General features: G+C 44.5%; 1 protein-coding gene across 1 annotated transcript; it reads right to left on the bottom strand.

Annotated features, from left to right (window-relative positions):
* Positions 1–27,792: 27,792 nt before the first annotated feature.
* LOC128692346 (neprilysin-4) lies at positions 27,793–66,937 on the bottom strand. The gene is made up of 9 exons (XM_070080570.1): positions 66,820–66,937; positions 49,303–49,428; positions 45,697–45,793; positions 42,432–42,608; positions 41,252–41,414; positions 40,446–40,655; positions 39,071–39,177; positions 35,815–35,987; positions 27,793–28,037 (listed from the first exon to the last, which is right to left on the bottom strand). The coding sequence occupies exons 3-9, from the start codon at positions 45,736–45,738 to the stop codon at positions 27,938–27,940; spliced, it is 972 nt and encodes a 323-aa protein (XP_069936671.1). The 5' UTR covers positions 45,739–45,793; positions 49,303–49,428; positions 66,820–66,937; the 3' UTR covers positions 27,793–27,937.
* Positions 66,938–72,089: the final 5,152 nt, after the last annotated feature.

The following is a 72,089-nucleotide window of genomic DNA, read 5'->3' as shown; positions in this document are numbered from 1 at the left end:
GAGTATTTTTGTGTACATTATCATAAGCAGAGTACTGATAGTACAGTTAATTTGAATGTACAGATGTATAGGAATCTATCTTCATTATTTCTAAAGTTTACGTTTAACTGTAAATATTAACCCACTTAGACAGCTTTTTGTTAATAAAATTCTCAAACTTTTACTTGGTTTGTATTCATCCAGTTGTGATGCCAGAACGCTGTAACAAACCCAGTACGATACACGATAATTGGTTGTGGACGCGGAGGAACGAAATGTTACAAAACCAGCGACAGACTTGCGGCTACACGGAAAGTAATGTTGACCTTCTAGTGATCTCTGGTAGATATCTATGATAATAGATGTCGTATTTTGTAACAAAGGTCAGAAATTGTGTTAAGACCAGCACACTATAATGGTGTTAAGACCAACACACTGTAATGGTGTTAAGACCAACACACTGTAATGGTGTTAAGACCAGCACACTATAATGGTGTTAAGACCAACACACTGTAATGGTGTTAAGACCAACACACTATAATGGTGTTAAGACCAGTACACTACAATGGTGTTAAGACCAGTACACTGCAATGGTGTTAAGACCAGTACACTGTAAACACACTAATGGTGTTAAGACAATGCAATGGTGTTAAGACCAGTACACTGCAATGGTGTTAAGACCAGTACACTGCAATGGTGTTAAGACCAGTACACTGCAATGGTGTTAAGACCAGTACACTGCAATGGTGTTAAGACCAGTACACTGCAATGGTGTTAAGACCAGTACACTGCAATGGTGTTAAGACCAGCACACTGCAATGGTGTTAAGACCAGTACACTGCAATGGTGTTAAGACCAGTACACTGCAATGGTGTTAAGACCAGCACACTGCAATGGTGTTAAGACCAGTACACTGCAATGGTGTTAAGACCAGTACACTGCAATGGTGTTAAGACCAGTACACAGCAATGGTGTTAAGACCAGTACACAGCAATGGTGTTAAGACCAGTACACAGCAATGGTATTAAGACCAGTACACAGCAATGGTATTAAGACCAGTACACAGCAATGGTATTAAGACCAGTACACTGCAATGGTGTTAAGACCAGTACACAGCAATGGTGTTAAGACCAGTACACAGCAATGATATTAAGACCAGTACACAGCAATGGTATTAAGACCAGTACACTGCAATGGTATTAAGACCAGTACACAGCAATGGTGTTAAGACCAGTACACAGCAATGGTATTAAGACCAGTACACAGCAATGGTATTAAGACCAGTACACAGCAATGGTATTAAGACCAGTACACAGCAATGGTATTAAGACCAGTACACAGCAATGGTATTAAGACCAGTACACAGCAATGGTATTAAGACCAGTACACTGCAATGGTGTTAAGACCAGTACACAGCAATGGTGTTAAGACCAGTACACAGCAATGGTGTTAAGACCAGTACACTGCAATGGTGTTAAGACCAGTACACAGCAATGGTGTTAAGACCAGTACACTGCAATGGTGTTAAGACCAGTACACAGCAATGGTGTTAAGACCAGTACACAGCAATGGTGTTAAGACCAGTACACAGCAATGGTGTTAAGACCAGTACACAGCAATGGTGTTAAGACCAGTACACAGCAATGGTGTTAAGACCAGTACACAGCAATGGTATTAAGACCAGTACACAGCAATGGTATTAAGACCAGTACACAGCAATGGTATTAAGACCAGTACACAGCAATGGTATTAAGACCAGTACACAGCAATGGTGTTAAGACCAGTACACAGCAATGGTATTAAGACCAGTACACAGCAATGGTGTTAAGACCAGTACACAGCAATGGTGTTAAGACCAGTACACAGCAATGGTATTAAGACCAGTACACAGCAATGGTATTAAGACCAGTACACAGCAATGGTATTAAGACCAGTACACAGCAATGGTATTAAGACCAGTACACAGCAATGGTATTAAGACCAGTACACAGCAATGGTGTTAAGACCAGTACACAGCAATGGTGTTAAGACCAACACACTGCAATGGTGTTAAGACCAGCACACTGCAATGGTGTTAAGACCAACACACTGCAATGGTGTTAAGACCAGTACACTGCAATGGTGTTAAGACCAACACACTGCAATGGTGTTAAGACCAACACACTGCAATGGTGTTAAGACCAGTACACTGCAATGGTGTTAAGACCAGTACACAGCAATGGTGTTAAGACCAGTACACTGCAATGGTGTTAAGACCAGTACACTGCAATGGTGTTAAGACCAGTACACAGCAATGGTGTTAAGACCAGTACACAGCAATGGTGTTAAGACCAGTACACAGCAATGGTATTAAGACCAGTACACAGCAATGGTATTAAGACCAGTACACAGCAATGGTATTAAGACCAGTACACAGCAATGGTATTAAGACCAGTACAAAACAATGGTATTAAGACCAGTACACAGCAATGGTATTAAGACCAGTACACAGCAATGGTATTAAGACCAGTACACAGCAATGGTATTAAGACCAGTACACAGCAATGGTGTTAAGACCAGTACACAGCAATGGTATTAGGACCAGTACACAGCAATGGTATTAAGACCAGTACACAGCAATGGTATTAAGACCAGTACACAGCAATGGTGTTAAGACCAGTACACAGCAATGGTATTAGGACCAGTACACAGCAATGGTATTAAGACCAGTACACAGCAATGGTGTTAAGACCAGTACACAGCAATGGTATTAAGACCAGTACACAGCAATGGTGTTAAGACCAGTACACAGCAATGGTGTTAAGACCAGTACACAGCAATGGTATTAGGACCAGTACACAGCAATGGTATTAAGACCAGTACACAGCAATGGTATTAAGACCAGTACACAGCAATGGTATTAAGACCAGTACACAGCAATGGTGTTAAGACCAGTACACAGCAATGGTATTAGGACCAGTACACAGCAATGGTATTAAGACCAGTACACAGCAGTGGTGTTAAGACCAGTACACAGCAATGGTATTAAGACCAGTACACAGCAATGGTGTTAAGACCAGTACACAGCAATGGTGTTAAGACCAGTACACAGCAATGGTATTAGGACCAGTACACAGCAATGGTATTAAGACCAGTACACATCAATGGTATTAAGACCAGTACACAGCAATGGTATTAAGACCAGTACACAGCAATGGTATTAAGACCAGTACACAGCAATGGTATTAAGACCAGTACACAGCAATGGTATTAAGACCAGTACACAGCAATGGTATTAAGACCAGTACACAACAATGGTATTAAGACCAGTACACAGCAATGGTATTAAGACCAGTACACAGCAATGGTATTAAGACCAGTACACAGCAATGGTATTAAGACCAGTACACAGCAATGGTGTTAAGACCAGTACACAGCAATGGTATTAGGACCAGTACACAGCAATGGTATTAAGACCAGTACACAGCAATGGTGTTAAGACCAGTACACAGCAATGGTATTAAGACCAGTACACAGCAATGGTATTAAGACCAGTACACAGCAATGGTGTTAAGACCAACACACAGCAATGGTATTAAGACCAGTACACAGCAATGGTATTAAGACCAGTACACAGCAATGGTATTAAGACCAGTACACAGCAATGGTATTAAGACCAGTACACAGCAATGGTGTTAAGACCAGTACACAGCAATGGTATTAAGACCAGTACACAGCAATGGTATTAAGACCAGTACACAGCAATGGTGTTAAGACCAACACACAGCAATGGTATTAAGACCAGTACACAGCAATGGTATTAAGACCAGTACACAACAATGGTATTAAGACCAGTACACAGCAATGGTATTAAGACCAGTACACAGCAATGGTGTTAAGACCAGTACACAGCAATGGTATTAAGACCAGTACACAGCAATGGTATTAAGACCAGTACACAGCAATGGTGTTAAGACCAACACACAGCAATGGTATTAAGACCAGTACACAGCAATGGTATTAAGACCAGTACACAGCAATGGTATTAAGACCAGTACACAACAATGGTATTAAGACCAGTACACAGCAATGGTATTAAGACCAGTACACAGCAATGGTATTAAGACCAGTACACAGCAATGGTATTAAGACCAGTACACAGCAATGGTGTTAAGACCAGTACACAGCAATGGTATTAGGACCAGTACACAGCAATGGTATTAAGACCAGTACACAGCAATGGTGTTAAGACCAGTACACAGCAATGGTATTAAGACCAGTACACAGCAATGGTATTAAGACCAGTACACAGCAATGGTGTTAAGACCAACACACAGCAATGGTATTAAGACCAGTACACAGCAATGGTATTAAGACCAGTACACAGCAATGGTATTAAGACCAGTACACAGCAATGGTATTAAGACCAGTACACAGCAATGGTGTTAAGACCAGTACACAGCAATGGTATTAAGACCAGTACACAGCAATGGTATTAAGACCAGTACACAGCAATGGTGTTAAGACCAACACACAGCAATGGTATTAAGACCAGTACACAGCAATGGTATTAAGACCAGTACACAGCAATGGTATTAAGACCAGTACACAGCAATGGTGTTAAGACCAACACACAGCAATGGTGTTAAGACCAGTACACAGCAATGGTGTTAAGACCAACACACAGCAATGGTGTTAAGACCAACACACTGCAATGGTGTTAAGACCAACACACAGCAATGGTGTTAAGACCAACACACAGCAATGGTGTTAAGACCAACACACAGCAATGGTGTTAAGACCAACACACAGCAATGGTGTTAAGACCAACACACTGCAATGGTGTTAAGACCAACACACAGCAATGGTGTTAAGACCAACACACTGCAATGGTGTTAAGACCAACACACTGCAATGGTGTTAAGACCAACACACTGCAATGGTGTTAAGACCAACACACTGCAATGGTGTTAAGACCAACACACTGCAATGGTGTTAAGACCAACACACAGCAATGGTGTTAAGACCAACACACAGCAATGGTGTTAAGACCAACACACTGCAATGGTGTTAAGACCAACACACTGCAATGGTGTTAAGACCAACACACTGCAATGGTGTTAAGACCAACACACTGCAATGGTGTTAAGACCAACACACTGCAATGGTGTTAAGACCAACACACAGCAATGGTGTTAAGACCAACACACTGCAATGGTGTTAAGACCAACACACTGCAATGGTGTTAAGACCAACACACTGCAATGGTGTTAAGACCAACACACAGCAATGGTGTTAAGACCAACACACTGCAATGGTGTTAAGACCAACACACTGCAATGGTGTTAAGACCAACACACTGCAATGGTGTTAAGACCAACACACTGCAATGGTGTTAAGACCAACACACAGCAATGGTGTTAAGACCAACACACTGCAATGGTGTTAAGACCATCACACTGCAATGGTGTTAAGACCAACACACAGCAATGGTGTTAAGACCAACACACAGCAATGGTGTTAAGACCAACACACAGCAATGGTGTTAAGACCAGTACACAGCAATGGTGTTAAGAACAACACACTGCAATGGTGTTAAGACCAACACACTGCAATGGTGTTAAGACCAGTACACAGCAATGGTGTTAAGACCAACACACTGCAATGGTGTTAAGACCAACACACTGCAATGGTGTTAAGACCAGTACACAGCAATGGTATTAAGACCAGTACACAACAATGGTGTTAAGACCAGTACACAGCAATGGTGTTAAGACCAACACACTGCAATGGTGTTAAGACCAGTACACAGCAATGGTATTAAGACCAGTACACAACAATGGTGTTAAGACCAGTACACAGCAATGGTGTTAAGACCAACACACTGCAATGGTGTTAAGACCAGTACACAGCAATGGTATTAAGACCAGTACACAGCAATGTTGTTAAGACCAGTACACAGCAATGGTGTTAAGACCAGTACACAGCAATGGTATTAAGACCAGTACACAGCAATGGTGTTAAGACCAGTACACAACAATGGTGTTAAGACCAGTACACAGCAATGGTGTTAAGACCAACACACTGCAATGGTGTTAAGACCAGTACACAGCAATGGTATTAAGACCAGTACACAGCAATGGTGTTAAGACCAGTACACAGCAATGGTGTTAAGACCAGTACACAGCAATGGTATTAAGACCAGTACACAGCAATGGTGTTAAGACCAGTACACAGCAATGGTATTAAGACCAGTACACAGCAATGGTGTTAAGACCAGTACACAGCAATGGTATTAAGACCAGTACACAGCAATGGTGTTAAGACCAGTACACAGCAATGGTGTTAAGACCAGTACACAGCAATGGTATTAAGACCAGTACACAGCAATGGTATTAAGACCAGTGCACAGCAATGGTATTAAGACCAGTACACAGCAATGGTGTTAAGACCAGTACACAGCAATGGTGTTAAGACCAGTACACAGCAATGGTGTTAAGACCAGTACACAGCAATGGTGTTAAGACCAGTACACAGCAATGGTGTTAAGACCAGTACACAGCAATGGTATTAAGACCAGTACACAGCAATGGTATTAAGACCAGTACACAGCAATGGTATGAAGACCAGTACACAGCAATGGTATTAAGACCAGTACACAGCAATGGTATTAAGACCAGTACACAGCAATGGTATTAAGACCAGTACACAGCAATGGTATGAAGACCAGTACACAGCAATGGTATTAAGACCAGTACACAGCAATGGTATGAAGACCAGTACACAGCAATGGTATTAAGACCAGTACACAGCAATGGTGTTAAGACCAGTACACAACAATGGTGTTAAGACCAGTACACAGCAATGGTGTTAAGACCAACACACTGCAATGGTGTTAAGACCAGTACACAGCAATGGTATTAAGACCAGTACACAGCAATGGTGTTAAGACCAGTACACAGCAATGGTGTTAAGACCAGTACACAGCAATGGTATTAAGACCAGTACACAGCAATGGTGTTAAGACCAGTACACAGCAATGGTATTAAGACCAGTACACAGCAATGGTGTTAAGACCAGTACACAGCAATGGTATTAAGACCAGTACACAGCAATGGTGTTAAGACCAGTACACAGCAATGGTGTTAAGACCAGTACACAGCAATGGTATTAAGACCAGTACACAGCAATGGTATTAAGACCAGTACACAGCAATGGTATGAAGACCAGTACACAGCAATGGTATTAAGACCAGTACACAGCAATGGTATTAAGACCAGTACACAGCAATGGTATTAAGACCAGTACACAGCAATGGTATGAAGACCAGTACACAGCAATGGTATTAAGACCAGTACACAGCAATGGTATGAAGACCAGTACACAGCAATGGTATTAAGACCAGTACACAGCAATGGTGTTAAGACCAGTACACAACAATGGTGTTAAGACCAGTACACAGCAATGGTGTTAAGACCAACACACTGCAATGGTGTTAAGACCAGTACACAGCAATGGTATTAAGACCAGTACACAGCAATGGTGTTAAGACCAGTACACAACAATGGTGTTAAGACCAGTACACAGCAATGGTGTTAAGACCAACACACTGCAATGGTGTTAAGACCAGTACACAGCAATGGTATTAAGACCAGTACACAGCAATGGTGTTAAGACCAGTACACAACAATGGTGTTAAGACCAGTACACAGCAATGGTGTTAAGACCAACACACTGCAATGGTGTTAAGACCAGTACACAGCAATGGTATTAAGACCAGTACACAGCAATGGTGTTAAGACCAGTACACAACAATGGTGTTAAGACCAGTACACAGCAATGGTGTTAAGACCAACACACTGCAATGGTGTTAAGACCAGTACACAGCAATGGTATTAAGACCAGTACACAGCAATGGTGTTAAGACCAGTACACAGCAATGGTGTTAAGACCAGTACACAGCAATGGTATTAAGACCAGTACACAGCAATGGTGTTAAGACCAGTACACAGCAATGGTATTAAGACCAGTACACAGCAATGGTGTTAAGACCAGTACACAGCAATGGTATTAAGACCAGTACACAGCAATGGTGTTAAGACCAGTACACAGCAATGGTGTTAAGACCAGTACACAGCAATGGTATTAAGACCAGTACACAGCAATGGTATTAAGACCAGTACACAGCAATGGTATGAAGACCAGTACACAGCAATGGTATTAAGACCAGTACACAGCAATGGTATTAAGACCAGTACACAGCAATGGTATTAAGACCAGTACACAGCAATGGTATGAAGACCAGTACACAGCAATGGTATTAAGACCAGTACACAGCAATGGTATGAAGACCAGTACACAGCAATGGTATTAAGACCAGTACACAGCAATGGTGTTAAGACCAGTACACAACAATGGTGTTAAGACCAGTACACAGCAATGGTGTTAAGACCAACACACTGCAATGGTGTTAAGACCAGTACACAGCAATGGTATTAAGACCAGTACACAGCAATGGTGTTAAGACCAGTACACAGCAATGGTGTTAAGACCAGTACACAGCAATGGTATTAAGACCAGTACACAGCAATGGTGTTAAGACCAGTACACAGCAATGGTATTAAGACCAGTACACAGCAATGGTGTTAAGACCAGTACACAGCAATGGTATTAAGACCAGTACACAGCAATGGTGTTAAGACCAGTACACAGCAATGGTGTTAAGACCAGTACACAGCAATGGTATTAAGACCAGTACACAGCAATGGTATTAAGACCAGTACACAGCAATGGTATTAAGACCAGTACACAGCAATGGTGTTAAGACCAGTACACAGCAATGGTGTTAAGACCAGTACACAGCAATGGTATTAAGACCAGTACACAGCAATGGTGTTAAGACCAGTACACAGCAATGGTATTAAGACCAGTACACAGCAATGGTATTAAGACCAGTACACAGCAATGGTATGAAGACCAGTACACAGCAATGGTATTAAGACCAGTACACAGCAATGGTATGAAGACCAGTACACAGCAATGGTATTAAGACCAGTACACAGCAATGGTGTTAAGACCAGTACACAGCAATGGTTTTAAGACCAACACACTGCAATGGTCTATACATTGCAAAAGTATGACATGCAAAAACTACATAGATAGTATAGGAAATAAATAATTATATAGACGTGTATACATAGAAGGTTGCATATAATACTCCTGCAGCCTTAATGACCCTCCTGTAGTCGATAGGCTTTAATTAAACCCACTAAACAAAAAGTCAAAACTACAGTTCACATGAGCCAGGGGACCACGGCCCCCGTCAGGGGTCCGCGGACCCCTGGATGAGAAATGTTGACTCAGATAAGAGTTTACGTCAGGACAAAATAAAATTCAATTCACTATAATATTTTATTTCATGTGTGTACACATAATGTTTAAGTGTTTGAGACACATAAATAATGTTATGTACACACGAGTGTGCACCACCACACGTGCACGAGTGTGCACCACCACACGTACACGAGTGTGCACCACCACACACACACACACACACACACACACGAGTGTGCACCACCACACGTGCACGAGTGTGCACCACCATACGTACACGAGTGTGCACCACCACACACACACACACACACGAGTGTGCACTATCACACACACACACACGAGTGTGCACCCACCACACACACACACACACGAGTGTGGACCCACCACAAACACACACACACGAGTGTGGACCCACCACACACACACACACACGCGAGTGTGGGCCCACCACACACACACACACACACACACACGAGTGTGGACCCACCACACACAAACAAACGGGTGTGAGCCCACCACACACAAACACACACACGAGTGTGGACCCACCACACAGAAACACACGAGTGTGGACCCACCACACACACAAGTGTGGACCCACCACACAGAAACACACGAGTGTGGACCCACCACAAACACACACACACACGAGTGTGGACCCACTACACAGAAACACACGAGTGTGGACCCACTACAAACACACACACACGAGTGTGGACCCAAAACACACACACACACACACACACACACACGAGTCTGGACCCACCACACACACACACACACACACACACACACACACACACACACACACACACACGATTGTGGACCCACCACACACACACACGAGTGTGGACCCACCACACACAAACAAACGAGTGTGGACCCACCACACACAAACAAACGAGTGTGGACCCACCACACACAAACAAACGAGTGTGGACCCACCACACACAAACAAACGAGTGTGGACCCACCACACACAAACAAACGAGTGTGGACCCACCACACACAAACAAACGAGTGTGGATCCACCACACACAAACAAACGAGTGTGGACCCACCACACACAAACAAACGAGTGTGGACCCACCACACAGAAACACACGAGTGTGGACCCACCACACAGAAACACACGAGTGTGGACCCACCACACACACAAGTGTGGACCCACCACACACACAAGTGTGGACCCACCACACAGAAACACACGAGTGTGGACCCACCACACAAAAACACACACACACGAGTGTGGACCCACCACAAACACACACACACGAGTGTGGACCCACCACAAACACACACACACGAGTGTGGACCCACCACAAACACACACACACGAGTGTGGACCCACCACACACACACACACACACACGAGTGTGGGTGCACCACTCACACACACACACACGCACACGAGTGTGGACCCACCACACACAAACAAACGGGTGTGAGCCCACCACACACAAACACACACACAAGTGTGGACCCACCACACACACAAGTGTGGACCCACCACACAGAAACACACGAGTGTGGACCCACCACACACACAAGTGTGGACCCACCACACAGAAACACACGAGTGTGGACCCACCACAAACACACACACACGAGTGTGGACCCACCACACAGAAACACACGAGTGTGGACCCACCACAAACACACACACACGAGTGTGGACCCAAAACACACACACACACACACACACACACACGAGTCTGGACCCACCACACACACACACACACACACACACACACACACACACACACACACACACGATTGTGGACCCACCACACACACACACGATTGTGGGCCCACCACACACACACACGAGTGTGGACCCACCACACACAAACAAACGAGTGTGGACCCACCACACACAAACAAACGAGTGTGGACCCACCACACACAAACAAACGAGTGTGGACACACCACACACAAACAAACGAGTGTGGACCCACCACACACAAACAAACGAGTGTGGATCCACCACACACAAACAAACGAGTGTGGACCCACCACACACAAACAAACGAGTGTGGACCCACCACACAGAAACACACGAGTGTGGACCCACCACACAGAAACACACGAGTGTGGACCCACCACACACACAAGTGTGGACCCACCACACAGAAACACACGAGTGTGGACCCACCACACAGAAACACACGAGTGTAGACCCACCACACAAAAACACACACACACGAGTGTGGACCCACCACACACACGAGTGTGGACCCACTACAAACACACACACACGAGTGTGGACCCACCACAAACACACACACACGAGTGTGGACCCACCACACACACACACACACACACGAGTGTGGGGCCACCACTCACACACACACACACGCACACGAGTGTGGACCCACCACACACAAACAAACGGGTGTGAGCCCACCACACACAAACACACACACGAGTGTGGACCCACCACACACACAAGTGTGGACCCACCACACAGAAACACACGAGTGTGGACCCACCACAAACACACACACACGAGTGTGGACCCACCACACAGAAACACACGAGTGTGGACCCACTACAAACACACACACACGAGTGTGGACCCAAAACTCACACACACACACACACGAGTCTGGACCCACCACACACACACACACACACACACACACACACACACACACACACACACACACACGATTGTGGACCCACCACACACACACACGAGTGTGGGCCCACCACACACACACACGAGTGTGGACCCACCACACACAAACAAACGAGTGTGGACCCACCACACACAAACAAACGAGTGTGGACCCACCACACACAAACAAACGAGTGTGGATCCACCACACACAAACAAACGAGTGTGTACCCACCACACACACACACACACACGAGTGTGGACCCACCAAACACACACACACGCACACACACACACACCAGAGTGGACCCATAACACACAAACAAGCGAGTGTGGACCCACCACACACACACAAACACACGAGTGTGGACCCACCACACACACACATACACACGAGTGTGGACCCACCACACACACCCACACGAGTGTGGACCCACCACACACAAACAAACGGGTGTGAATCCACCACACACAAACACACACACACGAGTGTGGACCCACCACACACACACACACGAGTGTGGACCCACCACACACACACACGGGTGTGGACCCACCACACACACAAACGTGTGGACCCACCACACACACACACACACACACACGTATGGACCCACCACACACAAACACGCGTGGACTCACCACACACACACGAGTGTGGACCCACCACACACACACACGAATGTGGACCCACCACACACACACGCACGAGTGTGGACCCACCACACACACACACGAGTGTGGACCCACCACACACACACACGAGTGTGGACCCACCACACACACACACGGGTGTGGAGCCACAACACACACACACACACGTGTGGACCCACCACACACACACATGAGTGTGGACCCACCACCACACACACACACACGAGTGTGGACCCACCACACACACACACGAGTGTGAACCCATCACACACACACACACACACACACACACACACTGGTGTGGACCCACCAAACACACACACTGGTGTGTACCCACAACACACACATACACACTGGTGTGAACCTACCACACACACACACGAGTGTGGACCCACCACACACACATACGAGTGTGAACCCACCACCACACACACACGAGTGTGTACCCACCACCACACACACACACTCGAGTGTGGACCCACCACACACACATACGAGTGTGAACCCACCACCACACACACACGAGTGTGTACCCACCACCACACACACACACTCGAGTGTGGACCCACCACACACACACACACAAACACACGAGTGTGGACCCACCACACACACACACACGAGTGTGGACACACCACACACACACACGAGTGTGGACCCACCACATACACACACACGAGTGTGGACCCACCACATACACACACACGAGTGTGGACACACCACATACACACACACGAGTGTGGACCCACCACATACACACACACGAGTGTGGACCCACCACATACACACACACGAGTGTGGACACCCCACACACACACACGAGTGTGGACCCACCACATACACACACACGAGTGTGGACACACCACACACACACACGAGTGTGGACACACCACACACACACACGAGTGTGTACCCACCACACACACACGAGTGTGGACCCACCGCACACACACACACGAGTGTGGACCCACCACACACACACACACGAGTGTGGACCCACCACACACACACACGAGTGTGGACCCATCACACACACACACACGAGTGTGTACCCACCACACACACACGAGTGTGGACCCAAGGCACACACACACACGAGTGTGGACCCACCACTCACACACACACGAGTGTGGACCCACCACACACAAACAAACGGGTGTGAAGCCACTACGCACAAACACACACACACGAGTGTGGACCCACCACACACACAAGTGTGGACCCACCACACAAAAACACACGAGTGTGGACCCACCACAAACACACACACACGAATGTGGACCCACCACACACACACACACACACACACGAGTGTGGACCCACTACACACACACACACACACACACACACGAGTGTGGACCCACCACACAGAAACACACGAGTGTGGACCCACCACACAGAAACACACGAGTGTGGACCCACCACACAGAAACACACAAGTGTGGACCCACCACAAACACATACACACGAGTGTGGGCCCACCACACACACACACGAATGTGGACCCACCACACACAAACAAACGAGTGTGGACCCACCACACACAAACAAACGAGTGTGGACCCACCACACACTAACAAACGAGTGTGGACCCACCACACACAAACAAACGAGTGTGGACCCACCACACACAAACAAACGAGTGTGGACCCACCACACACAAACAAACGAGTGTGGACCCACCACACACAAACAAACGAGTGTATACCCACCACACACACACACACACACACGCGAGTGTGGACCCACCACACACACACACACACACACGAGTGTGGACCCATAACACACAAACACGTATACGAATGTGTACTCACCACACACACGAGTGTGGACCCACCACTCACAAAGAAACGAGTGTGGACCCACCACAAACACACACTAATACGAGTGTGGACCCACCACACACACACACACACACACATACGAGTGTGGACCCACCACACACACACACACACACACGAGTGTAGACCCACCACACACACACACACACGAGTGTGAACCCACCACACACACACACAAGTATGGACCCCAAACACACACACACACGAGTGTGGACCCACGAAACACAAACACACGAGTTTGGACCCACCGCACTGTTACGCACGAGTGTGGACCCACCACACACACACACACACGAGTATGGACCCACCATGCACACACACACACACACACACACGAGTGTGGACCCACCAAACACACACACGAGTCTGGACCCACCACACACACACACACACACAAGTATGGACCCACCACACACACACACACACACACGTGTGGACCCACCACACACACAGACACACACACGCAACTGTGGACCCACCACACACACACACACACACACACACACACACACACACACACACACACACACACACACACACACACACACACACACACACACACACACACACACACACACACACACACACACGCACGCACACGAGTGTGGACCCACTACACACACACACACACACACACACACGAGTGTGGACCCACCACACACACGCACGAGTGTGGACCCACCACACACACGATTGTGGACCCACCACACACACACACACACACACACACACACACACACACACACACACACACACACTGTGTGGACCCACCACACACCCACTCAATATTCTGGACCCACCACACACACACACACGAGTGTGGACCCACCACACACACACACACGCACACACAAGTGTGGACCCACTACACACACACATACGAGTGTAGACCCAAAGCACACAGACACAAGTGTTGACCCACCACACAGACACACGCGAGTGTAGACCCACCACACACACACACAAATGTGGACCCACCACACACACACACACACGAGTGTAGATCCACCACACACACACAGGTGTGGACCCGCCACACACACACACGAGTGTAAATCCACCATACACACACACACGAGTGTAGATCCACCACACACACACACACACACACAAGTGTGGACCCACCATACCCACACCACAGAACTGCAGGAGGCCAAGAGAGGAGTCCGAAGATAACAACAGAGCGATGGTGGACACACTGGTTGAGGTGGCAAGAAGAGCTCACTCGAGCAGAGCAAAGTTACTGATAATGGGCGATTTCAACCACAGGGAAATCGACTGGGAAACCTGCAGCCACATGGGGGTTCCGAAACATGGAGATCCAAGATGATGGATGTGGTACTTGAAATCCTCATGCATCAACATGTCAGGGACACTACCAGAGAGAGAGGGGAGGATGAACCAGCAAGACTGGATCCTGTGTTCACCCTGAGCAGTTCAGACATTGAGGACATCACTTACGAGATGCCCCTTGGAGCTAGCGATCACGTGGTTCTGAGTTTTGATTATATAGTAGAGTTACAAGTGGAGAAGGTAACAGGAATTGAATGGGAAAAGCCAAACTATGAAAGGGGGGACTACACGGGTATGAGGAACTTCCTGCAGGAGGTTCAGTGGGACAGAGAACTGGTAGGAAAATCAGTAAACTAGATGATGGAATACGTAACAACAAAGTGCAAAAAGGCAGAGGAAAGGTTTGTTCCCAAGGGAAATAGAAATAATAGGAAGACCAAAGCGAGTTTGTTGGTTTACCCAAAGGTGTAGGCAGGCAAAAACTAAGTGCAGCAGAGAATGGAAAAGGTACAGGAGGCAAAAGACCCAGGAAAATAAGAAGATTAGTAGAAGAGCTAGAAACGAGTATGCACAGATAAGGATTGAGGCCCAGCGACAGTACGAGAACGACATAGCATCGAAAGTCTAGTCTGACCCGAAACTGCTGTATAGCCACATTAGGAAGGAATATACCAACAAGTGTTGGAGGACATAAATACAAATGAGGAGGAGGTGAAGAAGCTGCTAAGGGACATCGATACCTCAAAGGCAATGGGACCGGACATCTCTCTGTGGATCCTTAGAGAGGGAGTGGATATGCTGTGTGTGCCACTTACCACAATCTTCAACACATAACTTGAAACTGGGCAACTACCTGAGATATGGAAGACGGCAAATGTAGTTCCCATTTTTAAAAAGGAGACAGAAAAAAGGCACTAAACTATAGACCTGTGTCACTGACGTGTATAGTATGTAAAGTTGTGGAGAAGATTAGCAGGAGAGTGGTGGAGCACCTGGAACGGAACAAGAGTATAAACGCCAACCAGCACTGATTCATGGAAATCAAATCCTGTGTCACAAACCTTCTGGAGTTTTATGATAAAGCAACAGAAGTAAGGCACGAGAGAGAGGGATGGGTTGATTGCATCTTCTTGGACTGCAAGAAGGCCTTTGACACAGTTCCTCACAAGAGATTAGTGCAGAAGCTAGAGGATCAGGCGCATATAACAGGAAGGGCACTGTTATGGATCAGAGAATACCTGACAGAGAGGCAACAACGAGTCATGGTACGTGATGAGGTATCACAATGGGCACCTGTGACGAGCGGGGTCCCACAGGGGTCGGTCCTAGGACCAGTGCTATTTTTGGTATATGTGAACAACATGATGGAAGGGTTAGACTCAGAAGTGTCCCTGTTCGCAGATGATGTGAAGTTAATGAGGAGAATTAAATCAGATGAGGACCAGGCAGGACTTCAAAGTGACCTGGACAGACTGGACACCTGGTCCAGCAACTGGCTTCTCGAATTTAACTCCGCCAAATGCAAAGTAATGAAGATAGGGGAAGGGCACAGAAGATCGAAGACGGAGTATTGGCTAGGTGGCCAAAGACTGCAAACCTCGCTCAAGGAGAAAGATCTTGGGGTGAGTATAACACCGAGCATGTCTCCGGAAGCACACATCAACCAGATAACTGCTGCAGCATATGGGCGCCTGGCAAACCTGAGAACAGCGTTCCGATACCTTAGCAAGGAATCATCCAAGACACTGTACACCGTGTACGTCAGGCCCATACTGGAGTATGCAGCACTTGTTTGGAACCCACAAGGGGTCAAGGACGTTAAGAAATTAGAGAAAGTGCAAAGGTTTGCGACAAGGTTAGTTCCAGAGCTAAGGGAATGTACTATGAAGAAAGGTTGAGGGAAATCGGCCTGACGACACTGGAGGACAGGAGGGTCAGGGGAGACATGATAACGATATACAAAATTCTGCGTGAAATAGACAAGGTGGACAAAGAAAGGATGTTCCAGGGAGGGGACGCAGAAACAAGAGGTCACAATTGGAAGTTGAAGACTCAGATGTGTCAAAGGGATGTTAGGAAGTATTTCTTCAGTCACAGAGTTGGCGGGCAGTGGAATAGCCTAGAAAGTGACGTAGTGGAGGCAGGAACCATACATAGTTTTAAGACGAGGTTTGATAAAGCTCATGGAGCGGGGAGAGAGAGGACCCAGTAGCAACCGGTGAAGAGGAGGGGCCAGGAGCTAGGACTCGACCCCTAAAACCACAAATAGGTGAGTACAAATAGGTGAGTGCTGGTATGGACCCAACACACACACACACACACACACCAGCGAATAGTGAAGAGGCGGGGCCAAGAGCTTGGACCCGACCCCTGTAACCTCAACTAGGTGAGTACACACACATTAGTGTGGACCCCCCCCACACACACTAGTGTGGACCCAACACACACACACACACACACTAGTGTGGACCCAACACGCACACACACACACACACAAACACACTGGTGTGGACCCAACACACACGCACTTGTGTAGACCAACAGACACACACACACACACACACACACACACAAACACTGGTGTGGACCCAACACACACGCACTGGTGTGGACCAACACACACACACACACTGGTGTGAACCCAACACACACACACACACACACACACACACGATCAGTGAAGAGGCGGGGCCAGGAGCTGAGTCTCGACCCCTGCAACCACAATTAGGTGAGTACAATTAGGTGAGTACACACACACACACACACACACACACACACACATACACATACACACACACACACACACACACACACACACACACACACACACACACACACACACACACACACACACACACACACACACACACACACACACACACACACACACACACACACACACACACACACACACGATCAGTGAAGAGGCGGGGCCAGGAGCTGAGTCTCGACCCCTGCAACCACAATTAGGTGAGTACAATTAGGTGAGTACACACACACACACACACACACACACACACATACACAAACTCATACACACGCACACACACTCATACACACACACACACACACACATACACATACACATACACACACACACACACACACACACACACACACACACACACACACACACACATACACATACACATACACACACACACACACACACACACACACACATACACACACACACACATACACACACACACACACACACACACACACACACACACACACACATACACATACACACACACACACACACACACACACACACATACACATACACATACACATACACACACACACACACACACACACACACATACACATACACACACACACACACACACACACACACACACACACACACACACACACACACACACACATACACATACACATACACACACACACACACACACATACACACACACACACACACACACACATACACATACACATACACACACACACACACACATACACACACACACACACACACACACACACACACACACACACACACACACACATACACATACACACACACACACACACACACACACACACACACACATACACACACACACACACACACACACACACACACACACACACACACACACACATACACATACACACACACACACACACACACACACACACATACACATACACACACACACACACACACACACACACACACACACACACACACACACACACACACACACACACACACACACACACACACACACACACACACACACACACACACACACACACACACACACACACACACACACACACACACACACACACACACACACACACACACACACACACACACACACACACACACACACACACACACACACACACACACACACACACACACATTGGTTGAAATATCGTGAACAATATTGATCACAAGCAGATACACCGTTACTAAAAGAGTAATCCAGTCACTATAATCCAGTCACTATAATCCAGTCACTATAATCCAGTCACTATAATCCAGTCACTATAATCCAGTCACTATAATCCACCGCCACTATAATCCACCGTCACTATAATCCACCGTCACTATAATCCTCCGTCACTATAATATACCGTCACTATAATATACCGTCACTATAACCAAGTAACTATAATCCACTTTCACTATAATCCACCGTCACTATAATCCTCCGCCATTATAATATATCGTCACTATAATATACCGTCACTCTAACCAAGTAACTATAATCCACTTTCACTATAATCCACCGTCACTATAATCCTCCGTCATTATAATATATCGTCACTATAATATACCGTCACTATAACCAAGTAACTATAATCCACTTTCACTATAATACACCGTCACTATAATTCACCGTCACTATAGTTCAGTCACTATAATTCAGCATCACCATAATAAATGAGATGGCAGTCATCAATTGCTAGGTGGCAATAATCAATTACCAGGTGGCAATCATCAATTACCAGGTGGCAATCATCAATTACCAGGTGGCAGTCATCAGTTGCCAAATGGCAGTCATCAATTGCCAGGTGGCAGTTATCAATTACCAGGTGGCAGTCATCAATTACCAGGTGGCAGTCATCAATTACCAAGTGGCACCCATTAATTATCAGGTGGCAATCATCAGTTACCAGGTGGTAGTCATCAATTGCCAGGTGGCAGTCATCAGTTACCAGGTGGCAGTCATCAATTACCAGGTGGCAGTCATCAATTACCAGGTGGCAGTCATCAATTGCCAGGTGACAGTCATCAGTTACCAGGTGGCAGTCATCAATTACCAGGTGGCAGTCATCAATTACCAGGTGGCAGTTATCAATTACCAGGTGGCAGTCATCAATTATCAGGTGGCAGTCATCAATTACCAGATGGCAGTCATCAATTATCAGATGACAGTCATCAATTACCAGGTGGCAGTTATCAATTACCAGGTGACAGTCATCAATTGCCAGCTTTATCAGTTTTCACAGAGAACAAACAGCAAACAGAGATGTGAGTCGAATCGTAGAGCTGAGTGACTGTGAGTCTAGTAGAGCTGAGTGACTGTGAGTCTAGTAGAGCTGAGTGACTGTGAGTCTAGTAGAGCTGAGTGACTGTGAGTCTAGTAGAGCTGAGTGACTGTGAATCTAGTAGAGCTGAGTGACTGTGAGTCTAGTAGAGCTGAGTGACTGTGAGTCTAGTAGAGCTGAGCGACTGTGAGTCTAGTAGAGCTGAGTGACTGTGAGTCTAGTAGAGCTGAGTGACTGTGAATCTAGTAGAGCTGAGTGACTGTGAATCTAGTAGAGCTGAGTGACTGTGAGTCTAGTAGAGCTGAGTGACTGTGAGTCTAGCAGAGCTGAGTGACTGGGAGTGTGGTTAGGTAGAATCATGGTAATTTTATAAATTAGGCCAGGCTTGTTGACCGGCTGCGGTGCTGCGTCAGTGTTGTGCTGCAGCAGCTGTGTTATGTCTGCTGAGGATAAGCTTGGCCAGAGTTTCTGAACGTGGGACTGAACCTGATTTCCGTATGCTGGTGTTTGGTTGTGGCTGTCACTGCAGATTCCAAGCACAACCTACTTTCTCTCTCAGTCTAGTAACAGGTGATCATTACCTGCTACTAGACTGAGGGACTTATTACTTCACCTTCCAGTATTTGCTGTACATATTCCTATTGTGTCCATGTATTGAACTGATACGTCTTGTCTCTGTGACAACTGATAAAGTCTCTGGTGGGCGATACGTCTTCTCGAGAAAATGAGATGAACATCACATTCCGTCTTCTAACATACTTGTCCCTATATTCTACCGTTGATACACAAGAAATCTGTGATGCCCACAGTGTTTGTAGCATTTGTAAACATTGATCCTGACAGTATTTGTAACATTTGTAAACGCTGGTCTTCAGTGTTTGTAACATCTGAATAAAACATGGTAACCATTACAGCAGTAAGTAGCGTACCCGCGGGATGAACACAGTAAGGGAGTCAGGCAGCACCCCGTGGCTGTACCTTACTCTGGAAGTCACCCTACGAGGTGTTCCCTTAAACACAGATGAAAGGTGTGACACACACACACACACACACACACACACACATGACAGACTGGTGTAAAAATAAACACAAATGCTTTATAATGCGATCCTTTATTGACAACGTTTCGCTCACACAGTGGGTTTTATCAGGTCACAAACAGATCTACCTGGGTGAATAGTACTTGAGTATTAATAGGGTGGAGAGTCAGGTGGAGAATGTTGGATAGGTTTATTGTGCCCCCTGAATGGGGCCCAATGTTTATAATGTATATTTGATGTACATTATCTTTCATATAATTTTATATTGCTGATATTTTCATTATTAGCTAAACTGAAAATAGTTTGCTTTATATTATTTGACTTAGCTATGTCATTAGGTAGGATGTAACAGCTTCACTATCTGAGAGTTGTGATTGGCTGCCTACGTTGGTAAACTGCTTACCTAACTATCACTTCGCTTGTTTACCTGCCGGCGCCTTGCTGGAGTGCACAGGAGAGTTACATGTTCATACCTGATGTGCGTCCTGTTGTCGAGAAACCGTTCTCTCTCTGCTGGTCCTTGTTCAACCAACACCTCTCTCTCCATCTCTCTTGTCTCTGGCTGTATGATTTCGCTGGTGAGTCGAAACATAATTCTTGTAACTCTGTGTAACTCTGTTCACAGAACATAGCTCAGACTTAGTGATTTTTGACGTTTTACTGAGGATGTGTGTCGTACTGACACTCTAAATCAACCCAGGTCCCAAGTTACAGCTTCTGACCTAATTTGTGTGGCATCTTTGCACCGTCGTAGTCGGGGATTTGGTTATGCTGAACTTAGATTCAGTATTAAGGGAGTTTTATGCCTTTTATGGAGGATCTGCTGATGGTCCCCAGTTAGGGTCGTTATTTTGTCTCCTTGTTCCTGACTCTATGCCTGCTCCTTGTTATGTTATTATTGTTCAGCGAATTGTTCGTCTTATTGTTCAAGCAAGCAGTTTTGATTGCCTTGTTGGTCAAGAAGATAGATTATTTGAGGACGTTTAGTCTGTCACTGTTTAAGTCGAGTCGAGTCTTATTGAGACATAACGAACTATGAGCACATACATTCTCACACACAAGCGTGAATATACTGGTATTATTATAATTAATGACAACATACCAGACGGTACTTAAGAGTCAGGCTGATGTGAAGTGTTCCTTCAGCACTATACAACTGTGTAATTTCTTTTTGCACTACGAGAGAAGTGTAGGAGTTATACACAAATAACCCGCACATAGAAGAGAGAATCTTACGACGACGTTTCGGTCCGACTCGGACCATTTACAAAGTCACACTAACCAGAAGTGGAGCAGGACGGCTATTGTGCCTTTTTTTTTTTTGTTATTTATTTGTAGGAGTTATATCCTATATTATATAAAGCATTCACTTTGATTTTTGTCCACCTAGACAACTTTGTTAAGCTTCACAGTTTTTATTTCGTTAGTATCGTATCAGTTGCATTCCTAAAGCACTATTAAAACTTATTGTAATTTTAAAGGATAACTGGACCAGAATACTGACTACTTGTTACTAAAAACCAGAAACATGTTGAATGCTAGAGGGGCAGACCTTCCAGTATTCTCTGGAGATGACTATACTTAATAGATATCGCCCTTTTTGTAACAAGGTTGTATGTTTGTAAACCCAACATTCTCCACCTGACTCTCCACCCTATAAATACTCGTGTACTGTTCACTCAGGTAGATCAGTTTGTGACTTGATAAAGCCCACTGTGTGGGCGAAACGTTGTCAATAAATGATCGCTGTATAATACATTTGTGTTCATTTTCCCATCGTGTCGGTATTTTATACCATTTAACTCCATAGACTGGTGTGAGGCAGACAGTAGACATGCACGTGTGAGACATACTACAGATGAGAAGCAGGTGCGACACAGACACCTGAGAGACAGACAGGTGTGTGTGTGTTGGTGAAAAGATAGTTGATTCTAATTTCTTGGTCATCAACGCTAACAGTTGCCCCGTATAGCCTATTATTATTATTTTATTATTGTATTGCCTAACAGTTTCTCTCAGCTGATGAACAACTCCGTTCCATTGTTTTCTGTGTTATATATTACTGCCTGCGTTTCCTGACGTATTTTCAGACGTTTCCTGTCCATTCCTATCCATTCGAAAAATATTAGTAATTACATCATTTTTCCTGAATTACCTTAGTTATTGTTGTCGTTTCTTCAGTTACTTTAGTTACTACTGTCATCTCTTCAGTTACTCTGTTTTTGTCGTTTCTTCAGTTTAGTTATTGATGTTTCCTTAGTTACTTTAATTATTACCACCTTTTTATTCAATTTATTACTGTAGTTTCTTCAATATAGTTATTACTGTAGTTTCTTCAGTTACTTTAGTTATTGCTGTCGTTTCTTCAATTACTTTAGTTATTGCTGTCGTTTCTTCAATTACTTTAGTTATTGCTGTCGTTTCTTCAATTATTTTAGTTATTGCTGTCGTGTTTTCAATTACTTTAGTTATTGCTGTCGTTTCTTCAATTACTTTAGTTACTGCTGTCGTTTCTTCAATTATTTTAGTTATTGCTGTCGTGTTTTCAATTACTTTAGTTACTGCTGTCGTTTCTTCAATTATTTTAGTTATTGCTGTCGTTTCTTCAATTACTTTAGTTACTGCTGTCGTTTCTTCAATTATTTTAGTTATTGCTGTCGTTTCTTCAATTATTTTAGTTATTGCTGTCGTTTCTTCAATTACTTTAGTTACTGCTGTCGTGTTTTCAATTACTTTAGTTACTATTGTCGTCTTTTCACTTACTTTCCCGTTTCAATGGACTTTTTTCTACTTTCTCTTCTGTTTATTCCCTTGAAGGTTTGGGCAGTAGTGCATGACCACCCACCGTCTCTACAGTAGCTGACACACTGTACCTGACACGCTTGTGAACGACATGACAGAAGGAATAGACTCTGAAGTGTCCCTGTTTGCAGATGATGTGAAGTTGATGAGAAGACCAGGCAGAACTACAGAGGGATCTGGACAGGCTGCAGGCCTTGCCCAGAAACTGACTCCTGGAGTTCAACCCCACCAAATGAAAAGTCATGAAGATTGGGGAAGGGCAAAGAAGACCACAGACGGAGTACAGTCTAGGGGGCCAGAGCCTACAAACCTCACTCAATGAAAAGGATCTTGGGGTGAGTATAACAGCGAGCACATCTCCTGAGGCGCACGTCAACCAAATAACTGCTGCAGCATACGGGGGCCTAGCAAACCTAAGAACAGCATTCCGCCATCTTAATAAGGAATCATTCAGGACCCTGTACACCGTGTACGTTAGGCCCATATTGGAGTATGCGGCACCAGTTTGGAACCCACACCTAGCCAAGCACGTAAAGAAACTAGAGAAAGTGCAAAGGTTTGCAACAAGACTAGTCCCAGACCTAGGAGGTATGTCCTACGAGGAGAGGTTAAGGGAAATCGACCTGATGACACTGGAGGACAGGAGAGATAGGGAAGATCATGATAACAACATGTAAAATACTGAGAGGAATTGACAAGGTGGACAAAGACAGGATATTCCAGAGATGGGACACAGCAACAAGGGGACACAGTTGGAAGCTGAAGACACAGATGAATCACTGGGATATTAGGGAGTATTGTTTCAGCCACAGAGTAGTCAGGAAGTGTAATAGTTTGGGAAGCGATGTACTGGAGGCAGGATCCATACGTAGCTTTAAGCAGAGGTATGATAAAACTCATGGTTCAGGGAGAGTGACCCAGTAGCTACCAGTGAAGAGGCGGGGCCAGGAGCTATGACTCTACCCCTGCAACCACAACTAGGTGAGTACTGTACATTGACTACAACATACTGCAGGTTTTAAGAACTCTGCCACACCGTGTGTTGCCTACCACACCTGCTGTGACACACACATGTCCTCACCGTGTTAGTGTTCTCACACCTTCATCCCCACACACACTGTCTGCCTCCACCAGACCCCTCCATACACTGTCTCCCTCCGAACACACACACACACACACACACACACACACACACACACACACACACACACACACACACACACACACACACACACACACACACACACAGGCACGCTATGTACTACATATGTCAGGTCCATCTTGGAGTATGAGAATGGTTTAGGGTTAAGATGAATGAACTACAAGGACAGTCTAATTGAACTGAACCTGACGACATGAAAGTATATAAAAACCAGAGAAGACGTGATAATAACATACAAAATACTCAGAAGACCCGAGGGAGGGGAGTTGGACGAGGATAAATAGGTGGAGAGGCTGGGAAGGGATACATGAGAGCACAACTGTAAGTTTGGACACAGATGAATCAAAGGTACATCAAGAATTATTTCTTAAGCCTCTCATTAAATAGACTAACCTGCACAAACATGTGGCCAAGAGAGGTTTATACACAATTTTAAAACTAGGTATGATAGGGCTATCAGGGCTAGAGGTGAGTAAACCTGGGCAGGAGTGAGATTTATCTTACTCCCGGCAAACCGCACAGAAATCCTTCTCACTCTACTGTATCAGCTGTCTTAGACGCAGAGCCAAGCTATGGCGCTCCTCTGAGAGAGAATATTAACACATATTTTCTCAGTGTAGTTCAAGAGCGTTGCTGGACACATTACAACGTGTAGTTCACTAAAGTTAACACGATTTAGTCAGACATTTCTATTGCCACGTTAAGTTATTAGAAAGTTAACACAAAATTGCACAGTACTGTTCATTTATCTTAGTTTATTACTGTTATGTGTTATCCTGATGTTTATTTCCTTAATTTCTGTCTTGGAAATTTTTAAATTCTTGGCTATTACACTTGACTGACACTCGCTGCTGTCTGACACTCGCTGCTGACTGACACTCGCTGCTGTCTGACACTCGCTGCTGACTGACACTCGCTGCTGACACTCACTACTGACTGACTCAACTTCTTCTGCTGCATCTTCTCTGCTTTCTTGTTGTTGCAGGTTTTGTGTCTGCAGTGTGCAGCCTCACCACACCTGACACTTGTATCAGTGTGCAGCCTCACCACACCTGACACTTGTATCAGTGTGCAGCCTCACCACACCTAACACTTGTATCAGTGTGCAGCCTCACCACACCTAACACTTGTATCAGTGTGCAGCCTCACCACACCTAACACTTGTATCAGTGTGCAGCCTCACCACACCTAACACTTGTATCAGTGTGCAGCCTCACCACACCTAACACTTGTATCAGTGTGCAGCCTCACCACACCTAACACTTGTATCAGTGTGGAGCCTCACCACACCTAACACTTGTATCAGTGTGCAGCCTCACCACACCTGACACTTGTATCAATGTGGAGCCTCAACACGCCCGACACTTGTATCAGTGTGGAGCCTCACCACACCTGACACTTGTATCAGTGTGCAGCCTCACCACACCTGACACTTGTATCAGTGTGCAGCCTCACCACACCTGGCACTTGTATCAGTGTGCAGCCTCACCACACCTGACACTTGTATCAGTGTGCAGCCTCACCACACCTGACACTTGTATCAGTGTGGAGCCTCACCACACCTGACACTTGTATCAGTGTGCAGCCTCACCACACCCGACACTTGTATCAGTGTGGAGCCTCACTACACCTGACACTTGTATCAGTGTGGAGCCTCACCACACCCGACACTTGTATCAGTGTGGAGCCTCACTACACCTGACACTTGTATCAGTGTGGAGCCTCACTACACCTGACACTTGTATCAGTGTGGAGCCTCACCACACCCGACACTTGTATCAGTGTGGAGCCTCACTACACCTGACACTTGTATCAGTGTGGAGCCTCACCACACCCGACACTTGTATCAGTGTGGAGCCTCACCACACCTGACACTTGTATCAGTGTGGAGCCTCACCACACCTGACACTTGTATCAGTGTGGAGCCTCACCACAGCCGACACTTGTATCAGTGTGGAGCCTCACTACACCTGACACTTGTATCAGTGTGGAGCCTCACCACACCCGACACTTGTATCAGTGTGGAGCCTCACCACACCCGACACTTGTATCAGTGTGGAGCCTCACTACACCTGACACTTGTATCAGTGTGGAGCCTCACCATACCTGACAATTGTCTCAGTCAGAGCTTCACCATACCTGACACTTGAGCTCAGTGTAAAGCTTCACCACACCTGACACTTGTCTCAGAGCTTCACCACACTCGACACTTTCGCTCAGGGTTCATCTTGCTGCCCACCGGGCAATTGAAGGCTTGACTGAACTCCTCCGAGTTTGAGAGCGTACCGATCACCCTGCAAACAGAACACGAAGCATTAAAAGACAGCGACTGGAACAATTCAAAACTGATCCGCAAATTAGAGATCAAACCTCCGGACAGCTGACAGACAGCCATTGAAACATACAGTGGGAAATAAACTGTCTCTGTCACTGTCAACACTCCCGTCTTCCCCTTCTCCGCTTGATCCTCACGTAGTAGAGAAACTGCTGCTGTCTCGGGGTTTTCGTGGACCATCATCAGACGATGTTGTGGTTCTTCAGGGAACCATCTCAAGCCACGACTAAGAAACAAAATGGGAAATACAAGTGAAACTTATAACTTATTCCATTTAGAGGTTTGTATATATATATATATATATATATATATATATATATATATATATATATATATATATATATATATATATATATATATATATATAATATATATATATATATATATATATATATATATATATATATATATATATATATATATATATATATATATATATATTACACATACATACACACCTTATACGATGTCTATACTTCTCAGTGTATATACACTGAGAGGTGTGTATCTCTCAATATTTTACCTTGTGCTAATAAGGCATGATGCCGTGCTCATTCCTTAAGTGAATGTGACCTGACCTGACTAGGTGGGTCATTGGTTTAAGCCGGGAGGTGACTTGGACCTGCTTCGCATGGGCCAGTAGGTCTGCTGCAGTGTTCCTTCTTATGTTCTTATATGTCGTGCCGAATAGGTAAAACTGGTCAATTAGCAAGAACTCATTTAACATTAAATCCTTTCTACAATTTTATCTTATACGTTTAAAGACATATTTTTCATTTGTGTTAATATAAAAATTAATAATTTTGTACTAAAAGAACCTTAGAAAACTTACCTAACCTTATTATAAAAAGCGCAATTTAATTTAGCCTAATCCAACTAAATATACTTTAGATAAGTTTACAATAATTTAATAAACAAACACAATGAAAAATATTTTTGTCGTTAGGCTCAGAAAGATTTTTGCGAAATTATTGCATACACAAATTTTTGGTTGCTCTATTCGGCAAGAAGAGCGTTACTATTTAAGCCAAAATCACAAGTTTTACCTATTCGGCACGACGCACATACATGTGTTTCTCCAAACATATACTATACAACACTAAAGAGTCTTGCTGGCCCATTTGACAGGTGCCTGGAGGGTGCCATCTTCACCTGCCAGGCTTGCCACTTGACACTTGCTTAAGTGCCTGCATCTCTTAACTCTGAATAGCCTCGAGGGATACTTATATGTTTGAGAGTACTTGAGCACTAAGAAGGTAACACCAAGTTGGAACTAGCACCAGGATGGTACTAGCATCAGGAAGGTACTAGCACCAGAATGGTACTAGCATCAGGATGGCACTAGCACCAGGAAGGTACTAGCACCAGGAAGGTACTGGCACCAGAATGGTACTAGCATCAGGATGGCACTAGCACCAGGAAGGTACTAGCACCAGGAAGGTACTAGCACCAGGAAGGTACTAGCACCAGAATGGTACTAGCACCAGGATGGTACTGTCACTAAGGGATAGGCTCTGACCTTGACATGCATCAGTTCCCAGTGTTAGTTTTCACAGTAATCGTGTAGACTAGAGGATCCGGTTACGCCCCCTCGCGGCTCGTATCAGCGACACTGCCGCAAAACACACCACAATGATGACAATGTAATGTATATCTTATCGCTTTTTTTTTCACTCGCTTGTGTGACTTACAACACTCGCTGCGCCAGACATTATCTGGTATGGTGGGTGTTGAATGTCACTCTAGCGAGTGTTGCATCTCAATGAAGCGAGTAGGGTCCCGTTAGTACTATATGTACTGCCAGTACTGCCTTCATCTGTATCTAAAACGTTTCGCCCGTTAAACAGGCGAAACGTTTCGGCTTTATTGCCGAAGCGAGTGTTGGGCGAGTCCCACTAAGACAAGTGTTAGATAAGTCCGAGTGAAGTGTTGGGTGAGCTTCACTCAAGCCTTCACTCTCCACTCAACTACCTCACATCTTATCACGGTGCAGATTTTTAACTCTGATTGTGACACTGGAAGACGCATCCCCACAGTGAAACACGGCTCTGGACACTGAAAGCAACATAGTTCTCTAAGTTTCTGAACTCTGGGCGAAAACCTAAAGTCCTTCAGGAAGCAGTTGTTGTGGTCGACCCGCTAAGATACAGCTGAAGGATACCCGAGGTCCTCCAGGGAGGCAGTGACTGACTTTTCCGCTGAAACCCCTGTCGAATATCTGAGGATCTTCAGGAAACAATGACCATGACAGGCCCACTATGAGCCTCTGAAGGATATACCTGAGTCTCTAGAAATCAGTTATTGTAACAGACCCATTAGGTGACCCCGTGGCCTGGCTAGCAATGCTCTCGCTTCACACACGGATGGCCCGGGTTCGATTCCCGGCTGGGTAGAAACATTTCGAAGCGTTTCCTTACACCTAGCAGCAAGTAGGTACCTGGGTGTTAGTCGACTGATGTGGGGTCGCATCCTGGGGGACAAGATTGAGAACCCCAATGGAAATAAAACAGACAAACCTCGATGACGCACTTCCTTTCATGGGTTATCCTGGGTGGCTAACCCTGCGGGGTTAAAAATCCAAATGAAATCTTATCTCTTAACACTGTCAATGGTATAAAATGCCAACAAGTTGAAGATTAAGACACGGTTCCGTAGTATGAACGATCAGGGACAAGATAGGCCCACTCAAAAGTTCCTCGGGTCAGCTCACTGACAGTGATAAGGAAATGTGTAGAATTTTTAACACATACTTCCTCTCAGTTTTTACACAGGAGGATACCAGCGATATTCCAGAAATGATAAATTATGTAGAACAGGACGATAATAAACTGTGCACTATTAGGGTCACAAGTGACATGGTCCTTAGACAAATAGATAAATTAAAACCTAACAAACCCCCAGGCCCTGATGAACTGTATGCAAGGATTCTAAAGGAATCTAAAGAGGAGCTTAGCAAACCTTTGGCTAATCTTTTCAACATATCACTACAAACTGGCATGGTGCCAGATAAGTGGAAAATGGCAAATGTGATACCTATTTTCAAAGCAGGTGACAGGTCCTTAGCTTCGAACTATAGACCAATAAACCTAACCTCCATAGTGGGAAAATTTATGGAATCAATAATTGCCGAGGCAGTTCGTAGCCACCTTGAAAAGCATAAATTAATCAACGAATCTCAGCATGGTTTTACAAAGGGGCGTTCCTGCCTTACGAATTTATCAACTTTTTTCACTAAGGTATTTGAGGAGGTAGATCATGGTAATGAATATGATATTGTGTATATGGACTTCAGTAAGGCTTTGGACAGGATCCCACATCAGAGACTATTGAGGAAAATTAAGGCACATGGAATAGGAGGAGAAATTTTTTCCTGGATAGAGGCATGGTTGACAAATAGGCAGCAGAGAGTTTGCATAAATGGGGAGAAATTATAGTGGGGAAGAGTCACTAGCGGTGTTCCACAGGGGTCAGTGTTGGGCCCCCTGCTGTTCACAATCTACATAAACGACATAGATGAGGGCATAAAGAGCGACATCGGCAAGTTTGCCGATGACACCAAAATAGGCTGTCGAATTCATTCTGACGAGGACATTAGAGCACTCCAGGAAGATTTGAATAGACTGATGCAGTGGTCGGAGAAGTGGCAGATGCAGTTTAATATAGACAAATACAAAGTTCTAAATGTTGGACAGGACAATAACCATGCCACATATAAACTAAATAATGTAGATCTTAATATTACTTATTGCAAAAAAGATTTAGGAGTTCTGGTTAGCAGTAATCTGAAACCAAGACAACAGTGTATAAATGTTCGCAATAAAGCTAATAGAATCCTTGGCTTCATATCAAGAAGCATAAATAATAGGAGTCCTCAGGTTGTTCTTCAACTCTATATATCCTTGGTTAGATTATGCTGCACAGTTTTGGTCACCGTATTACAGAATGGACATAAATGCTCTGGAAAATGTACAAAGCAGGATGACAAAGTTGATCCCATGTATCAGAAACCTTCCCTATGGGGATAGACTAAGGGCCCTGAATCTACACTCTCTAGAAAGACGTAGAATTAGGGGGGATATGATTGAGGTGTATAAATGGAAAACAGGAATAAATAAAGGGGATGTAAATAGTGTGCTGAAAATATCTAGTCTAGACAGGAGTCGCAGCAATGGTTTTAAATTGGAAAAATTCAGATTCAGGAAGGATATAGGAAAGTACTGGTTTGGTAATAGAGTTGTGGATGAGTGGAACAAACTCCCGAGTACAGTTATAGAGGCCAGAACGTTGTGTAGCTTTAAAAATAGGTTGGATAAATACATGAGTGGGTGTGGGTGGGTGTGAGTTGGACCTGATAGCTTGTGCTACCAGGTCGGTTGCCGTGTTCCTCCCTTAAGTCAATGTGACCTGACCTGACTAGGTTGGGTGCATTGGCTTAAGCCGGTAGGAGACTTGGACCTGCCTCGCATGGGCCAGTAGGCCTGCTGCAGTGTTCCTTCGTTCTTATGTTCTTATATAGTTCCAGACAATGGAACTGTAACTCTTCTCCAGGCTGAAGGACTGACCACCTCAAATACATTTTTCTCCACGGTTAATAGACTGATCACATCTTCTTCATTTCATTTTTACTGCTTCCTATGTATTTGACTGAAGAAGTCTACTGTGTAGACGAAACTTTATATCAATAAAGATACTCAACTGTTGCACATGTCTTAATCTTCAACACTGCCAAGGTCATCCACTGTGCCAGCCAAGATAACGTCTCCGCCACTAAACCTGAACTGCGACAATTATCTGTCAGTAATTAAAGACAGTCAAATTACTGACTTACCAACATTACAGATAAAATACCTAAGATGAAGCTAGAAACACCAGTCGGCTAAGAGAGACAGATGCAACACACAGGACTCACCTGAAGTCTCTACCAGCGACCTAAACATCGACACAGTGCACTGTCGTAAAAAAAAGAAGTATTTACCAACAAGACGGGATAGTTGTGCAAGAATGGTATATAATACCGACAAGATGATGAAATTAAGACACATGTGCAACATCTGGGTATCTTTATTGTAGACGTTTCGCCATCCAGTGGCTTTATCAATACAAATTCCAGGACATAAGAACATAAGAACATAAGAACATAAGAACGAAGGAACACTGCAGAAGGCCTACTGGCCCATGCGAGGCAGGTCCAAGTCTCCTACCGGCTTAAGCCAAAGCACCCAACCTAGTCAGGTCAGGTCACATTGACTTAAGGGAGGAACACGGCAACCGACCTGTTAGCACAAGCTATCAGGTCTAACTCACACCCACCCACATCTACTCATGTATTTATCCAACCTATTTTTAAAGCTGAACATTAAAATGGTATAAAATACCGACAGATTGTTAGGTAAGACACATATGCAACAGTCAGGTATCCTATTTTTAAAGCTACACAACGTTCTGGCCTCTATAACGGTACTTGGGAGTTTGTTCCACTCATCCACAACTCTATTACCAAACCAGTACTTTCCTATATCCTTCCTGAATCTGAATTTTTCCAACTTAAAACCATTGCTGCGAGTCCTGTCTAGGCTAGATATTTTCAGCACACTATTTACATCCCCTTTATTTATTCCTGTCTTCCATTTATACACCTCAATCATATCCCCCCTAATTCTACGTCTTTCTAGAGAGTGCAGTTTCAGGGCCCTTAGTCTATCCTCATAGGGAAGGTTTCTGATACATGGGATCATCTTTGTCATCCTCCTTTGTACATTTTCCAGAGAATTTATATCCATTCTGTAATACGGTGACCAAAACTGTGCAGCATAATCTAAATGAGGCCTAACCAAGGATGTATAGAGTTGAAGAACAACCTGAGGACTCCTATTATTTATGCTTCTTGATATGAAGCCAAGGATTCTATTAGCTTTATTGCGAACACTTATGCACTGTTGTCTTGGTTTCAGATTACTGCTAACCAGAACTCCTAAATCTTTTTCGCAATCCGTAATATTAAGATCTACATTATTTAGTTTATATGTGGCATGGTTATTGTCCTGTCCAACATTTAGAACTTTGCATTTGTCTATATTAAACTGCATCTGCCACTTCTCCGACCACTGCATCAGTCTATTCAAATCTTCCTGGAGTGCTCGAATGTCCTCGTCAGAATGAATTCGACGGCCTATTTTGGTGTCATCGGCAAACTTGCCGATGTCGCTCTTTATGCCCTCATCTATGTCGTTTATGTAGATTGTGAACAGCAGGGGGCCCAACACTGACCCCTGTGGAACACCGCTCGTGACACTTCCCCACTCTGATTTCTCCCCATTTATGCAAACTCTCTGCTGCCTATTTGTCAACCATGCCTCTATCCAGGAAAAAATTTCTCCTCCTATTCCATGTGCTTTAATTTTCCTCAATAGTCTCTGATGTGGGACCCTGTCAAAAGCCTTACTGAAGTCCATATACACAATATCATATTCATTACCATGATCTACCTCCTCAAATACCTTAGTGAAAAAAGTTAATAAATTCGTAAGGCAGGAACGCCCCTTTGTAAAACCATGCTGAGATTCGTTGATTAATTTATGCTTTTCAAGATGGCTACGAAGATGAGGTAATCAGTCCCTCAACCTAGGAGTAGGTGCGAACAGCACCATAGTCGTGGAGATAACCTCATCTTCTGTATATAGTTCTACTGTCTTCAAGTTATGTCCTAGAATTTGTATTGATAAAGCCACTGGATGGCGAAACGTCTACAATAAAGATACCCAGATGTTGCACATGTGTCTTAATTTCATCAAGACCCGGTGGCCCGGTGGCCTGGTGGCTAAAGCTCCCGCTTCACACACGGAGGGCCCGGGTTCGATTCCCGGCGGGTGGAAACATTTCGACACGTTTCCTTACACCTATTGTCCTGTTCACCTAGCAGCAAATAGGTACCTGGGTGTTAGTCGACTGGTGTGGGTCGCATCCTGGGGGACAAGATTAAGGACCCCAATGAAAATAAGTTAGACAGTCCTCGATGACGCACTGACTTTCTTGGGTTATCCTGGGTGGCTAACCCTCCGGGGTTAAAAATCCGAACGAAATCTTATCTTATCTTATCTTAAGACGGGATAGCACTAACAGACTCAGTGGAAGCACTTAACATCAACCCAAGCACTTATTGACACAGCAGAAGCTCTTAACAACTTACTAGCAACATTAACGATACAGTAAAAGCAATTACCGACAAAGTAGAAGCACTTAACGAAGTTCAGTGGAAAACAAACGTGAAAAGCCAGACAATACATAATATGACACAATACTGAAAATATACCAGGACGCCACAGACAAACTTGTACCAACAAGGAAGAATGGGAGTACAAAGAACAAATAAGGAATGCAGTAAACTGAGAGGGAATACAAAGAATATGGAAGGGATACAAAGAACAGAGTGAAATACAATGAAAAGAGATCACTTGAGCGCTTTCAAGAGGGAGCAAGACAAATAACTAAAGTCAGTACCTGATCAGCCAGGCTGTGGTTTATGCACTGGATTACATAACAACAGTAACTGCCTGGTTAATCAGGCTTTGATCCACCGGAAGGCCCGGTCATGGACTGGGCCACGTGGGCGTTAACCCCCGGAATACCCTCCAGGTAGACACCAGGCAGGTTGGCAAATGATCAGAATAAAGGAACATGGAAAACATACAGAAGTAGGAGGACTGGAGTCAGGTGAACTTGTTAGATGACTGACTGACCTGAACCTGTTAGGTGAGTGCTGGCCGCTACGGATCTTGGTGAGCATGGCTTCAGGGCTGTTGACCTCGCACCAGATCTGACCGAAGTTGAGGAAGAAGAGTTGATCATGACTCAGGTTGACAAAGGGCATTGTTACTGTCTCCTCGTTGTTCTTCCTCCAGTTCTGGTACGCCTACACCATCACCATTAACAGCAGCAGCAGCAGCAGCAGCAGGAAAATAAAATAAAAAGAATGTACACCAGAAATATGATTTCCTTTGCAATTCCTTTCGAAAAAATTCTAACTCACGACTCATACACACACACACACACACACACACACACACACACACACACACACACACACACACACACACACACACACACACACACACACACACACACACACACACACACACACACACACACACACACACACACACACACACACACACTTTCTAAACATTATTACATATAAAGATAATCAATACTACTTTACTAGGAAACACAACTGTGTTCTGATGTTAACTTATTTTTCAATATAAGATGAGTATTAAGCTTGAGTAGACATCAGTGAATGAGCAAGACACATGTGCAACAGTTGGGTATCTTTGTTGTTGAAACGTTTCGCCTACACAGTAGACTTCTTCAGTTACATACAGAGGAGAATAAATATGAAAACAGCGGCAGTAGTGGCGAGGCAAAGTTGATATAATCAATCCATCAACCTTGATGGAGTTCCTGAGGTGGTCAGTCCCTCAGCCTGTAGAAGTGTTCATAGACCATAGTTCATAGTTCAGCCACGCTACTGCCACTGTCTTCATATTTATTCTCCTGTGTATGTGATTGAAGAAGTCTACCGTGCAGGCGAAACCTTTCAACTATAAAGATACCCAGCTGCTGCACACCTGTCTTGACTGTCTTATATATCAATTTTTCATCGTTAAACAACGGTGAAATTACCTGTGTCCTGTCCTCTGAAGGTTGCTCTCACCCCCCCCCACAATCAATCATGTTTCCTCAACTCCCACTCACTCTCCCCAACTCCCACTCTTCCTTTCCTTTCACCCAGCCTCCCTCTGTCTCCCCACCACATCCCATTCTACCTTACTCCCTCTTCCCCCCCTCCCTCTCTCCGTTCCGTCTCCTTTCCTTCTCCTTCGCTCACCTTTCTCCCTTTTCCTCCTCTCTTTCCCTTTCTCTCCCACCTCTCTCTTTCTCACCCTCCCTCCCCTACACCTTTCCTTTCTCACTTCAGTTCCTAGGCACGAAGACTTTCTTTACACCTCTGCTGTCCTCTTCCTCTTTGAGGTAAACAAAATATACCTGTGTGTTAGCTGACTCTCTAGGTGGTATCCACGAAACAAGTTTGTCTAGGTTCCAGTCTTGCTGGAATATCACATCTTATGTAAGAAAAACTCTCCAGTCCTGTGAGTAAGAAACTCCAGTACCTGGAAGTATTTAGGTGTTGGGTGAGAAATGTCCTGGTACCTACTAATGTTATAAAGAACTTTCCCCTGGCCTCCCTGTTACTGTGCCCTTCCATTATATTACAGTTCTTTCTTTCCCTCGGCTAGTAACGTGCAGTTCTGGTCACCTGTCCAGCCCGGAAGAAGATTGTCTCTCCATGTTTGTGGTCGTGGTTAGTACTTGCATGCAATATATTTCTTCATGTGTATCGACGTGTAAACCACTTTTTCTACTAATCTTTGCTAATCTGTTCATCACTGATCTGAACTATGAGTGTGTCTGCACCACTTCTTAATGAAGTCTCGCTTGCATGCTTTATTGGACGTGTTCTCCGTGTTATTAGTGCCATTACTCGTGCTTGAGTAGAACTCAGACTGTCTCCAAGAACTCAGACTGTCTCCAAGAACTCAGAGTGTCTCCAAGAACTCAGAGTGTCTCCAAGAACTCAGACTGTCTCCAAGAACTCAGAGTGTCTCCAAGAACTCAGATTGTCTCCAAGAACTCAGATTGTCTCCAAGAACTCAGATTGTCTCCAAGAACTCAGCCACTCTCATACACATGAGAACACGGTGCTACGGTTAATGTTTCTGTTTAGTTCAGATATAACCATGAAGAAGAAAATCAGAGAGAGCACAGTGATCGTTCACCACAGGGGAGGCCTGGTCAAGGACTGGGCCATGGGGGCGCTGACCCCGAACACCCTCTAGACAGCAGTGAAATACTGTTTAGAGTATTTATTTCTGGTCGTCTCTGATTGTTGTCTATTGTTCACTGGGTCAGATTTGGTAAAAGTTTGAAGTTGGGATATTCCGTGTGCAGGCATTTTATGTGACCGATGATCACAGTTGTCCAGGGCTTTTGTAAAGTTTTGCTTGTCTTCTGGCGAGTCCAAGACAGCGTTGTAGAGACAGGTTGTTGTTGTTGTTGCCGCAGCCGCTGTCGTCGTGGTCACTGCTGTTGTTCTTTTAGCTTTTTGTTGTTATCGTCGTCACAGTTGTCGCTGCTGCTGGGGTTTTAGTCGTTGCAGTATCTCTGGCAGTGTTTCACGCCCGTACTGCGTGACCAGGGGTGGATTGTGCACCGTAAGTGGAACTGGTATCACAGGTGGGGGAAGGGAGGAGTGGTGGGAGAGGGGGCAGTGGGATGGGGGAGGGAAGATATAAGGAAAGAGGTATAAACATTGAGAGGGAAGAGTGTACTGTGGTGCGACTGTCAACATCCTGCTGTGATGAAACAATAGATGTGCAAATTCTCTCTCTAAACTCTTGTTTGTTCACTCTTATTTCCCCCCCCCCTCTCTCTCTCTCTCTCTCTCTCTCCTTATTTAATGCCTCCCTCCCCCCCTCCCTCCCATCCACCATCCCTCCCTCCTTCACCCCTTCCATCCTACCTCCCTTCCTCTTCTTAAAATACTGGTTCTCTTCTTCCTTGTCCTTCTTCAATCTTTCCTTCTATTTCTTCCTTTCTACTCTTTAGTCCGTCCTTCACTCTCTACCTCCCTCTATTTCTCCCTCCTTTTCAATCCCCCCCTCCGTTACACCCTCCCTGATCTTCTTTAATCCCTCACCTTGCCAGCCTAGCTGGACACGTGGTCAGTACCTGGCTGGACACGTGGTCAGTACCTGGCTGGACACGTGGTCAGTACCTGGCTGGACACGTGATCAGTACCTGGCTGGACACGTGGTTAGTACCTGACTGGACACGTGGTCAGTACCTGGCTGGACACGTGGTCAACACCTGGCTGGACACGTGGTCAGTACCTGGTTGGGAACGTGGTCAGTACCTGGCTGAGAACGTGGTCAGTACCTGGTAGGAGATCTTGATGCCAGCGTTGTCAGCGATGTTCTCACCCAGTGTGTTCACGGGGTTGATCTTCAGACCTACGTCATCCACCTTGTACTCTCCATACTGGTCTGTGGAGACCAACACTTGTCAATCACTTAGTCTCTGAGATCAGAACCTGTCAATCTCCTAGTAGGTTTTCAAGGACTAGCACCTGTCAGTCTCCTAGTTGGTCTTCAAGGACTAGCACCTGTCAGTCTCCTAGTTGGTCTTCAAGGACTAGCACCTGTCAGTCTCCTAGTAGGTCTTCAAGGACTAGCACCTGTCAGTCTCCTAGTTGGTCTTCAAGGACTAGCACCTGTCAGTTTCCTAGTTGGTCTTCAAGGACTAGCACCTGTCAGTCTCCTAGTTGGTCTTCAAGGACTAGCACCTGTCAGTCTCCTAGTTGGTCTTCAAGGACTAGCACCTGTCAGTCTCCTAGTTGGTCTTCAAGGACTAGCACCTGTCAGTCTCCTAGTAGGTCTTCAAAGACTAGCACCTGTCAGTCTCCTAGTAGGTCTTCAAAGACTAGCACCTGTCAGTCTCCTAGTAGGTCTTCAAAGACTAGCACCTGTCAGTCTCCTAGTAGGTCTTCAAAGACTAGCACCTGTTAGTCTTCTAGTAGGTCTTCAAAGACTAGCACCTGTCAGTCTCCTAGTAGGTCTTCAAAGACTAGCACCTGTCAGTCTCCTAGTTGGTCTTCAAAGACTAGTACCTGTCAGTCTCCTAGTTGGTCTTCAAGGACTAGTTGGACTAGTTGGGGCTTCCCGTCCATACTTCTGTTTATTCATTGACAGTCGTTCATTACGACGTAATTTGAATTAAAAAAAAGGATAATTAACAAAAGAGGTCACTTTATAGCCTAGGCATTAAATGATGATATATAAGAAGGTACTTGGTGTGTGTTGCGCAAAGAGGGACTCACTTATTTGAAAGAGAGTTCACAAACACGAGCGTTCTTACTAATAAAACTCCCGGGCAAAGTTTAGTTTGGAAATAATGGCAGAATTACCGACAAAATGACAGGTAAATGGACATAGATGCAGGTAAAGTGGCATTTTATTGTGGCAACGTTTCGCTTTCTAGGAGCTTTGACAAGCCGGCCTGACAAAGCTCCTGGAGAGCGAAACGTTGCCACAACACAATGTCACATTAGTTGCATCTGTGTCCATTTACCAAACAAAGTTTAGTTTGCCGCAAATTCTTCCACGAGCAACAAAGTCCAGCACTCTACACAAGACAACTGACCGAGTGACCTTATTGTGGCCCTAAAACTGGGTGGAATGACCCACATGTGGGAGACTATCTCTAAAGTTAACTGACCCAACATGCAGACCATCTCTAAGACTGACTGACTGACCCAGCATGCAGGAGGCTCGCTGGTAGAACTTGGAGACGTCATCTGGGGTCCACCACTGCTGAAGGTTGCCGTTCTTGTCAAACTGTCTCCCTCGGTCGTCGAAGCCGTGAGTGATCTCGTGGCCGATGACGACACCGATGCCGCCGTAGTTGAGAGAACGAGGGAAGGCAGGGTGATAGAATGGAGGCTGCAGGATGCCTGCTGGGAACACTGAAGGAGGGAGGAAGTCAGGTAGGCAGAGAGGGAAGAAGTGCAAAATTCAGTGGAAGAGAGAGAAAGGTATGCAAATACTGAAGGAAGGACAGAAGAGGAGAAATAAGAGAGGCGAAGGCAGAAACAGGCAGGAGCCAGAGGGACTGTAAGATAGAGGTAAGTAGAAATGGAAGGGACAGAAACAAAGGGGTCAGAGATAGAAGGGGGACACAGAGACAGGCAGACGGAGGAGGCACACAGGGAGAAGCACAGGAGTCCACAAATACTGCCACAAAGGGTAACAATAACAAAAATAATTTCGAGGTTACTCTACAGCAAACACTGCTATAACAACATGCTGAAGTCACTTATATCTTCCATAATATATTCTAATATTTAATTATTAGCTGAAATTAACTGGACACGCCTAGAACCTCGCCTAAGTTTAAAAGTAATATAATAAATTTTAAGGTCTTAACAGATGATTCTATGATGAGAAACATTCCTCATTTATTTATGAGTATTTTAGTTAGTAAACTTGTGTGAGAGACGGGGAGGTAGATTGTACTGTGTGGGGGGTGAAGATGAGTTGGTGAGGCAGATAGGTGACTGACCGATCATGTTCTTGGACCTGCTGTAGTAGGCGTTGACGACGGCGGGGGAGGTGACCCAGGCGGTGCGGTTGACGGGGATGGCCAGAAGGTTATGGTTGGTGCGCGCGTGGAACTGCAACATCTTGATCACGTTCTCGAAGTGCGTGTCGGGGTTGAAGCTCAGCTGAGAGGGAGAGAGAGTGGTAGTGTGAGAGGGAGAGTAGTAGTGTTAGAGGGAGAGAGAGTGGTAGTGTGAGAAGGAGAGTGGTAGTATTAGAGGGAGAGAGTCAGGGAAAATGCCCTGCGTCCCTGTCATAGGGCCGGATTCACTGAGATACCATTGCAGGGCAGGATGCACTGAGCCTCTGCTATAAGCTTAACAGTATTTCCGTTTACAAATTTAGGAGGCATCATTTAAGGTGCTTTTGAACGGGTCATCATAAGATTAACACCTAACACCTGATACTTCCTGTCGTGTAAATTAGCAGCAACAACAAAGTAGAGCAGAGGTACAGGGACCATGGGAAGACAATGATTTGGTGAAGGAAGGAAGGCCAAGAAAGGCTAGACACAGATGGAAGAGGCTCGGGGAAGGATTGAAAGGAGAGAGTAAAGGGTGCAAGGGCCAAAGTAGAGGGTATGAGGAGAATAGAGTATAAGGCAAGAGGTGGTCTCGTCACAGTGATGTCGCAAGCTATGTCAAGCTTATCACATCACTAGCTTTTAAGTTGCTGCGTTCCTTGGAAGGCAGAAGGGAAGGTCAGACGGCACCCTTTTGTCTAACTCTAACTTGGAGATGAGAGGCGTTTTCGTATATAGCTGGAGAGAAGAAGTTAGCCTTTGGTGGAGGTAGAATCTTTGGGGGAAGAAGCCAGTGTCAATTGGAGGCCAGATCTCCGACCATTCCAGACACTGGTTTTCACGGGAGAGCTTCAGAATGCTTCTTCTAATCGGCTTCATACTGTCAACACTGGTGTATGTAAACCTCGAAGGTGATGCTGTGCCTCACCTCGAGGGTGATGCTGTGCCTCACCTCGAGGGTGATGCTGTGCCTCACCTCGAGGGTGATGCTGTGCCTCACCTCGAGGGTGATGCTGTGCCTCACCTCGAGGGTGATGCTGTGCCTCACCTCGAGGGTGATACTGTGCCTCACCTCGAGGGTGATACTGTGCCTCACCTCGAGGGTGATACTGTGCCTCACCTCAGAGTAGATGGTATCCATATAAGTGTTGTTGAGAAGGTACTCAGGATATCCCACGTTTTTGATGATGGTATCGACTTTCTCCTGGGCTACAGAGCGAGTCTCCTGGTTCATCCAGTGGGCCTCCTCCAGAGCGTCCTTGAAGGAGTCACGGATGAGGGAGATCATTTCGTGTGTCTGTCAGGACCAGGGAAGACAAGATCAACAATAAACAACTCGTATGGGTTAATTAATGAGTGCTGGAGGTTTTTAAATACGTACACACACACATTTATACATACATATATATATATATATATATATATATATATATATATATATATATATATATATATATATATATATATATATATATATATATATATAATGTCGTGCCGAATAGGTAAAATTAGTCAATTAGCAAGAACTCATTTAAAATTAAGTCTTTTCTAAAACTTTCTCTTATACGTTTAAAAATATATGTTTTCATTTATGGTAATGTAAAAATCAATAATTTTGTACCAAAAGAGCCTTAGAAAACTTACCTAACCTTATTATAAGAAGCGCAATTTAATTTAGCCTAATCCAACTAAATATAGTTTAGATAAGTTTACAATAATTTAATAATAAACAAACACAATGGAATATGTTTTTTTTTCGTTATATTCAGAATTTTTTTTTTTGCGAAATTATTGCATACACAAATTTTCGCTTGCCTTATTCGGCAAGAAAAGCGTTGCTATTTAAACCAAAATTGTAAGTTTTACCCATTCGACCGGTGTGTTGAATATATATATTCACCATACCGGCCGTCTCCCACTGAGGCAGGGTGACCCAAAAAAGAAGAAACCCTTCCATCATCACTCACTCCATCACTGTCTTGCAAGAGGAGGACCTATACTACAGTTCGAAACTGCAAATATCCCCACCCTTCCTTCAGAGTCCTGGCACTGTACTTCCCATCTCCAGGACTCAACTTTAGCTAACAGATTTTCCTGAGTCCCTTCATAAATATTATTTTTCTGACACTCCAGCAGCTCGTCAAGTCATAAGAACCACTTGCTTCCATTCATTTCTTTTTACGAGACTTGCTGGACGTCGAAGCCCCTTGCATACAAAACCTTCTTTAACCCTCTCTCCAACCTTTCCTAGGACGACCCCTACCCTGTTTTCCATTCGCTACGGATTTATATGCCCTCCAAGTCATTCGATTTTGTTTCACCTTCTCTAAATGTCCGAACCACCTCAACAGCCCCTCCTCAGCCCTCTGCATAATACTTTTAGTAATCCTTCTCACATCTAATCTTCAAACTACTAATTCTCTGCATAAAATTTACACCACACAATGCTCTCAGACACATCTAAACTACTTCCAGTCTCCTCCTCGCTGCAACGTTCACAACACTATACTCTCATATATTTCCTCCCTTTCGTTTCAATGGATAACGTTCTTTGCCTCCACAAACTCCTCAGAGCTCCATCCACCTTTTTTTCTCTCATTTCTATGGTTCATCTTGTCTTTCATAGACCCATCTGCTGACAAGTCCATAATAACATAAGAAACAATACTGCAACAGGCCTACTGACCCATGCAAAGCAGGTCCATGCCACCCCCCGGTCTTGAACAATGACCACCTAATCAGGTCACTTCCACTTAAGGAAGGAGCACGGCACCAGACCTGGTAGCCCAAGCTATTCAGGTCCAACTCACCCACACCCACTCATGTATGACGGTACTCGGGAGTTTGTTCCACTCATCCACAACTCTATTACCAAACCAGTGCTTTCCTACATCCTTCCTGAATCTGAACTTTTCCAAATTGAAACCATTGCTTCGAGTCCTGTCTTGGCTTGATATTTTCAGCACGCTATTTACATCCCCTTTATTTATTCCTGTTTTCCATTTATACACCTCAATCATATCCCCCCTAATTCTACGCCTTTCTAGAGAGTGCGGATTCAGGGCCCTCAGTCTATCCTCATAGGGAAGATTTCTGATACATGGGATCAACTTTGTCATCCTCCTCTGTACGTTTTCCAGTGCATTTATATCCATTCAGTAATATGGTGACCAGAACTGAGCAGCATAATTTAAATGAGGCCTAACCATGGATATATAGATTTGAAGAACAACCTGACGACTTCTATTATTTATACTTCTTGATATGAAGCCAAGAATTCTGTTAGCTTTATTGCGAACACTAATGCACTGTTATTTTGGTTTTAGATTACTGCTAACCATAACACTATTCAGTTTATAAGTGGCATGGTTATTGTCCTATCCAATATTTGTCTGTATTAAACTGCATCTGCCACTTCTCCGACCATTGCATCAGTCTATTCAAATCTTCCTGGAGTGCACTAATGTCCTCAATAGAATGAATTGGACGGCCTATTTTGGTGTCATCAGCAAATTTGCATATGTCACTATTTATTCCTTCATCTATATCGTTTATGTACATTGTGAACAACAAGGGGCCCAACACTGGCCCCTGTGGAATACCGCTTGTGACTTGCCCCCATTCTGATTTCTCCCCATTTATGCAAACTCTCTGCTGTCTATTTGTCAGCCATGCCTCTACCCAGGAAAAAATCTCTCCTCCTATTCCGTGTGCCTTAAGTTTCCTCAAAAGTCTTTGATGTGGAACTATCGAAAGCCTTACTGAAGTCCATATACACAATATCATATTCATTACCATGATCTATCTCATCAAACACCTTAGCGAGAAAAGTTAGCAAATTCGTAAGACAGGAACGCCCCTTTGTAAAACCAAATATCTGAACACATTCATTTCCATTCACTTCCTCCATAATCCCTCCTGCTAATCTTTTATTACCTATTTTTTTTGTTATCCTCATTACCTTGGTGTTTCCTATCTTCACTTTCAGCTTCCCTCTTTTACACACCCTCGCAAATTCGTCCACCAGCCTTTGTAACTTCTCTTCAGGATCTCCCAGAAGCACAGTGTCATCGGCAAAAAGAAACTGTTGCAACACTCACTTTGTATTAGATTCTTTATTACCCAATCTCACACGTCTCCCAAACACCCCAGCATTTACTTCTCTTATAATCCCTAAGACCTACTTTTACTGGAAAATAATCTCCCTCCTTCATATATAATCTAACCTGAGCCTCACTGTATATATGTATGCATATATATATATATATATATATATATATATATATATATATATATATATATATATATATATATATATATATATATATATATATATATATATAGAGAGAGAGAGAGAGAGAGAGAGAGAGAGAGAGAGAACTCACATCGTTCTTGCTGGCCTCCGGAAAGTAACGCTTCACAAACATGGCACCAACAACGTAGCCCAGGTTACCAGTAACGTAAGTCACACATGACCGCCACCTGCAACACCAACACAGCTCAGGTACACGGCAAGTACAGGGAAAGTACACGACAAGTACAGGGGAAGTACACGGCAAGTACAGAGGAAGGGAAAGGCAAGGGGGGTAATAGGGAAAGGGCCAAGGGCAGGGGAAAGAAAAGGGAAGTGGGGGAAGTCGGGGGGTCCCAAAAGGAAAAAGTACAGGGGAGACGGGAAGACGGGGGAAGACAGGGAAGAAAAGGGGTAAAAGGGGTTTTAACAGGGGAAAGAAACAGGGAAGTAAAAGGGGAACGGGGGGAGAAAAAGGGAAGACAGGGAGAGTAAGGGGGCAAAAAGGGGGAAGAAAAGGGGAAGAAAAAGGAAGACTGGGGAAGGTAAAAGGGGAAGAAAAAGGGAAGTGGGGGGAAGACTGGGGAAGGGCCGGGGGAAGAAAAGGGAAGACGGGGAAAGGGCCTAGGAAGAAAAGGGAAGGGCAATTGGGGTGGAAAAGGGGAAGGGGGGGTAGTAAAAGGGGAAGACTGGGGTAGACAGGGAAGAAAAAGGAAGTGCGGGGAAGACGGGGGAAGTAAAAAGGGAAGACAGGGGGGTAAAAAGGGAAGACAGTTTTAGGGGAAGTACAGGTGAGTACACGGGAAATACAGGTGAGTACACGGGAAGTACAGGTGAGTACACGGGAAGTACACCGGAAGTACAGGTGAGTGCACGGGAAGTACACGGGAAGCACACAGGAAGTACAGGTGAGTACACGGGAAATACACCGGAAGTACAGGTGAGTACACGGGAAGTACACCGGAAGTACAGGTGAGTACACAGGAAGTACACCGGAAGTACAGGTGAGTGCACGGGAAGTACAGGTGAGTACACGGGAAGTACACTGGAAGCACAGGTGAGTGCACGGGAAGTACACGGGAAGCACACAGGAAGTACAGGTGAGTACACCGGAAGTACAGGTGAGTACACGGGAAGTGCACCGGAAGCACAGGTGAGTGCACGGGAAGTACACCGGAAGTATAGGTGAGTGCACGGGAAGTACACGGGAAGCACACAGAAAGTACAGGTGAGTACACGGGAAATACACCGGAAGTACAGGTGAGTACACGGGAAGTACACCGGAAGTACAGGTGAGTACACAGGAAGTACACCGGAAGTACAGGTGAATGCACGGGAAGTACAGGTGAGTACACGGGAAGTACACCGGAAGCACAGGTGAGTGCACGGGAAGTACACGAGAAGCACACAGGAAGTACAGGTGAGTACACGGGAAGTGCACCGGAAGCACAGGTGAGTGCACGGGAAGTACACCGGAAGTACAGGTGAGTACACGGGAAGTACGCCGGAAGTACAGGTGAGTGCACGGGAAGCACAGGTGAGTACACGGGAAGTACAGGTGAGCACACGGGAAGTACAGGTGAGTACACGGGAAGTACAGGTGAGTACACCGGAAGTACAGGTGAGTACACGGGAAGAACACCGGAAGTACAGGTGAGTACACGGGAAGTACAGGTGAGTACACGGAAAGTACAGGTGAGTACACGGGAAGTACAGGTGAGTACACGGGAAGTACAGGTGAGTACACGGGAAGTACAGGTGAGTACACGGGAAGTACATGTGAGTACACGGGAAGTACAGGCGATTACACGGGAAGTACAGGTGAGTACACGGGAAGTACAGGTGAGAACACGGGAAGTACAGGTGAGTACACAGGAAGTACAGGTGAGTACACGGGAAGTACAGGTGAGTACTCAGGAAGTACAGGTGAGTACACAGGAAGTACAGGTGAGTACACAGGAAGTACACGGGAAATACACGGGAACTATAGGTGAGTACACAGGAAGTATACGGGAAGTACACAGGAAGTACAAGTGAGTACACAGGAAGTACAAGTGAGTACACAGGAAGTACAAGTGAGTACACAGGAAGTACAGGTGAGTACACAGGAAGTACACGGGAAGTACAGGTGAGTACACAGGAAGTACAGGTGAGTACATGGGAAGTACAGGTGAGTACACGGGAAGTACAGGTGAGTACACGGGAAGTACAGGTGAGTACACAGAAAGTACAGGTCAGTACACGGGAAGTACAGGTGAGTACACAGGAAGTACACGGGAAGTACACGGGAAGTACACGGGAAGTACAGGTGAGTACACAGGAAGTACAGGTGAGTACACGGGAAGTACAGGTGAGTACACAGGAAGTACACGGGAAGTACACGGGAAATACAGGTGAGTACACAGGAAGTACACGGGAAGTACAGGTGAGTACACAGGAAGTAAAGGTGAGTACACGGGAAGTACAGGTGAGTACACAGGAAGTACACGGGAAGTACACGGGAAATACAGGTGAGTACACAGGAAGTACACGGGAAGTACACGGAAGTACACGGGAAGTACACGGGAAGTACACGGGAAGTACAGGTGAGTACACGGGAAGTACAGGTGAGTACACAGGAAGTACACGGGAAGTACAGGTGAGTACACGGGAAGTACAGGTGAGTACACGGGAAGTACAGGTGAGTACACAGGAAGTACACGGGAAGTACACGGGAAGTACAGGTGAGTACACAGGAAGTACAGGTGAGTACACGGGAAGTACAGGTGTGTACATAGGAAGTACACGGGAAGTACACGGGAAATACAGGTGAGTACACAGGAAGTACAGGGGAAGTACAAGGGAAGTACAGGGGAAGTACAAGGGAAGTACAGGGGAAGTACAAGGGAAGTACAAGGGAAGTACAGGGGAAGTACAGGGGAAGTACAAGGGAAGTACAAGGGAAGTACAAGGGAAGTACAGGGGAAGTACACGGAAGTTCACGGGAACTACACGGGAAGTACACGGGAAGTACACGGAAGTACACGGGAAGTACACGGAAGTACACGGAAGTACACGGGAAGTACACGGGAAGTACACGGGAAGTACAGGTGAGTACACGGGAAGTACACGGGAAGTACACGGGAAGTACACGGAAGTACACGGGAAGTACACAGGAAGTACACGGGAAGTACACGGAAGTACACGGGAAGTACACGGAAGTACACGGGAAGTACACAGGAAGTACACGGGAAGTACACGGGAAGTACACGGAAGTACACAGGAAGTACACGGGAAGTACACGGGAAGTACACAGGAAGTACACGGGAAGTACACGGGAAGTACACGGGAAGTACACGGGAAGTACACGGAAGTACACAGGAAGTACACAGGAAGTACACGGGAAGTACAGGTGAGTACACAGGAAGTACACGGGAAGTACACGGGAAGTACACGGGAAGTACGCAGGAAGTACACGGGAAGTACACGGGAAGTACACGGGAAGTACACGGGAAGTACACGGGAAGTACAGGTGAGGTACTGATAGATTAAATAACAAAGTTTTTAATGGGGGTCATAAGACAATAAAACTTTTGTAAAAAGAAAAAAGTCTATCAGCCTGAAATGATAGACTTCAGTAGAGTTATAAAGGACATCACCAAGGCCTATCTTGTGAACTCTCGGCCTAGCCAATAAAACCCCAGCCTACCGGCCTACTTACCGCTCTGGCTGACTATTGCGACCAAAGAGAACCTTGATATAAGTCTGCTTCACCTGGATGAATTTCTCGCTCAGGTTACTGATGCGGTTCTTCACGAACCGCCATAACAGGTAGTTACTGATGGTTCTGTAGGTAAACATTAATAATAATAATAATAATAATAATAATAATAATAATAATAATAATAATAATAATAATAATATTATTATTATTATTATTATTATTATTATTATTATTATTATTATTATTATTATTATTATTATTATAATTTTTATTATTGGTAGTAGCAGAATTAGAAACTAGTAATAGTGACTCACGAATTCGTAATGACATGATTGCAAACAAACCATACCACGGGTGGGGTTAGAACCCGTGGTCAGAGAGTCTCAAAACTCCATACCGTAGTAGTAATAGTACTAATAAATAACAAAAAAGGCACAATACCGTGACTGGAACGATACACAAATAACCCGCACATAGAAGAGAGAAGCTTATGACGACGTTTCGGTCCGACTTGGACCATTTACGAAGTCACACTAACCAGAAGTAGAGCAGGACGGGTATTTATAGGCGGGAATTGGTAGTGGAAGTAGTAGTAGTAGTAGTAGTAGTAGTAGTAGTGGCGAAGGTGGAAGGAAGTAGTGGTGGGGAAGTAAGGAGGAGGAGCCAGTCAAATACTAAGAGAGGGGAGCACTGCAAGGGAGCTAGGTGCCCACAGAGGGAGAGCAAGAACACAGAGGTGGGGGGGGGGTAAATAATAAAATAAATAATGAAGGAACAAGGCAGAGGAAACAAAGACAACCCAGAAAAGAAAAAGGAAAGAGGAAAAGGGAAGAGGGAGAAGAAGAAATAGGAGGAATCAGGTTAAGTCACGGGTGTTCTGAAGTTTGGAGCATTTTACAATGTAGTGGGAGAGGAAGGCATCTACAGAGACGAAGCCAGGACTAAGATTCATACAAGGAAAGTTGTGTATTAGGGAGGATTCAACAAGACGGCGACTGTTAAAGTTGAAAGAAGGGAAGACAGCTTTAGCAGAAGACCAGTCTATAGGATGGCTGTGATCTCTGACGTGACAGAAAAGAGCATTGTTAGTGTCGGCAAGCCTAACACTATTTTTGTGCTCTCTAAGTCTGTCAGAAAGAGATCGACCAGTTTCCTCAAAATACTGAAGAGGACAGGAGGAGGAAGACAATAGAGTAGACACCAGGAACATCAGTAGAGGGAGGAGAGGTATGAACTAGATTGGTGCGAAGAGTGTTTGTCTGGCGAAAAGTAAGCTTGATGTCTTAGGAACGGAGAGAGTTGTTGAGGTTAGAAAGACCGGAAATATAGGGAAGGCAGAGGACAGGAGAGTTCCCTGAAGTAGAGAGTTTGGGAGAGAAGAAATTACGTTTAGCACGTGAGAGGGCAGAGTCTATGAAATGGGAAGGGTAGCCAAGACGGGAAAACGAATTATGAAGAGTGAAAATTTCTGATTAAAGGAACTGAGGATCACAAATGCGGAGAGCACGGAGAAAGAGGGAGATAAGAACACTTTTCTTGACAGAGGAAGCATGATAAGAAAAGTAGTGAATGTACATGTCACTGTAAATAGGTTTGCGGTAAACGGAAAAGGCAAAACCTGTATCTGAGCGGTGGACATGAACATCAGGGAAAAGAAGCAAGGAATTAGACTCCTATTCAGCTTTAAACTTAATGGAAGGGACAAGATTATTAAGAGCTTTAAGAAAAGGTTGGAAGAGACTAGAGTCATGAGGCCACAGAGCAAAGATGTCATCCACTTCTAGTTAGTGTGACTTTGTAAATGGTCCAAGTCGGACCGAAACGTCGTCGTAAGCTCTTTTCTTCCATGTGCGGGTTATTTGTGTATAGTACCATTAATAGAAGCAATAGTAGTGATAGTAGTAATAGCAGTGATAACAGTAGAAGTAATAGCAGTGGTAGTAGTAGTAGTAGTAGTAGTAGTAGTAGTAGTAGTAGTAGTAGTAGTAGTAGTAGTAGTAGTAGTAGTAGTAGTAGTAGTAGTAGTAGTAATAATAGTAGTAGTAGTAATAGTTGCAACAACATTAGTATAAGTAACAATGGTATTAGTCAATATTTACACCACATATAACCACGTAAAATATAGGTATCTGAGGTGCACGTAGCTAGTCAGACTTCTGTTTACTACAAGAGTTTGTGGTCACCTTATTCTAACTCTTCATCACAGCCAGAAATAAAAGAAAACAGAGTATGTATCAGAGAAGGTGGGAAATATATAACACGTGATATCTCTGTTTTACAAGTGAGATCAATGAATATAGAATGATCGTTTCTCAAATATTAAAGCTTGTAATAAAGATAAATAGTGTTGTAATAAAGCTTCATAGTGTTGTATAAAGCTTCATAGTGTTGTAATAAAGCTTCATAATGTTGTAATAAGGCTTTATAGTGTTGTAATAAGGCTTTATAGTGTTGTAATAAGGCTTTATAGTGTTGTAATAAGGATTTATAGTGTTGTAATAAGGCTTTATAGTGTTGTAATAAGGCTTTAGAGTGTTGTAATAAAGCTTAATAGTGTTGTAATAAAGCTTTATAGTGTTGTAATAAGGCTTTAGTGTTGTAATAAAGCTTCATAATGTTGTAATAAGGCTTTATAGTGTTGCAATAAAGCTTCATAGTGTTGTAATAAAGCTTCATAATGTTGTAATAAAGCTTCATAATGTTGTAATAAGGCTTTATAGTGTTGTAATAAAGCTTCATAATGTTGTAATAAAGCTTCATAATGTTGTAATAAAGCTTCATAATGTTGTAATAAGGCTTCATAATGTTGTAATAAAGCTTCATAATGTTGTAATAAAGCTTCATAATGTTGTAATAAAGCTTCATAGTGTTGTAATAAAGCTTCATAATGTTGTAATAAGGCTTTATAGTGTTGTAATAAAGCTTCATAGTGTTGTAATAAAGCTTCATAATGTTGTAATAAAGCTTCATAGTGTTGTAATAAGGCTTTATAGTGTTGTAATAAAGCTTCATAATGTTGTAATAAAGCTTCATAATGTTGTAATAAGGCTTTATAGCGTTGTAATAAAGCTTAATAGTGTTGTAATAAAGCTTCATAATGTTGTAATAAAGCTTCATAATGTCGCAATAAAGCTTCATAGTCTTGTAATAAAGCTTCATAGTGTTGTAATAAAGTTTCATAATGTTGTAATAAAGCTTCATAGTGTTGTAATAAAGCTTCATAGTGTTGTAATAAAGCTTCATAGTGTTGTAATAAAGCTTAATAGTGTTGTAATAAAGCTTCATAATGTTGTAATAAGGCTTTATAGCGTTGTAATAAAGCTTAATAGTGTTGTAATAAAGCTTCATAATGTTGTAATAAAGCTTCATAGTGTTGTAATAAAGCTTCATAGTGTTGTAATAAAGCTTCATAGTGTTGTAATAAAGCTTCATAATGTTGTAATAAGGCTTTATAGTGTTGTAATAAAGCTTCATAGTGTTGTAATAAAGCTTCATAATGTTGTAATAAAGCTTCATAATGTTGTAATAAAGCTTCATAATGTTGTAATAAAGCTTCATAATGTTGTAATAAAGCTTCATAATGTTGTAAAAAAGCTTCATAATGTTGTAATAAAGCTTCATAATGTTGTAATAAAGCTTCATAGTGTTGTAATAAAGCTTCATAATGTTGCAATAAAGCTTCATAATGTTGTAATAAAGCTTCATAATGTTGTAATAAAGCTTCATAATGTTGTAATAAAGCTTCATAATGTTGTAATAAAGCTTCATAGTGTTGTAATAAAGCTTCATAATGTTGTAATAAAGCTTCATAGTGTTGTAATAAAGCTTCATAATGTTGTAATAAAGCTTCATAATGTTGTAATAAAGCTTCATAATGTTGTAATAAAGCTTCATAATGTTGTAATAAAGCTTCATAATGTTGTAATAAAGCTTCATAGTGTTGTAATAAAGTTTCATAATGTAATAAAGCTTCATAGTGTTGTAATGTTCATAGTAATAAAGCTTCATAGTGTTGTAATAAAGCTTCATAATGTAATAAAGCTTCATAGTGTTGTAATAAAGCTTCATAATGTTGTAATAAAGCTTCATAGTGTTGTAATAAAGCTTCATAATGTTGTAATAAAGCTTCATAGTGTTGTAATAAAGCTTCATAGTGTTGTAATAAAGCTTCATAGTGTTGTAATAAAGCTTCATAGTGTTGTAATAAAGCTTCATAATGTTGTAATAAAGCTTCATAATGTTGTAATAAAGCTTCATAGTGTTGTAATAAAGCTTCATAGTGTTGTAATAAAGCTTCATAATGTTGTAATAAAGCTTCATAATGTTGTAATAAAGCTTCATAGTGTTGTAATAAAGCTTCATAATGTTGTAATAAAGCTTCATAATGTTGTAATAAAGCTTCATAATGTTGTAATAAAGCTTCATAATGTTGTAATAAAGCTTCATAATGTTGTAATAAAGCTTCATAGTGTTGTAATAAAGCTTCATAATGTTGTAATAAAGCTTCATAATGTTGTAATAAAGCTTCATAATGTTGTAATAAAGCTTCATAGTGTTGTAATAAAGCTTCATAATGTTGTAATAAAGCTTCATAATGTTGTAATAAAGCTTCATAGTGTTGTAATAAAGCTTCATAGTGTTGTAATAAAGCTTCATAATGTAATAAAGATTCATAGTGTTGTAATAAAGCTTCATAATGTAATAAAGCTTCATAGTGTTGTAATAAAGCTTCATAATGTAATAAAGCTTCATAGTGTTGTAATAAAGCTTCATAATGTAATAAAGCTTCATAGTGTTGTAATAAAGCTTCATAATGTAATAAAGCTTCATAGTGTTGTAATAAAGCTTCATAATGTAACAAAGCTTCATAGTGTTGTAATAAAGCTTCATAATGTTGTAATAAAGCTTCATAATGTTGTAATAAAGCTTCATAGTGTTGTAATAAAGCTTCATAGTGTTGTAATAAAGCTTCATAATGTTGTAATAAAGCTTCATAATGTTGTAATAAAGCTTCATAATGTTGTAATAAAGCTTCATAGTGTTGTAATAAAGCTTCATAATGTTGTAATAAAGCTTCATAATGTTGTAATAAAGCTTCATAGTGTTGTAATAAAGCTTCATAGTGTTGTAATAAAGCTTCAAAATGTAATAAAGCTTCATAGTGTTGTAATAAAGTTTCATAATGTAATAAAGCTTCATAGTGTTGTAATAAAGCTTCATAATGTAATAAAGCTTCATAGTGTTGTAATAAAGTTTCATAATGTAATAAAGCTTCATAGTGTTGTAATAAAGCTTCATAATGTAATAAAGCTTCATAGTGTTGTAATAAAGTTTCATAATGTAATAAAGCTTCATAGTGTTGTAATAAAGCTTCATAATGTAATAAAGCTTCATAGTGTTGTAATAAAGTTTCATAATGTAATAAAGCTTCATAGTGTTGTAATAAAGCTTCATAATGTAATAAAGCTTCATAGTGTTGTAATAAAGCTTCATAGTGTTGTAATAAAGCTTCATAATGTTGTAATAAAGTTTCATAGTGTTGTAATAAAGCTTCATAATGTTGTAATAAAGCTTCATAATGTTGTAATAAAGGTTCATAATGTTGTAATAAAGCTTCATAGTGTTGTAATAAAGCTTCATAGTGTTGTAATAAAGCTTCATAATGTTGTAATAAAGCTTCATAATGTTGTAATAAAGCTTCATAATGTTGTAATAAAGCTTCATAGTGTTGTAATAAAGCTTCATAATGTTGTAATAAAGCTTCATAATGTTGTAATAAAGCTTCATAGTGTTGTAATAAAGCTTCATAGTGTTGTAATAAAGCTTCATAATGTAATAAAGCTTCATAGTGTTGTAATAAAACTTCATAATGTAATAAAGCTTCATAGTGTTGTAATAAAGCTTCATAATGTAATAAAGCTTCATAGTTTTGTAATAAAGCTTCATAATGTAATAAAGCTTCATTGTGTTGTAATAAAGCTTCATAGTGTTGTAATAAAGCTTCATAATGTAATAAAGCTTCATAGTGTTGTAATAAAGCTTCATAATGTAATAAAGCTTCATAGTGTTGTAATAAAGCTTCATAATGTTGTAATAAAGCTTCATAGTGTTGTAATAAAGCTTCATAGTGTTGTAATAAAGCTTCATAATGTAATAAAGCTTCATAGTGTTGTAATAAAGCTTCATAATGTAATAAAGCTTCATAGTGTTGTAATAAAGCTTCATAATGTTGTAATAAAGCTTCATAATGTTGTAATAAAGCTTCATAGTGTTGTAATAAAGCTTCATATTGTTGTAATAAAGCTTCATTGTGTTGTAATAAAGCTTCATAATGTAATAAAGCTTCATAGTGTTGTAATAAAGCTTCATAGTGTTGTAATAAAGCTTCATAATGTTGTAATAAAGCTTCATAGTGTTGTAATAAAGCTTCATAGTGTTGTAATAAAGCTTCATTGTGTTGTAATAAAGCTTCATAATGTAATAAAGCTTCATAGTGTTGTAATAAAGCTTCATAATGTAATAAAGCTTCATAATGTTGTAATAAAGCTTCATAGTGTTGTAATAAAGCTTCATAATGTAATAAAGCTTCATAGTGTTGTAATAAAGCTTCATAGTGTTGTAATAAAGCTTCATAGTGTTGTAATAAAGCTTCATAATGTAATAAAGCTTCATAGTGTTGTAATAAAGCTTCATAATGTAATAAAGCTTCATAGTGTTGTAATAAAGCTTCATAATGTTGTAATAAAGCTTCATAATGTAATAAAGCTTCATAGTGTTTTAATAAAGCTTCATAGTGTTGTAATAAAGCTTCATAGTGTTGTAATAAAGCTTCATAATGTAATAAAGCTTCATAGTGTTGTAATAAAGCTTCATAATGTAATAAAGCTTCATAGTGTTGTAATAAAGCTTCATAGTGTTGTAATAAAGCTTCATAATGTAATAAAGCTTCATAGTGTTGTAATAAAGCTTCATAATGTAATAAAGCTTCATAGTGTTGTAATAAAGCTTCATAGTGTTGTAATAAAGGTTCATAATGTAATAAAGCTTCATAGTGTTGTAATAAAGCTTCATAGTGTCGTAATAAAGCTTCATAGTGTCGTAATAAAGCTTCATAGTGTCGTAATAAAGCTTCATAGTGTCGTAATAAAGCTTCATAGTGTCGTAATAAAGCTTCATAGTGTCGTAATAAAGCTTCATAGTGTCGTAATAAAGCTTCATAGTGTCGTAATAAAGCTTCATAGTGTCGTAATAAAGACGTGATCCATCAGTGTACATGATCACCAACAAAACTGTAAGTGGGTAACTACGTCATTTTTCACACAACTTGTATAGAACACATTGGAAGACTGCTAAAACAATTCTAACAAACAGGTATATAACCGTACCTCTTCTTGGCTCATGACTTTATTGCAAACTTATTCTATGCTTTAATATGGCCAAATTATTTGCAAAAAGTAAATTATACAATATGTTTTAATATCTGGCTGTGAAAGGTCAGGGAGAAAGAAATATTCACGTTTTAAATGTTAGCAAGACTGAAGTGTAATATGCAGAATTATTAAATATTATCTCTCAGTCCACTGCAGGATGCGAACCTATAAACTCTATCAAAATACATAGTACTGAAAGCACTGTGTCGTTTGATAGTGTGCGCAGATTCGAATCCTGCCGCTGACTGAGAAATAATTTTTTTTTTCAAATTATTTGAAAAAGCAAATTTAAGTATATTAAAATTCGTACGACTCAAAGCCTGATAAGTATTTCATAGCTGCAATGCATCATGAACCTCGCAACATGATTTAAATGTATCAGAATTAATTCTTTTTAAAGTTCTCCCTCAAAAAAGAAAATTATTTTTCGTATACAACAAATGAAGTTATTTCCACCGTCTTACTCCCTAACGAATAACGTCGTAAGTAGTGACGCAAATATTTAAGCTGATCTAAACTCTTAGAAGATCTTATACTGTCACGCAGTGCCACACATTGTCACGCAGTGCCACACATTGTCACGCAGTGCCACACATTGTCACGCAGTGCCACACATTGTCACGCAGTGCCACACATTGTCACGCAGTGCCACACATTGTCACGCAGTGCCACACATTGTCACGCAGTGCCACACATTGTCACGCAGTGCCACATATTGTCACGCAGTGCCACACATTGTCACGCAGTGCCACACATTGTCACGCAGTGCCACACATTTTCACGCAGTGCCACACATTGTCACGCAGTGCCACATATTGTCACGCAGTGCCACACATTGTCACGCAGTGCCACACATTGTCACGCAGTGCCACACATTGTCACGCAGTGCCACACATTGTCACGCAGTGCCATACATTGTCACGCAGTGCCACACATTTTCACGCAATGCCACACATTGTCACGCAGTGCCACACATTGTCACGCAGTGCCACACATTTTCACGCAATGCCACACATTGTCACGCAATGCCACACATTGTCACGCAGTGCCACACATTGTCACGCAGTGCCACACATTGTCACGCAGTGCCATACATTGTCACGCAGTGCCACACATTTTCACGCAATGCCACACATTGTCACGCAGTGCCACACATTGTCACGCAGTGCCACACATTGTCACGGAGTGCCACACATTGTCACGCAGAGCCACACATTGTCACGCAGTGCCACACATTGTCACGCAGTGCCACACATTGTCACGCAGTGCCACACATTTTCACGCAGTGCCACACATTTTCACGCAGTGCCACACATTTTCACGCAATGCCACACATTGTCACGCAGTGCCACACATTGTCACGCAGTGCCACACATTGTCACGCAGTGCCACACATTTTCACGCAATGCCACACATTGTCACGCAGTGCCACACATTGTCACGCAGTGCCACACATTGTCACGCAGTGCCACACATTGTCACGCAGTGCCACACAGTGTCACGCAGTGCCACACATTGTCACGCAGTGCCACACATTGTCACGCAGTGCCACACATTGTCACGCAGTGCCACACATTGTCACGCAGTGCCACACATTGTCACGCAGTGCCACACATTGTCACGCAGTGCCACACATTGTCACGCAGTGCCACACATTGTCACGCAGTGCCACACATTGTCACGCAGTGCCACACATTGTCACGCAGTGCCACACATTGTCACGCAGTGCCACACATTGTCACGCAGTGCCACACATTGTCACGCAGTGCCACACATTTTCACGCAGTGCCACACATTGTCACGCAGTGCCACACATTGTCACGCAGTGCCACACATTGTCACGCAGTGCCACACATTGTCACACAGTGCCACACATTTTCACGCAGTGCCACACATTTTCACGCAGTGCCACACATTTTCACGCAGTGCCACACATTGTCACGCAGTGCCACACATTGTCACGCAGTGCCACACATTTTCACGCAGTGCCACACATTGTCACGCAGTGCCACACATTGTCACGCAGTGCCACACAGTGTCACGCAGTGCCACACATTGTCACGCAGTGCCACACATTGTCACGCAGTGCCACACATTGTCACGCAGTGCCACACATTGTCACGCAGTGCCACACATTGTCACGCAGTGCCACACATTGTCACGCAGTGCCACACATTGTCACGCAGTGCCACACATTGTCACGCAGTGCCACACAGTGTCACGCAGTGCCACACAGTGGCACGCAGGGCCACACAGTGTCACGCAGTGCCACACATTGTAACGCAGTGCCACACATTGTCACGCAGTGCCACACATTGTCACGCAGTGCCACACATTGTCACGCAGTGCCACACATTGTCACGCAGTGCCACACAGTGTCACGCAGTGCCACACATTGTCACGCAGTGCCACACATTGTCACGCAGTGCCACACAGTGTCACGCAGTGCCACACATTGTCACGCAGTGCCACACAGTGTCACGCAGTGCCACACATTGTCACGCAGTGCCACACATTGTCACGCAGTGCCACACATTGTCACGCAGTGCCACACAGTGTCACGCAGTGCCACACATTGTCACGCAGTGCCACACATTGTCACGCAGTGCCACACAGTGTCACGCAGTGCCACACATTGTCACGCAGTGCCACACATTGTCACGCAGTGCCACACATTGTCACGCACTTCCAAACAATTTATTTTACTGTGTTAATTTCAAAATATAAACAGCACAATTGTTTCATCAAAATGGCGAATTATTTTTTTTAAATCATTTCAAATCAGCCAAAAGAATAATAAAATAGTCTTTTTTTCTTTTTACTAGTCCACAAAATTCTTGTCTGTTGCTTTCTTAAATAATAATTATAATAATTAATAACATACAATATGAGTGCAGATTCTTCTGTTAACAAACATAATCCAAAGAATAAACTGATCCACTTTATTAAATGTCTTAGATGTGACCATCACAGCGGTAATTGCTCTTCCTTCCTTCCTTCTTTCCTTCGTTCCTTCCTTCTTACCTCATGTAAGGCCTAAGAGTTTCTTTCAGCACAACTATGACTTAGTACAAGGTGTTTCACTCGTATGAGGCCCCAAGCAATGGTTTACTACTGACATGAACAAGATGGTTGCAGCTGCGGCTGTACCGCTCGGGGCCTCAGACATGAACAAGATGGTTGCAGCTACGGGAGTACCGCTCGGGGCCTCAGACATAAACAATATGGTTGCAGCTACGGCAGTACCGCTCGGGGCCTCAGACATGAACAAGATGGTTGCAGCTACGGCAGTACCGCTCGGGGCCTCAGACATAAACAATATGGTTGCAGCTACGGCAGTACCGCTCGGGGCCTCAGACATGAACAAGATGGTTGCAGCTACGGCAGTACCGCTCGGGGCCTCAGACATAAACAAGATGGTTGCAGCTACGGCAGTACCGCTCGGGGCCTCAGACATGAACAAGATGGTTGCAGCTACGGCAGTACCGCTCGGGGCCTCAGACATAAACAATATGGTTGCAGCTGCGGCTGTACCGCTCGGGGCCTCAGACATGAACAAGATGGTTGCAGCTACGGCAGTACCGCTCGGGGCCTCAGACATAAACAAGATGGTTGCAGCTACGGCAGTACCGCTCGGGGCCTCAGACATGAACAAGATGGTTGCAGCTGCGGCTGTACCGCTCGGGGCCTCAGACATGAACAAGATGGTTGCAACTACGGCAGTACCGCTCGGGGCCTCAGACATGAACAAGATGGTTGCAACTACGGCAGTACCGCTCGGGGCCTCAGACATAAACAATATGGTTGCAGCTACGGCAGTACCGCTCGGGGCCTCAGACATGAACAAGATGGTTGCAACTACGGCTGTACCGCTCGGGGCCTCAGACATGAACAAGATGGTTGCAACTACGGCAGTACCGCTCGGGGCCTCAGACATAAACAATATGGTTGCAGCTACGGCAGTACCGCTCGGGGCCTCAGACGTGAACAATATGGTTGCAACTACGGCAGTACCGCTCGGGGCCTCAGACATGAACAATATGGTTGCAACTACGGGAGTACCGCTCGGGGACTCAGACATAAACAAGATGGTTGCAACTACGGCAGTACCGCTCGGGGCCTCAGACATAAACAAGATGGTTGCAACTACGGCAGTACCGCTCGGGGCCTCAGACATAAACAAGATGGTTGCAACTACGGCAGTACCGCTCGGGGCCTCAGACATGAACAAGATGGTTGCAACTGCGGCTGTACCGCTCGGTGCCTCAGACATGAACAAGATGGTTGCAGCTACGGCAGTACCGCTCGGGGCCTCAGACATGAACAAGATGGTTGCAACTGCGGCTGTACCGCTCGGTGACTCAGACATGAACAAGATGGTTGCAGCTACGGCAGTACCGCTCGGGGCCTCAGACATGAACAAGATGGTTGCAACTGCGGCTGTACCGCTCGGTGCCTCAGACATGAACAAGATGGTTGCAGCTACGGCAGTACCGCTCGGGGCCTCAGACATGAACAATATGGTTGCAACTACGGGAGTACCGCTCGGGGACTCAGACATAAACAAGATGGTTTCAGCTACGGCAGTACCGCTCGGGGCCTCAGACATAAACAATATGGTTGCAGCTACGGCAGTACCGCTCGGGGCCTCAGACATGAACAAGATGGTTGCAGCTACGGCAGTACCGCTCGGGGCCTCAGACATGAACAAGATGGTTGCAGCTACGGCAGTACCGCTCGGGGCCTCAGACATGAACAATATGGTTGCAACTACGGCAGTACCGCTCGGGGCCTCAGACATGAACAATATGGTTGCAACTACGGGAGTACCGCTCGGGGACTCAGACATAAACAATATGGTTGCAACTACGGCAGTACCGCTCGGGGCCTCAGACATGAACAAGAGGCTGCAACTGCGGCTGTACCGCTCGGTGCCTCAGACATGAACAAGATGGTTGCAGCTACGGCAGTACCGCTCGGGGCCTCAGACCTGAACAAGATGGTTGCAACTGCGGCTGTACCGCTCGGTGACTCAGACATGAACAAGATGGTTGCAGCTACGGCAGTACCGCTCGGGGCCTCAGACATGAACAAGATGGTTGCAACTGCGGCTGTACCGCTCGGTGCCTCAGACATGAACAAGATGGTTGCAGCTACGGCAGTACCGCTCGGGGCCTCAGACATGAACAATATGGTTGCAACTACGGGAGTACCGCTCGGGGACTCAGACATAAACAAGATGGTTGCAGCTACGGCAGTACCGCTCGGGGCCTCAGACATAAACAATATGGTTGCAGCTACGGCAGTACCGCTCGGGGCCTCAGACATGAACAAGATGGTTGCAGCTACGGCAGTACCGCTCGGGGCCTCAGACATGAACAAGATGGTTGCAGCTACGGCAGTACCGCTCGGGGCCTCAGACATGAACAATATGGTTGCAACTACGGCAGTACCGCTCGGGGCCTCAGACATGAACAATATGGTTGCAACTACGGGAGTACCGCTCGGGGACTCAGACATAAACAATATGGTTGCAACTACGGCAGTACCGCTCGGGGCCTCAGACATAAACAAGATGGTTGCAACTACGGCAGTACCGCTCGGGGCCTCAGACATAAACACTATGGTTGCAGCTACGGCAGTACCGCTCGGGGCCTCAGACATGAACAAGATGGTTGCAGCTGCGGCTGTACCGCTCTGGGCCTCAGACATGAACAAGATGGTTGCAGCTACGGCAGTACCGCTCGGGGCCTCAGACATAAACAATATGGTTGCAGCTACGGCAGTACCGCTCGGGGCCTCAGACATGAACAATATGGTTGCAACTACGGCAGTACCGCTCGGGGCCTCAGACATGAACAATATGGTTGCAACTACGGGAGTACCGCTCGGGGCCTCAGACATAAACAAGATGGTTGCAACTACGGCAGTACCGCTCGGGGCCTCAGACATAAACAAGATGGTTGCAACTACGGCAGTACCGCTCGGGGCCTCAGACATGAACAAGATGGTTGCAACTGCGGCTGTACCGCTCGGTGCCTCAGACATGAACAAGATGGTTGCAGCTACGGCAGTACCGCTCGGGGCCTCAGACATGAACAAGATGGTTGCAACTGCGGCTGTACCGCTCGGTGACTCAGACATGAACAAGATGGTTGCAGCTACGGCAGTACCGCTCGGGGCCTCAGACATGAACAAGATGGTTGCAACTGCGGCTGTACCGCTCGGTGCCTCAGACATGAACAAGATGGTTGCAGCTACGGCAGTACCGCTCGGGGCCTCAGACATGAACAATATGGTTGCAACTACGGGAGTACCGCTCGGGGACTCAGACATAAACAAGATGGTTTCAGCTACGGCAGTACCGCTCGGGGCCTCAGACATAAACAATATGGTTGCAGCTACGGCAGTACCGCTCGGGGCCTCAGACATGAACAAGATGGTTGCAGCTACGGCAGTACCGCTCGGGGCCTCAGACATGAACAAGATGGTTGCAGCTACGGCAGTACCGCTCGGGGCCTCAGACATGAACAATATGGTTGCAACTACGGCAGTACCGCTCGGGGCCTCAGACATGAACAATATGGTTGCAACTACGGGAGTACCGCTCGGGGACTCAGACATAAACAATATGGTTGCAACTACGGCAGTACCGCTCGGGGCCTCAGACATGAACAAGAGGTTGCAACTGCGGCTGTACCGCTCGGTGCCTCAGACATGAACAAGATGGTTGCAGCTACGGCAGTACCGCTCGGGGCGTCAGACCTGAACAAGATGGTTGCAACTGCGGCTGTACCGCTCGGTGACTCAGACATGAACAAGATGGTTGCAGCTACGGCAGTACCGCTCGGGGCCTCAGACATGAACAAGATGGTTGCAACTGCGGCTGTACCGCTCGGTGCCTCAGACATGAACAAGATGGTTGCAGCTACGGCAGTACCGCTCGGGGCCTCAGACATGAACAATATGGTTGCAACTACGGGAGTACCGCTCGGGGACTCAGACATAAACAAGATGGTTGCAGCTACGGCAGTACCGCTCGGGGCCTCAGACATAAACAATATGGTTGCAGCTACGGCAGTACCGCTCGGGGCCTCAGACATGAACAAGATGGTTGCAGCTACGGCAGTACCGCTCGGGGCCTCAGACATGAACAATATGGTTGCAACTACGGCAGTACCGCTCGGGGCCTCAGACATGAACAATATGGTTGCAACTACGGGAGTACCGCTCGGGGACTCAGACATAAACAATATGGTTGCAACTACGGCAGTACCGCTCGGGGCCTCAGACATAAACAAGATGGTTGCAACTACGGCAGTACCGCTCGGGGCCTCAGACATAAACAATATGGTTGCAACTACGGCAGTACCGCTCGGGGCCTCAGACATAAACAAGATGGTTGCAACTACGGCAGTACCGCTCGTGGCCTCAGACATAAACAATATGGTTGCAACTACGGCAGTACCGCTCGGGGCCTCAGACATAAACAATATGGTTGCAGCTACGGCAGTACCGCTCGGGGCCTCAGACATAAACAATATGGTTGCAGCTACGGCAGTACCGCTCGGGGCCTCAGACATAAACAATATGGTTGCAGCTACGGCTGTACCGCTCGGGGCCTCAGACATAAACAAGATGGTTGCAGCTACGGCAGTACCGCTCGGGGCCTCAGACATAAACAATATGGTTGCAGCTACGGCAGTACCGCTCGGGGCCTCAGACATAAACAAGATGGTTGCAGCTACGGCAGTACCGCTCGGGGCCTCAGACATAAACAATATGGTTGCAGCTACGGCAGTACCGCTCGGGGCCTCAGACATAAACAATATGGTTGCAGCTACGGCAGTACCGCTCGGGGCCTCAGACATAAACAATATGGTTGCAGCTACGGCAGTACCGCTCGGGGCCTCAGACATAAACAATATGGTTGCAGCTACGGCAGTACCGCTCGGGGCCTCAGACATAAACAATATGGTTGCAGCTACGGCTGTACCGCTCGGGGCCTCAGACATAAACAAGATGGTTGCAGCTACGGCAGTACCGCTCGGGGCCTCAGACATAAACAATATGGTTGCAGCTACGGCAGTACCGCTCGGGGCCTCAGACATAAACAAGATGGTTGCAGCTACGGCAGTACCGCTCGGGGCCTCAGACATAAACAATATGGTTGCAGCTACGGCAGTACCGCTCGGGGCCTCAGACATAAACAATATGGTTGCAGCTACGGCAGTACCGCTCGGGGCCTCAGACATAAACAATATGGTTGCAGCTACGGCAGTACCGCTCGGGGCCTCAGACATAAACAATATGGTTGCAGCTACGGCAGTACCGCTCGGGGCCTCAGACATAAACAATATGGTTGCAGCTACGGCAGTACCGCTCGGGGCCTCAGACATAAACAATATGGTTGCAGCTACGGCAGTACCGCTCGGGGCCTCAGACATAAACAATATGGTTGCAGCTACGGCAGTACCGCTCGGGGCCTCAGACATAAACAATATGGTTGCAGCTACGGCAGTACCGCTCGGGGCCTCAGACATAAACAATATGGTTGCAGCTACGGCTGTACCGCTCGGGGCCTCAGACATAAACAAGATGGTTGCAGCTACGGCAGTACCGCTCGGGGCCTCAGACATAAACAATATGGTTGCAGCTACGGCAGTACCGCTCGGGGCCTCAGACATAAACAATATGGTTGCAGCTACGGCTGTACCGCTCGGGGCCTCAGACATAAACAATATGGTTGCAGCTACGGCAGTACCGCTCGGGGCCTCAGACATAAACAATATGGTTGCAGCTACGGCAGTACCGCTCGGGGCCTCAGACATAAACAATATGGTTGCAACTACGGCAGTACCGCTCGGGGCCTCAGACATAAACAATATGGTTGCAACTACGGCAGTACCGCTCGGGGCCTCAGACATAAACAAGATGGTTGCAGCTACGGCAGTACCGCTCGGGGCCTCCTACCAGACATCATCTACCTTCTCTAGATTTTTTCTAATATATCCAGTAAATAAAATATAAATAATTCCAATAAAGAAGGTATCATAACAGGTTTATAGTTAGGTGACTTAACAGAGAATGAGTTTCATCAAGGAAATGATTAAGTAACCATGATTAGTTTAGACCGGGGGTGGGAGAATTTTATGGGGGGAAGAGGGGGGATATTACCCACGAAACAAATCTGTGTAGAACGAAATTCTCCCACTAGACTTGAAGGTCCAGACAGTCCGGGAAACACAGGAAACATGCCAACTCAAAATAGTTTACTGAATCCATTTGTATGGAGAATACAGTTATACAAACTAAAGTGTATGATAAAGCAACTTTAAAAAATAAAGCACAAAATTAACAAAATAAAGTGAAAAATAAAGATACATGAAATAAGAGCAAAAGACAAATTTAACAAAAAATCTCAATAAGGAACCTGAAGAAACTAACAATTAAGAAATTAAAAATTATTTGTTTGAAAAAAATTTAACTATCATAATTTGCCTCGCTTATTAATCAATTTTTATGCATTTTTTTTATTTTTGTGTTTATTGCGCCTACAGTAAATGATAAAAGTTGTGTGATTATATGTGGTTATAAATAAAACCATAATTTTTAAAGAGGTGGAGGGGTAAGCCACCGGAAGGCCTCGGTCAGATGACCAAAAGCGTCAGCAAACACTTGTCCTATTTCCTGACTAACCTAATCTAACTTAGCCTTCAGCAGCCTCAGATTTTCATTTTCACCCCATTTACGGTAATTTTTCCCAATTCCCCGACCTAGGATCAAGATAGACACATGAGCAAACACCAGGACATATTAGAGAACGTTTCGGTCCTGGGACCTTGATTACCTCAGGTTGAAATTGATCAACCTTATAACCTTGATTACTTGTGGTTAGAAATGATCAACATTATAACATTGATTACTTCTAGTTAGAAATGATCAAGGTTCAGGACCGAAACGTTTTCGGTCCTGGTGTTTGCTCACGTGTCTTTCTAAAGCAGTTTGTGGGTATGCATCAGGAAGGTTTATACACTGACTATAACTGTAGCGAGCATTCATGAAACTATGTGAAGAAGAGTACCTGTTGTCTGTCTCCCTGACGAGGCTCACCAGCTTCTTGAAGTAGTCCAGACCGAAGACTCCCACTTCCTGTGTGTGGTTGTTCCTCCAGGTGATGGTCTCCAGGTAGGTCTCCCAGTCCAGCTGCCAAACACACACACACACACACACACACACACACACACACACACACACACACACACACACACACACACACACACACACACACACACACACACACACACACACGCACACACACACACACACAAACACACACACACACACAGTACCAAGTTAGTCAGGTTTGAAACTAATCGACTATATATGTTTGTCTGTCATACACTAACATTACGAAAGCACTTGGAATTTCTCTATTCTTTCACAGTGGTTGTTTTGCATATATGTATATATATATATATATATATATATATATATATATATATATATATATATATATATATATATATATATATATATATATATATATTTATACATATATATATATTTATATATATGTGTATATCTCGGTGTATATATATCCCATGTCCCAATATATATACCATGAGAGATACATATCATTTAGTGTGTATGAGAGGATAGACATAGAGGGCAGGTAAACGATAGATTTAGGTAATATCAACAAGCAAGATACCACGCAACACTTTACATATGCAGTGTTGCTTAATGCAGACTTAGTGCAACAAAGACAGTCCTGAAAATACTCAAAAATCTCTGCGATAAATCCGCATAAATCTGTTTCAACATCATAAAATTTACACATTTATTTACACATTTACACTGATATTTACATGGCTATGCAAATTTACACTGACCTTAAGAATTTTTAGCGAAATTAAGCAACATTATTGGACGCAAATTTTGTTGATGATATTGTGATGATTAATGAAAATTTTCAGTCAGTGTTGAGACTTAAGAAAATATTTCTTATCCAGATGAATTTATATAAAAGGAAATTCTTTGGAGAGTTTTGTTACCTGTAGTTACAGTGGTGTGGTGATGTCACCTCTGTCACCTGTAGTTACAGTGGTGTGGTGATGTCACCTCTGTCACCTGTAGTTACAGTGGTGTGGTGATGTCACCTCTGTCACCTGTAGTTACAGTGGTGTGGTGATGTCACCTCTGTCACCTGTAGTTACAGTGGTGTGGTGATGTCACCTCTGTCACCTGTAGTTACAGTGGTGTGGTGATGTCACCTCTGTCACCTGTAGTTACAGTGGTGTGGTGATGTCACCTCTGTCACCTGTAGTTACAGTGGTGTGGTGATGTCACCTCTGTCACCTGTAGTTACAGTGGTGTGGTGATGTCACCTCTGTCACCTGTAGTTACAGTGGTGTGGTGATGTCACCTCTGTCACCTGTAGTTACTGTGGTGTGGTGGAGTCACCTCTGTCACTCTGTCACCTGTAGTTACAGTGGTGTGGTGATGTCACCTCTGTCACCTGTAGTTACAGTGGTGTGGTGATGTCACCTCTGTCACCTGTAGTTACAGTGGTGTGGTGATGTCACCTCTGTCACCTGTAGTTACAGTGGTGTGGTGATGTCACCTCTGTCACCTGTAGTTACAGTGGTGTGGTGATGTCACCTCTGTCACCTGTAGTTACAGTGGTGTGGTGATGTCACCTCTGTCACCTGTAGTTACAGTGGTGTGGTGATGTCACCTCTGTCACCTGTAGTTACAGTGGTGTGGTGATGTCACCTCTGTCACCTGTAGTTACAGTGGTGTGGTGATGTCACCTCTGTCACCTGTAGTTACAGTGGTGTGGTGATGTCACCTCTGTCACCTGTAGTTACAGTGGTGTGGTGATGTCACCTCTGTCACCTGTAGTTACAGTGGTGTGGTGATGTCACCTCTGTCACCTGTAGTTACAGTGGTGTGGTGATGTCACCTCTGTCACCTGTAGTTACAGTGGTGTGGTGATGTCACCTCTGTCACCTGTAGTTACAGTGGTGTGGTGATGTCACCTCTGTCACCTGTAGTTACAGTGGTGTGGTGATGTCACCTCTGTCACCTGTAGTTACAGTGGTGTGGTGATGTCACCTCTGTCACCTGTAGTTACAGTGGTGTGGTGATGTCACCTCTGTCACCTGTAGTTACAGTGGTGTGGTGATGTCACCTCTGTCACCTGTAGTTACAGTGGTGTGGTGATGTCACCTCTGTCACCTGTAGTTACAGTGGTGTGGTGATGTCACCTCTGTCACCTGTAGTTACAGTGGTGTGGTGATGTCACCTCTGTCACCTGTAGTTACAGTGGTGTGGTGATGTCACCTCTGTCACCTGTAGTTACAGTGGTGTGGTGATGTCACCTCTGTCACCTGTAGTTACAGTGGTGTGGTGATGTCACCTCTGTCACCTGTAGTTACAGTGGTGTGGTGATGTCACCTCTGTCACCTGTAGTTACAGTGGTGTGGTGATGTCACCTCTGTCACCTGTAGTTACAGTGGTGTGGTGATGTCACCTCTGTCACCTGTAGTTACAGTGGTGTGGTGATGTCACCTCTGTCACCTGTAGTTACAGTGGTGTGGTGATGTCACCTCTGTCACCTGTAGTTACAGTGGTGTGGTGATGTCACCTCTGTCACCTGTAGTTACAGTGGTGTGGTGATGTCACCTCTGTCACCTGTAGTTACAGTGGTGTGGTGATGTCACCTCTGTCACCTGTAGTTACAGTGGTGTGGTGATGTCACCTCTGTCACCTGTAGTTACAGTGGTGTGGTGATGTCACCTCTGTCACCTGTAGTTACAGTGGTGTGGTGATGTCACCTCTGTCACCTGTAGTTACAGTGGTGTGGTGATGTCACCTCTGTCACCTGTAGTTACAGTGGTGTGGTGATGTCACCTCTGTCACCTGTAGTTACAGTGGTGTGGTGATGTCACCTCTGTCACCTGTAGTTACAGTGGTGTGGTGATGTCACCTCTGTCACCTGTAGTTACAGTGGTGTGGTGATGTCACCTCTGTCACCTGTAGTTACAGTGGTGTGGTGATGTCACCTCTGTCACCTGTAGTTACAGTGGTGTGGTGATGTCACCTCTGTCACCTGTAGTTACAGTGGTGTGGTGATGTCACCTCTGTCACCTGTAGTTACAGTGGTGTGGTGATGTCACCTCTGTCACCTGTAGTTACAGTGGTGTGGTGATGTCACCTCTGTCACCTGTAGTTACAGTGGTGTGGTGATGTCACCTCTGTCACCTGTAGTTACAGTGGTGTGGTGATGTCACCTCTGTCACCTGTAGTTACAGTGGTGTGGTGATGTCACCTCTGTCACCTGTAGTTACAGTGGTGTGGTGATGTCACCTCTGTCACCTGTAGTTACAGTGGTGTGGTGATGTCACCTCTGTCACCTGTAGTTACAGTGGTGTGGTGGAGTTACCTTTGTCACCTGTAGTTACAGTGGTGTGGTGATGTCACCTCTGTCACCTGTAGTTACAGTGGTGTGGTGATGTCACCTCTGTCACCTGTAGTTACAGTGGTGTGGTGATGTCACCTCTGTCACCTGTAGTTACAGTGGTGTGGTGATGTCACCTCTGTCACCTGTAGTTACAGTGGTGTGGTGATGTCACCTCTGTCACCTGTAGTTACAGTGGTGTGGTGATGTCACCTCTGTCACATCGGGTTACAGTGGTGTGGTGATCACCTCTGTCACCTGTAGTTACAGTGGTGTGGTGATGTCACCTAACACTTGTAGTTACGGTGGTGTGGTGGATGTCACCTCTGTCACCTGTAGTTACAGTGGTGTAGTGATGTCACCTCTGTCACCTGTAGTTACAGTGGTGTAGTGATGTCACCTCTGTCACCTGTAGTTACAGTGGTGTGGTGATGTCACCTCTGTCACCTGTAGTTACAGTGGTGTAGTGATGTCACCTCTGTCACCTGTAGTTACAGTGGTGTGGTGATGTCACCTCTGTCACCTGTAGTTACAGTGGTGTGGTGATGTCACCTCTGTCACCTGTAGTTACAGTGGTGTGGTGATGTCACCTCTGTCACCTGTAGTTACAGTGGTGTGATGGAGTCACCTATGTCACCTGTAGTTACAGTGGTGTGATGTCACCTCTGTCACCTGTAGTTACAGTGGTGTGGTGATGTCACCTCTGTCACCTGTAGTTACAGTGGTGTGGTGATGTCACCTCTGTCACCTGTAGTTACAGTGGTGTGGTGATGTCACCTCTGTCACCTGTAGTTACAGTGGTGTGGTGATGTCACCTCTGTCACCTGTAGTTACAGTGGTGTGGTGATGTCACCTCTGTCACCTGTAGTTACAGTGGTGTGGTGATGTCACCTCTGTCACCTGTAGTTACAGTGGTGTGGTGATGTCACCTCTGTCACCTGTAGTTACAGTGGTGTGATGGAGTCACCTATGTCACCTGTAGTTACAGTGGTGTAGTGATGTCACCTCTGTTACCTGTAGTTACAGTGGTGTGGTGGAGTCACCTCTGTCACCTGTTGTTACAGTGGTGTAGTGATGTCACCTCTGTTACCTGTAGTTACAGTGGTGTGGTGATGTCACCACTGTCACCTGTAGTTACAGTGGTGAGGTGGAGTCACCTTTGCCATCTGTAGTTACAGTGGTTTGGTGGAGTCAACTCTTTCACCTGTAGTTACAGCGGTGTGGTGAGGTCACCTCTGTCACCTGTAGTTACAGTGGTGTGGTGATGTCATCTCTGTCACCTGTAGTTACAGTGGTGTGATGGAGTCACCTATGTCACCTGTAGTTACAGTGGTGTGGTGGAGTCACCTCTGTCACCTGTAGTTACAGTGGTGTGGTGGTCAGTCACCTGTAGTTACAGTGGTGTGGTGGAGTCACCTATGTCACCTGTAGTTACAGTGTTGTGGTGATGTCACCTCTGTCACCTGTAGTTACTGTGGTGTGGTGGAGTCACCTCTGTCACTCTGTCACCTGTAGTTACAGTGGTGTGGTGATGTCACCTCTGTCACCTGTAGTTACAGTGGTTTGGTGGAGTCAACTCTTTCACCTGTAGTTACACCGGTGTGGTGAGGTCACCTCTGTCACCTGTAGTTACAGTGGTGTGGAGATGTCATCTCTGCCACCTGTAGTTACAGTGGTGTGGTGGAGTCACCTATGTCACCTGTAGTTACAGTGTTGTGGTGATGTCACCTCTGTCACCTGTAGTTACTGTGGTGTGGTGGAGTCACCTCTGTCACCTGTAGTTACAGTGGTGTGGTGATGTCACCTCTGTCACCTGTAGTTACAGTGGTGTGGTGGAGTCACCTCTGTCACCTGTAGTTACAGTGGTGTGGTGAAGTCACCTCTGTCAC

This window comes from Cherax quadricarinatus, chromosome 6 (assembly GCF_038502225.1).
Source record: "Cherax quadricarinatus isolate ZL_2023a chromosome 6, ASM3850222v1, whole genome shotgun sequence".
Classification (NCBI taxonomy): Eukaryota; Metazoa; Arthropoda; class Malacostraca; order Decapoda; family Parastacidae; genus Cherax; species Cherax quadricarinatus.
This window is presented reverse-complemented; position numbering and strand designations above follow the sequence as displayed.

Bases quoted from the DNA above. Each gene is read 5' to 3' on its own strand.
- LOC128692346 (XM_070080570.1), bottom strand. From the start codon at position 45,738: ATGTTTGTGAAGCGTTACTTTCCGGAGGCCAGCAAGAACGAT. The intron at 40,656-41,251 runs GTCAGTCACCTA...TCCCTCCTTCAG, and splicing joins CAGGTCCAAGAACATGATCG to TGTTCCCAGCAGGCATCCTG. The intron at 28,038-35,814 runs GTCAGTCAGTCA...TTCTGTTTGCAG, and splicing joins CACTCACCTAACAGGTTCAG to GGTGATCGGTACGCTCTCAA.